This window comes from Adiantum capillus-veneris, chromosome 3 (assembly GCF_014529385.1).
Source record: "Adiantum capillus-veneris isolate H3 chromosome 3, ASM1452938v2, whole genome shotgun sequence".
In the NCBI taxonomy this organism is placed as follows: domain Eukaryota; kingdom Viridiplantae; phylum Streptophyta; class Polypodiopsida; order Polypodiales; family Pteridaceae; genus Adiantum; species Adiantum capillus-veneris.
Window position 1 is genome coordinate 51,308,399 of NC_140933.1, and position 72,089 is coordinate 51,380,487.

At 43.0% G+C, this 72,089-nt stretch overlaps 1 protein-coding gene and 1 pseudogene across 1 annotated transcript; both read left to right on the plus strand.

Moving 5' to 3' along the window:
- Positions 1-23,600: 23,600 nt before the first annotated feature.
- On the plus strand, positions 23,601-48,370 carry LOC147460911 (uncharacterized). Its single transcript, XM_086508601.1, has 7 exons — positions 23,601-23,866; positions 45,227-45,300; positions 46,942-47,041; positions 47,188-47,313; positions 47,387-47,435; positions 47,521-47,964; positions 48,075-48,370. The coding sequence occupies exons 1-7, from the start codon at positions 23,666-23,668 to the stop codon at positions 48,173-48,175; spliced, it is 1,095 nt and encodes a 364-aa protein (XP_086364727.1). The 5' UTR covers positions 23,601-23,665; the 3' UTR covers positions 48,176-48,370.
- Positions 48,371-59,825: 11,455 nt separating this feature from the next.
- Positions 59,826-62,324, plus strand: LOC147460912 (uncharacterized; annotated as a pseudogene).
- The last annotated feature ends 9,765 nt before the right edge of the window (positions 62,325-72,089 follow it).

Consider the following 72,089-nt stretch of genomic DNA (forward strand, 5'->3'; position numbering starts at 1 on the left):
GTGTGTGTGTGTGTGTGTGAGCACACTCTTAAATAGGCCCTCCCATGCTAAAAATAGACCTTCCTTACTATTTGCATCTGAGAGCTACTCAACTCATGCATGGCAAGTCCAGTTACATGCCTACCAAGTGTCCAGTTAGCTAGTGTAACTGACTCTCTCACTCTCTCTCAAGCATGGTAACTCTCCCACAAGTCCCTAGTGATGAGAAGGCGCCCCCTAGCTGCTAAAGCAAGCTCTGAGTGGCCTGGGACTTGTTCCCGCACAGCCTCGAGCCCCATTGCCTCCCCGCACAACTTTAAGAAATTTTGGTTTTAGGCTAAAACGGCCCATACGAGTCGAAATTTAATGCCATAAATTGCTATACTAAGCTCTACCTAAGGTGTATCTGTCCAAGTACCTGCCATATTTAGCAACCCCTGGGATCCGAAAATGCATTTTTTTTCAAATTCGAGGTACGGGTACAGTTTTTCAAGATGGTCAAAACTAAACGGGTCGGATGACCAAAAACTTACTATTTTTGGAAAATTTTCACAAAAATTATTTTAATTCACTTTTGGAAGCTTTATAACATTCTAAACATCATGGCACTGACAGAATTTGAAAAACAGCTAAAAATAGTAACTTTTTCCATTATGTTCATTCCATGGTACAAGGGTGCTCTTTTTTGTCGGGGTCAGAGACCTTACAATTGCAATTATTATTATTAACATTATTACTCATAGTAAATATCTTACTTTTGAGGTGTCTATTTTATAAATAAGTTAAATATCTTTATGCATGCATGTTAAGTGTAAAAGCTATGCCTTATATGGTTGACACATAATCATGAGCTTTCAAATAAGACTAAAGTTCGTTTGTCCTTATAAGCTTTTTTGTGTTTTGTTTTTTTTTCTTGTTTGTTGTCATCTCTGCACTAGCTTCAAATTGTGTCACTTTTTCTCCCTCCCTTGCTCGTCATCACGCCCAACATACACACAATCATATGCACACAACTAAGCATTCGAGCCTTCTAAGAACGTGGCTTCTACACCATCCGCCACACACTGGCTTACTCTACCTGTTAGCCAGGTTGCTTGCAAGTTGCTACTTTCTCAACAAGCCTCACACCATACCTCTTTCTCAGCCAAGCAAAGGCTTCAATGTTGCCACTAAAACCCGCCTTCAAGTGCTAATTGTAAGAGCACATCTCCATAATCGTGTTGTTTGCAAACAATAGCCTATAGTGCCAATGCTTCTACCTACACCACTTTGCCATTGATTGGCTCTCCACCACTTTGCCAGCAGCTTTAAACTTGGTCATTTTACATCTTCGGCGTGCCTATCATCACGACATTGCCCTTGCCTACAAGGTTGCCCATCGTGCAAACCTACCACATCAATAGCTGACTGCATCGTTGCTAAATCCACTTAGTGTCCCTATAAGACCCTCATTGTCATTGTGTGCTGGACTCCGTGACATCTCACATACGTGCATATCCTGCTATTCGTTATTTTTGTCGGCATCATCACTCAGCTGGCCCGCGCACCTGATTGTCAACAGCCTATAATTTCTCAGAGCCTAATCATGACCTCCCCACGTGTTTGGCTCGACATCTCCTACCTCACTCTTAGCAGAGTTGTAAAGTTTTTTTGGAATTAATATTATTTAAAGCCCTTGTTCCCACAGAGGGCATTTCTACGAGCCACCTAGAGCTTACCATGGTCCATAAACAAGTGTTCCCACAATCCTTTCAAAACTCAAGACGGCACAATTCCCACAAAGATTAATATTGCCCTCCACAAGAGGCTTTTTCTATGGATTAGCCTTACATGTGATGGAGCACATATGAGGAAGCTTCACAACAATGACACAAAGCACGATGCATCTCTCATTGTAATGTATGTAGGTAAGCATGTTTTGGCATCTATGCACGCTTTTGTAAACGGGCTTAGATACTGCCTATACGTCGATATACAGTAAGACCGCAAGTCAACATGAGCACGCACTATAAGAAAGGGGGTTGAATGCATAGCCGAGCATCAACAAGCGTTTGTGGAGAGAGAAAGAATTGGGAACACAGGTATCACCGCAAGTGTTACCGTGGCTCTCAGCTTGCAGCAAACTCTGTGGGTATACGCACAGGCATGTAGTTTAATATTGCTGCAAAAATTACCACGCTCATAGCCTCGATGATAGCCGCGTGTATACCCTATATGCAATTTATTTATTTTTTAATCCAAGGGTCTCGGATCATTCAAGTCCCCATATGTGAAGACTTTGCATCATCCAAAGATCCTTGGATATTTTTTTTACATAGATATCACATTTATTTATTATTTAAGATTTAACAATATCATACAATTTTTAAAACACAAAAAAACTTAAAAGCAATTTTTTGACAAAATTCTTTTTTTTGATATTGGGAGTTCGCAAAATGTATACCCTTTTAGCCGAAAATGAAAGTGAAATATTTACAAGGGCTCTTGGTCGGGCGTTCAAAATGTGAGGGGATTATGTTGTACAAGGGCTCTTGGTCAGGCGTTCAAAAATGTGAGGGGATTATGTTGTACAAGGGCTCTTGGTCGGCATTCAAAATGTGAGAGGATTGTACTAGTAAGTTAGTAACCCTCATCGTCACCTTGGCCGCCCTCGTCGTCCTCGCCCTCGCCCTCGTTAGTGCCACCTCTTCGAGTCTACAAAAAAAACAAAGCAAACCACATAATTAGTAAAAATTAAAATAAGTAAACACCAAAATAATTAATTAGTTAGGTTAACTTCGTACTTGTGTAGTGGTCAAGGTGTCGAGGATGAGAGCGTTGCAATGTGTTTAATTGATGTGGCCTTGTTGGAGCATCCACAGGTATGTACTGTATTCGTCATTGCGTTTTTGATACTTCACCGCCTCCCTTGACGCTCGATGTCCTATGATGTTTGCCTACATATTAAGCATTATTTATATTAGTTTACATCAAGATTATGGTTCAAATAAAAACTAAAAATGTTACTTTTCTCAAATTTTCAAGTTATTTTGTCTACTTCTCATGGACTTACTCGAAGTTTGTTAGTTCTGACCTTTTTTTGGTGTTTTTGATGTATCCACAATCAACCGCTTTATATGTACTTCTATGACTTGGGATTTTATTAGGGTGGCTACTTTTTGATAATTTTAGATGTATAACCTATTTGTGTTGAGAATCTGGTCAAATTTAAAATGACATGAGTATTTGCTTCAGTATACCTTGCGCTCACATCAATTTATCAAGGGTGTTGCTCATATTTGCTCGAAAATTGGCTTTGCTCGATTTTCTTTGCTCATTGATTGGAAAGCCTCCATGCAAATAAGCATGCCAAAACCCCTCCAATAGAGAGGCATAATTCATGCCATAAACTAAGGGTTTTGGGCTACGGTTTGACCCCTCTATTAGAGGGATCTTGACATGCCTATTTGCATGCAATGGGCAGCCCATTGCATGGAATGTTCATGTCAAAACCCCTCTAATATAGGAGCCAAACCCTAGCCCAAAAACCCTAGTTTATGACATGAATTTGTCCCCTCTATTGGAGGGGTTTTGGCATGCCTATTTGCATGCAATGGACTACCCAAATGGGCTACCCATTGCATGCAAATAGGCATGCCACAACCCCTCCAATAGAGGGGCCAAAGCCATGCCCAAAACTAAGCGTTTTGGCATGCATTTTGTCATGCAGTGGAACGCTCATTTGGAACAGTCCATTGCATGCAAAACCGCTCTAATTGCGGAGGCAAAGTAGAATCCAAAAATCATGAGCATGCGAGACGACGCATGGGCTCGTGTGAGCCTTTACCTTGACAACAAGAGAAAATAACACTAATTTTAAAACAAAATACAAAATTGAAAAGATTATAAGTGCACTTACATCAAAAATGTGTTGCACGTGTTCAATTTGTGTGTCTCCTTGCCGCCAATGCTCCTTTGCCACTCTCTTGCCACCAACATATGCTTGCTACCAACGTTTGACGATCAAAATAGCCTCCTCCATGTGTGTGTGTGTGTGTGTGTGTGTGTGTGTGTGTGTGTGTGTGAGTGAGAGAGAGAGAGAGAGAGAGAGTACTAATGTTTTATGTTGATGGAGAAGAACAGAAAAGCATAGACGAAGCGAAGAAGATGGGTTAGGATTAAAAAAGCCCCACCCAGATCGATGCTATATTTATATAATTTTTAAATATAAATCGTCGCGTTGACTATCGCCTAGATACCTAGGGCGCGTCTTTTTTTAAATATTGGATCACTTCCCCCTTCTTTTTCCGACTTTCTCCCTCCACTTCTTTTAAGAATAATCTCATAGTTGATTTTAATCATTCTCATTTTTTACTTTAAGCTCTTGTTCCCCTTCCCTCCCTTCTCTCGTGCATTTTGAAGACGCAAGCGCCAATGTGGGATGAAGATGGACGAGACAATGCAGTGGAACGTGATCGATGGTTGAACAACAGGTTGTTGTGTCCATGCGAGCATTGCAAAAGGGCCATTCCTAGGCTCCAATGAGTCTGCTTGAAGCTTGTCAAGGACTATGGAATGTGGGACGATCCACGAACGCTAATAATCGATCTTTGTGAACTTTCGCGCATGAATACCGCTCCTCACTGGAGTGTTGTGGGAGGAGACTCTCAAGCGAGGAAATTAGAGAGACAATTGCAAGAAACCGGTTTGCCCCACCGCCCACAATAAACGAGATTTTGAGATCCATTGCAGGTGATTATGGGGAGGAGGAGATGACAGATCCATCGCACCAGATGGAGGAGGATATAGCTATGGAGAACTTGGTTGTTGAGCTTCTCGCTCATGAGGAGGGTCCGTGGCACGACGATGATTGTGGATGCGACGAGATTGCGCAAAAGGAGGAGGATACTCTTTGACTGCAAGCAAGACACCTATATATCCCGGAGCTTCGTTCTCTATTCTTCGTGCTTTGTTAGAGATTTTGAATCACAGGTCGTGTATGCAATGAGCAATACAAGCATTGATCATCTTTAAAATTAAGTAAACTTCGATTAAAGACAAAGAAAGGTGATGAACCCCTATTACACGTGTTGAAATTCCACGATTGGCACAAGATGCTCCATGTGATTATCCAGTCTTTACTTTTTATGTTACTTGTCGCTACTCTAATGATATTACTTTTGAAAACACTATGCAGTTCATCTTACCATTGAGCATCAGTGTGGATGCAGAAGCAAGAAAGTACGTGATGTTATATATAAGATGAGAGAGGTTGTCAGGTGGGTGAGCTCTAAGGATATTGAAGTCGCATCCATAATAACTGCAAGATTGTTAGCCAAAGAAGCAGTTGTTCTCATTGAAGAGAGCTTTCTCAGGTCCATACTAGTGAGCAAACTCCATCTTATATTGCATCTTGTGGATGAGGTAGAGATTTGTGGAGTGGTGCATTCCCGCTGGATGTTCTTTTTTGAGCATTTTCTTAAGACACTCAAGGACTTTGTGAGGCTACGCTCACAGCTAGAGGCTAGCATGGCCGAAGGATGGATTGTTCAAGAGTCGTTTGTGTACATCTCTGAGTATCTGGCTTAAGTGGATGAAAAGATACCACGTTTATGGACCGATAAAGAAGATCCAAGGATGCACTCTCATATGCCGAATAGGAAGGGAAAGATAAAGCTCATGGAAAGGCACATACATGATGCAATAAACAACTACCTTGTTCTTAATGCACCAGTGATGCAAAAGTGGATAGACCTATATACAGAACTAAAAAGAAAGCGTGAAGAAGATCGGAAGCGTATAGGAAAATACACTCTCGCAGAAGAAATCACAATGTGGTTTACCCACCGTACCTTGACATGTTTCCAACACTTATAAGGCATGATTGGTTGCATGAACAAATGACTAAAGCTAAAGCTGATGGTGAGCATGTTAGCAATGAGGAGTGGGAGTATGCACGAGGTTGTCTACCAAAGGTAATTGCTAATCAAACTCATATAATGTATTAGTATTTAGCTACCTATACTCAAACTTCTTCTACTCTCAACAGGCAACGATGTTCAACTCGATGTGGCATGAAGGAAGGCACTTTCAAACTGATAATGTAGACAAAAAACGAATGACAAATGATAGTGGAGTGATGGAAAATTTTGATGCGCAAAACCCAAACGATATGGAAAATAGATATTGTGGAGTTACCCAAAGAATCTACCGAGTAGACTTTTGAACTTTTTGAAAGTATGTGTTCGATGTGAAGTGGTTTGCAGGCGTCTCATCTAGACATGCAAGCGGTATCTACATGGTGGACTCTACGAGATTCCATACGGGCACAAATGACATCTACATCTCTCCAAAAAGTTGTAAGAAAGTGATCTATCTTCCAAGTATTTACGAATGAAGGTATTGGTTTGTCATACAAGTCACGCCAAGAGCAAGGTGTATACTAGATGATGCAACAAACATAGGAACCACTGTGGACGAACACAACGATGATGATGAAACAGATATGGAAGGTGAAGAACTTCCTGCACGACCGCTTGACGAAGCGAATGAGAATGATGTCGATGAAGAAGAACAAACCTACATGGAAGATGAAGAAGAGGATGAAGAGCTAGAAGAAGAGAATGATGATGAGGATGATCATTTCAATACCTACACTGATTTTGATGAACTGGGACTCCACATAGACCGCGTCATGGCTATGGAACTAGCAGATGATGATGTAGTGGATGATTAATTAAGGACATGTTTTAATGCATCGTAATGAGGATGTCGTAGCTAATGTCGGTCACTTGCTTTTGTGAATGCTTTGTTAATGATCTTCTGCTAGCATACATTGTAACAAAATTTGTTTGATCTGTGTGTGTGTGTGTGTGTGTGTGTGTGTGTGTGTGTGTGTGTGTGTGTGTGTATGTATATATATATATGTCTTTCTGGCTGGTTCGTTTGTAAATGAGGAGTAACAGCAAGGCGAGCTGAGGTGAGGTGGTCTCTGCAAAGGGATGAATTTGCTAGGACGTAAGTGTGGACGAGATGAGGGAGGATGTGGATGAAAAAGGAATGCACACTAAGAGGGGTGTTAGTGCCTGATCTGTCAAGGCATTTAGGGTACTCAGGATATTATATTTTGAACTGTAACTAAGACCTTTAACTTTTGAACCTTAGGGATATGTGGACATTAGTACTTATATTTTTGGGTAGTTGTGGATGTGCCTTATGGTATCTGATGGCGTGAGGCAGTTTTAGGATAACTATCGATGCAGTTCTCCTTCTCTTGATCTCGTACTGATGTTTATGCTCTGTAATTGGGTGATGATGATGAAGATAATCTGATGGCAGACTCTTTTCCTCTTCCTTATGGTGTTCTTTGCTTATCTACTTTGCAGTATTGTGTATGAATACTCAATTTACTGTTCTTGATTCCTGTAAACTGTATGTTTCCTGCATTGAATACCTGTTAGGGCTGTGTGCCCCTAACATTTGGCGATCCTGCTGTGCATGTCCTAATCGACATGGGAGCGAATTACAGTAATCTCAAAGAAAAACGATGAGTCGGTTATGATGCCAAGTTTCTTTCTCGTGCTCTAACCGCCACTTTCTCTCTGAAGCGGTTCTTGCAAATGGTTTGAATTCAGCCTGAAGCATATGGCACTCAAGAATTCAAGAGGTTCTTGACATGTTAGTCGACCTCGACCACCTACAGGAATTCTTGAATTGTGTAACCCCGCAGGAAGTGTCTGAGGAACATACATCAAAGTTATTGGAGGATTTCTTCCCGAATCTGCCAGGGGAAATCAAAATTACAATTGTTGGTTGCAAGTGTTTATAGGGGTTCTTGACAGTTTCTGTGCAGGCAGTTTTTGTGCAGTATGCAGTTTGCATTTTGCAGTTTGCAGTTCAACTGTTTACATATTGCAGATTATAGCATTCCAGTTTGCAGAATGCAGTTTCAATTTTTCAGTTTGTAGAATGCAGTTTCAGTCTTTCAGTTTACAGACTACAGTTTCAGGTATTTTAGTTTGCAATGCAGTTTAAGCAGTTTCAGGGTTTAAAGAGGTACAAATGCTCTCTATTCTTTTGATGGGTGATTAATGGCAAAGAAGAAGAAGAAAAAGTGTGCTATTTGTCAAAAAGATGGGCACTGTGCAAAGCAATGTCCTTACATGTGCAAGCCATGTCAAAAGGAAGATGTATGTGTCAAATACTGTATGCATAAACTGTGCAAGAAGTTGTATCGAATTGTCAGATCTTTTCGAGATGCATCAGATCATGAGGAACTATGTGATGCACAAGAGGATTTGGATGATTTTTCTAATCTGCTTAACAAGGCGGAAGATTGGCATGAAGGTCGTGAAGGAAAAAGAAGAAAGTCATGCTCTAGTATGCGCAGGATACAGGTGTTACAAGAAGCAGTTGAAGGCTTGATAGAGAAGTATGAAGATCAGTTTCAGGAGGAAGATGAAAGTGATGATGAGTGGGGAGTTACAACACCAATGTTCCCCTTGGTTGGGAACAATCAAGTACAATCATGTTTAACTTCTCCAAATGCACTTGTTGCAAGTCCCAAATCAATGAAAGAAGCTCAAGCACAAAGCCAACCTGAAGAAGTCAAGAAGGTGATGTTGGAAAGGGCAGAAGAAAAGGAGCATCCTGAGAGCCAAAGAAGCCAAAAGGAGCACTTAGTATCCCAAAACGACAGTCCAAATAAACTCAAGGGTTTGCACAATGTTGAAGTACCAACAGTTTTTCAGGCACCTGTCGTTTCAAAACCCGAAGTTTCAAAGCCTGAATCTGATTTTTTAGCACCTGAAGTTTTTCAACCTGATTTTGATGTTCTTGAATATGGGATCAAAGTTGTAGATACTCCGATTATTGAAGAGAAGAAGTTGATTCAAGAAGGAGAGTTTGTTCAATGCAAGGGAGATGAAGTCCAAAAGATGATGAAGGAAGAAAGAGGAAGCCAGGAGCAACTCATGAGCCAAAGGAGCCAAGAGGATTGCCAGCTACCCCAAACCTCACATCGAAGAGACTCACCTCTTTGCAGGAAGAGAAGGCGAGTTTCCCAAAAGAAGAATTACTGATTGAGAAGAAGGGAATACAATTGGGAGTGAGCGAGAGAAGCCACCAATATCCCATACAAACCCATATACCAACATTTGACATCAATCTTGAAGAGGTTGAAATTCAGGGAGACATCAGATTTCAGTGTAATGCAGTGGAAGATCCGAAGATACATAAAGACATAATGTGTGCTACTGATGAGGATGATGTGATGAATCAATTTTTCATGAATCTTGATGAGGAGTACTCGACAGGTGACGGTCCGGAAGGTGTTTGTGTTGATGGAGAAGATTTTTTTAGTGTTTTGAAGATTGAAAGCCAATTTCCAAGAGAGGATATGAATTATTCAGGTTGTGAAGACAAGGATCTTTGATTTCAGGTCCCTGAATTACAAGTTTTGATACCGAAGGTTCTCGATTTGCAAAGTTTCAGAATTCAGGTCCCTGATCCGCAGATTACTGATTTGCAAAGAAGTTATGTACCTGAACTTGTTGAATTTCAAAGTCTTGTTCTTTCTCAAGCGAAGATGATAAATAATCTCTCATTAGAGCTAGAGGATGAGAGGCATTCAAGTATGGTTGCAGCAAATGAAGCGCTTTTCAAAATCAGTCAACTTCAAGAAGAGAAGGCATCATTGATGGTGGAGATTTCTCAGGTTCAAACTGAAGCCGACTTGCATATTTTTTATTGTTATGAAGTTCATGATGCTCTTAAGCAAGTTGTTCTGGATAAGGATAATCAAATTGAGAATTTGAATCTTTAACTTACTCAAATCAAGAAGATGGAGTCTTCTTCAAATCTTGATGTTACAGAAGGTTTCTTGAATGATGATGTTGTTATCAATGATCTTTATGATGTTGGTGCTTTTACAAATTCAGTCATGGAGATTGGAAGTCCATCTTTTTTCAATGAAGTTCAGTTTATTGATGATATTCTTGATGATTTATACCAAGTTTGTGATGTCAATGGTTTTGTTGATGCTGAGGAGATGGTTTTGATTGATGATTATACAAGTATTTTGCAAGTTCTCGATGATGGTGAAATGGGTTTTCTTGGAGATTGTTCTACATTTCTATGTGATGTTGTTGATGGAGGAGATGATGTTGATATTCTTATATCTCATTGGTTTTATGTCTTCATGCTTTTATGACATAAGGGAAGTTTTTCAAGGAGAAGAAGTCAAAAGTTTTCAGTTTCAGGGAGATATTATTGATTGGACAGTTTTGCAGCTACAAAGTGGATTTCTTTCTATTTTCAAGGACAAATGTGAACAAGACATCTTGGTGGTGTTTTCTATGTGTAAAGAAGAGTTCACTTTGTTATTTTTAAGTCTTAAATCAAATCAGTTTGATGAAGAAGCATATCAATTTTGGTTTTCTTGAATCAAGATTTTCAAGGAAATCAATTGATTTGGCATGCGGAGTCTAAATCAAATCTTCGAGTGTTGCATCTACATCCAGAGATATTGGATGTGTTCAAGAGACAGTGTCTAATGGTTGCAAAGTTTGCATCCTACCTTGAATCTTTCTTCATTCTTCTTGAAGGGAAACGTGAACCTGACCCTGAACCTAAACCTGAACCTACTACTGAATTTGGATATTCACTTGAATATGAAAATGGGCCTAAAGACTTGAAATCACTTGAAGAAGAGAAGAGTTTTCTACATTGTAGAAAATATGGGGAGAAAATGAAGACTGAAATGATGGACTACATGAAGGAAGTTTGGGAGAAAATGAAAGTCATGATGTATGAGGTGGTGACTAAACCATATCAGATGTTTGCAGAGGAGGAGATGAAGGAGGAAAACTTGTTTATGGAGAAGCAATGCTGAACTGAAGCAACAGTATACTGACCTAAAAGGGCAGTTTGAGGACATGAAGATGCAGTTGCAGCAACAAGGAGGTCAACAATTTGAGCAGGTGTTTGTTAATAAAAATTCTGAAGTGTTTGCAGGAACTGGTGTGCTAGCAGGAGTTCAGGAGCATATGACTGAATCAGCAGGGAGAGGTGCAGCTTACAGAACAGCCTAAAGATGTTAGAGAGGAGGACACAGAAGCAGTAGGAGGAATTCACAACTTAAATGATCCAGTGCAAATGATTGTGGATGAGAAACTCTGTCAGGAGATTGAAAGTACTAAGGAGGTAGTTACAGTTCAGGTGGATGCAGAGGTTGAAGAATTTGACAAGGAAACTCCAACTGCAGCAGCAGTTTCACAACAAACTGAATTCAAGGATCAGCTGGTGGATGAATTTTTTGATCAAGGGATGGGTTCTCACAATGTTTGAGAAACATTGCCACCAGGTGTGCCAAGTGTTAGTGCCTGATCTGTCAGGGCATTCAGGGTATTCAGGATATTATATTTTGAACTGTAACTAAGACCTTTAACTTTTGAACCTTAGGGATATGTGGACATTAGTACTTATATTTTTGGGTAGTTGTGAATGTGCCTTATGGTATCTGATGGTGTGAGGCAGTTTTAGGATAACTATCGATGCAGTTCTCCTTCTCCTGATCTCGTACTAATGTTTATGCTCTGTAATTGGGTGATGATGATGAAGATAATCTGATGGCAGTCTCTTTTCCTCTTCCTTATGGTGTTCTTTGCTTATCTACTTTGCAGTATTGTGTATGAATACTCAGTTTACTGTTCTTGATTCTTGTAAACTGTATGTTTCCTGCATTGAATACCTGTTAGGGCTGTGTGCCCCTAACAAGGGGGGGGGGGGGGGGGGGGGGGGGAGAGAGAGAGCTCACAAAGGACTAAGCTACTGCAGAGGGTTGAAAGGGAATGTAGGGTAGACAACTGGTGAGGGCGGCAAGGCGAGCAGTCTCTACTGATGTGGAATGTTGAGTGGGAGGGGGGGATAGAATATTCCAAGGGAATCCTAAAATTTAATGGATTTCTTTTGAGGAGAGCTAGTAAGTAAGTATAGTGTATAGAGAGGATACAAAATGAAAGTACTTTTTATTATATAATTTGTATTATATAAAGAAGAGATGTGGACGGGTATCATAAGGGGTATATTATATTCATGTTAGGGTATCTAAGAGGCTATATTCGCGACAAATACTTAAGGTATCTGCACGGAAATCATCACAGCAATATAGCAGTTGTAGTCTCTCTCTTCTCCCACGCCTCTTCTCTCTACTCTTTCTCATCCTGGCGCGGCTATCAATAGCGGCAAAGACCTCAGTCTCTTATAGTGACACACCATATGTGCACCACATTTGCTATGTACATGTGTATTGTACCATTAGCCAAGAAAGATACATCCTCAACAAATCAAACCGACGATGCCAATGAGAATCAATTAATTCAGCATGAAATGAAGATGACAAGAATGACCATCAATAAAGAAAAAAAACGGCAACACATAAAAATGACAACCAACACGAGGACTACAACATGACAAACGAGGTTCACATTATGCTAAGGATGTACGATGAATTCCTTGCTACAATCGGAGGCGTGGAGTTCCCTGCAAAATAGCAAAATAACACATTGCAACCATAAAAGCGACAAATCCGCATACCTGACGAGTCTCGTAGCATAGAATCGAAGCCATAAGCAAAGAGAGAGAGAGAGAGAGAGAGAGAGAGAGAGAGAGAGAGAGAGAGAGAGAGAGAGAGAGAGAGAGATAGCACACGTGCAGGCGCACCTCCTAGAGCAGAGTGCTACATCGGCACAGCGAGAGAGAGAAGAGAGGAGAGGAGAAGAATAATGCAGACACTGGGTGCAATCGCCCCCCGTGCAAGAGTGACCATTTCCCTCTTGCATGTATTTCATTTATAGATTTCTTGAATGGTCAAATTGAGTACAAACTGGCTGGCCAGTCATAAATGGCCAAAGCTCATAAAGAGCACTTGAATAATCAATATACATAAAATACAATAGCCTAGCTCGGTCAAGCCTTTTCCACCCGTCAGCTGCAATAAATAGTAAAATATCAATTCCATAACATACTTCTCGGTTGGAAAGCAACTGTCCTCAGTTGCAAAGATAAGAAATCTGCAAATGATACTTGTCAAAAATAGTGATTAGAAATCTATGTCAAAAAATAACATATAGTAAAAATAATGAAACTAAACAACATTGCTTATGCCTGCCATCATCCACATACTTCTTATTCTAGTGTCCCATACCACGAGAATAAGTAGTATATGTGATACCCTGATGAATCAGGATATCATTGGTCACACTCATCATTCAATAGTCCATTTGGATCCATCTCAAGTCCAATTCCATAAATACTAACGCGACAGAAAAATGTCATATACCAAGTCCAAATATCTGTCATTTCAAATCCAAATCCAAATATCCTGCTTTTTGTATACCCAGGGATCAAAATCACACCAGTTACAGTGGTGACCGGCCACTACAACATGATTTTGTGATTTGTGTTGCCTAAATCGGTGAATCTACACTAATTCTGCCTAAATCGGCGAATTTGCACTAATGCTGCCTAAATCGACGAATTTACATTTGATGTTAACAAAATCGTGAAGCTGCAGTTTGTTGGTGTGCTGCCTGAATCAACGAATCTGCACTAGGATGAGCATTGACACACTGCCTAAACCAGCGAATCTGTGTGCAAGTGACCAATGGACTAGACTAGACATAAAAATTACAAAAACATTTATTATCTATTTGACACAAAATTGGAGTATGCTTAGGTGCCGAAGTACTTACGAACCGTTTCTCATGATCCAAAAGGTTGTAGCTCTTGTGTGTGGCTGTATAACAGCTTGATGACAAATCTTCTCAACAGTTTCAAATTACTTGACTTAAATATATGCATAGACTGTCAAAGACTAAACAAGTTGTTAAAAATGAAGCTGAACAGCAAAATCATCATTTGGTTAGTGTCATTCAAGATATAGATGTTAAACCACTTTTGAAGTAAGCAACAACGAGAAAAATATAAGAATGAGTTAAAGAAATTCATGAAAATATTCCACAGATGTGTAATTACCACAAATTTTAAGTCCTACAAATGTAATGATAGCATTGAAGAGCTCTACAAAAGCCAGATGTATTGTCAGTTAATCACCAGTTGAGTGTGATGATTTGTGTATAATAGAAAAAAATAAAATCTTTCAAAATTTCTAAGGAGGGTATTCTCGATAGACATCTAAAGCCTAAAAGATAAAATGTAGTTGTCAATTATTGTAGACAACAATCCATACAAATCTGTTCAGAAACCAAAAACCATAGAGATAGAGAGAGAGTACAAGAATGGACGTATATGTGTAGAAAAGCCTTGCAATCACCATAGCCCATGGTTGTTTGATTTAAATGTGTGTGTATGTGTGCGTATATTATCGAAATTGATAAATGAGGTGTGTGGGTGTGTTTAGTGTTCTCTAGATAATGCGGTCATAAACTAATGCCCTCTACAGTCTTTAGGTCTACATGCCAATGGAACATTATATTGTTGTGTCCCTACACTCTTCATGAAACCCATATTACTTGAATCGCATGTAGCCCCAATACCAAATACAACTACCATCAATTCTTCAAATGCGAATCGATTATAAACAGGAGTAATATCATGCAAGACGTTCCCCCCTTTCACTGTATGTAGGTAAAGCTTACCATCATTTTCTAGCTATAGAAAGCCACAAAATTAAAAATTTTAAAATAAAAAATAAAAAATATGAGAAGCATACTTAGTTAGAGTGTACTCATTTCCAATATATGTAACTCAATTTTAGAAGAGAGGTAATGAGACTCTAAGCTAACCAGAAGAGATGTCGCCCTAGAAATAACCTGTTGTTGCGAGTTGATAGATTGCATTGGTTGCAGATGTGTACGCACAAATTGCAGATGATGGTCGGGGGAGAGAGAGAGAGAGAGAGAGAGAGATAAAGAAATTAAATGAAATGTTATATTAATAGTCTTCAAAATGCCAAAATTTCCTATGAGACCAATTTGATACAATTTTTGTGGATCTAAACCAATGTTTGCGTAATAAAATTAAGTAAAGTGAAAGACTAAATGGAAAAAAAACCTTGAAAACATCACACTAAAATCGTCATCATCATCGTTGATGCTTGAGGATACATGGCATCGGGCGTTGTGCGAGAAAGTAGTGCACTGCTCGCTGAAGAATGTCATCAATGTGCGCCGTTGTAAGTAGCGGTACTGGGAGGGGAAAGAGGGAGAGTGAAATGAAATAAAAGACTATGTTACTCGTCTTCGAAAGGCCTATAAGACCTCGATGATACAATCTTTATGGATCTAATACAATGTCTGGGTACAAAATTGTAATGAAATAAAGCAAAAAAACTAAAAGTATAAGGGCATTAGACTAAAATAATCATCAACATCGTCGACAATTTCCATGGATGCTCTGGATATTGTCGCAAAAAATATTGCATCAGTCCGAAGGAGCTTTGTTAATGTCTGTTTCTCTAACTAGTCGGGGGAACGCCACTGTTGTGTGGGCGTCGGATGCAGCAAACGAGGAGGAGAGAGAGCGAGAGGGGGGGGGGGGGGGGGGGGGGGGGGGAGAGAGAACAAGAAATGAAATGAAATGTTATATGACTAGTCTTCAAAAGGCCATGGGATCAAGCTCTCGTGGATCTAGGAAAATATGTGGTTACAAAATAAAATGAAGTACAATAAAAGACTAAATATGAAGATAGATACATATACATAATCAAAATTCTAAACGATCTGGGTGACAGCTTCAAGCTTGCAGTAAACGTAGACCGTGTTCAGTGCGTGTCCTTCAGTGCATGTCCTTGCGCTTGGCTCAAGCCCTTGTTTCGGATGCGGGGGATCCTTCATCGGTAGCTATTGCACACGAGGCCGGTGTTCAAGCACTCTTGGGGAGAGTCTTGCAGAAGAACCTACCCCACTTGAGTTGCAACTCCCCACCATCGACGTTAAACAGTAAGAAGAGGTGAGCATCCTCGAATTAAGCTCCTCGACAGAACGTGTGGGCAAAAGTGTCGAAGAGAAGTGCCCTTCCCGCATTATGGCCACCTGGAATGCTTTGTGGATGTGCCAGTCTTAGGTCGTCTTCAACCATGATAGAGCTTACAACCCCATTTAGAGTGTGCACATGTGCAAGGAGCCAAGAACCTCTTCTAGCTACCATGAGCCCTGGTTTGGTGATCCGCACTGAGCCGACTGCCTTAAGGGGTTGCCTGAAGTAAGAAGTTGCGAGGCTGCAAATTGCAAGGCCATGAAGGTAGAAGCTATATTTTTTTTTTTTTGAAAACTTGAATCTTGCTGCTGCCATTGCCGCTGCCAGAGGCAATGAATGTAACTGGTGTGGATTATCCGTAGGGAGTCATAAAATGAGGTGGAAAGGAGTCGAATGAGATATCATGCAATCAGCTGAAGTTGAGAGCAGCGCCATATTGCCATGTGGTAGGCAACTGGAGCCGAACGGGAGGCGGTGGAAAGCTAGAAGGGAGAGAAAGAGAGAGGGAAGCTGCAAAGCCACGGGTAGTTTCTAATGCCTAAAAGAGCAAATGGCGGCTGGGTTTTGTGCAGACTGCATAGTGCACTCACCATTGCTTTTCGAAAGGTGGCCATGAACTGAGGTTGGTGCATGCAAAAGTTGGCGAAAAGAGGTGAAGATTACAAGTCATGCAAAGAAACCCAGTGGCGAGCAACTGGTTGATGATACGATTCCTGGTGAAAAGTAGTTGGCGCGTTTGTTGAGATGGATAGAGAGCATGTGAAAAGAAGTAGGGCTTTGTGAGTGCTATTAATGGCTGACAAGTGAAACCTCGGTGGTTGCATTGCTGGGACCAATTGCTCACAGCATATGACCCAAGAAGGAGTGGGCGTAGATGGGTCAGAGGGAGGTTGCGTGGAGAGGAGATGCGAGGAGAGGGGGAGAAGTGGGTGGGGTGGAGGAGAGTGAAAGAAGAAGGGTCTCCAACTGGCCCCGAAAGGTGATTGTTCCCGCTATACTTTGGGTTGTTTGGTTTCTTGGCAATGCATGCCATGGTGGCTATTGTAGTGTTGAAACCTGGAGCTTTTGGGGGTTGGCTAAGTGTTAGCATGAGGGGCAGTAGCAAACACTTAAGTTGCATGCGTATTGATCTTCCTAGAGCATAAAAAACACTTCCATGCATGGTAGGGGCACCATTCATGAAGCAGGCTAGCCAGGGATGGGGGTGAAAATCACACCCGTAGGGCTTAGTGCATAAGAAATTGGTGGCTGCGCTGGTTAGCTACAGGGTATGCAAGGGTAGCCATACCCACACCCTCGATACTATGGATCCCCTGCATGCTTTCTTGGTTTGAACTGCGAGCTCTAATTCGGTTCTCCACATGCAGTGCAGTGTCCCCTTCTTCTTGCGATGGTGCTACATGTCCTGTAGCACGCCATGAGCTTGAAGCTATTTTTTCACCTTAAGTCGTCCTTATGTCCTAAGTAGGTATCCTCTGAGATGGTATGCTCACAATTGGATGGGTCAATCCCTCCTCTACGCACCTCCAAAAGCGCACTAAGACGGCCACCTAAAGTTTTCCTCAAGCGTGGGTTTGTCTCTATGATTATTGGTACTATGGTCATAGGGCTTGTTCTCTTGCCTACATTATCATCGCGTGCGTGCTCCTGTTTCACTTGAATATATGCAGAGAGTGTCAACCTCGCTCCCTATCTCACGTGGCTTCCTATTAAGACTTCCATGGCACAACTGGTAGTGCACCTGTTTCATACAGAGAGACATGGGTTCGAATCCCGTTGGAGGTAAAAATTTAGCAGTCTTCTTTAAAAGCATGGGATAATGTAAGGCAGTTAAAATTATTATTACTTTTAACCTAGTTAATGATAATTAGACAAAAAATAAATCATGAAAGTTGTTAATTAAGATTCCAAATTGTCACTTAGCTTCGCATGCGCAGTATCTCACATGTTGTAGCGTGTCTTCTCCCGTATGCATCTGCTTTTCTCCTTTGCATGCAATGTGCATGTTGCATCTGGTGTTGCATGCATAAGGCGTGCGGTCTCCGATTGTGATTGATTGGTGCATGCGTGTGTTCTTCATGATACACACCTCCTTCCCTTCATGCACAACAGGGCCTCTCGTCTCCATGCCGATCACAACATTCATGATTTTTGTTGTCATAATCGTAATTAAGGGTCGTTTAACACCATTTCTTGTTAATTAATCACAATCAATTATGCTAATTGTAAATGATCGCGATGCATGGAACACTTATCTTCGTGTAAGTAGTCTTCTCCGTGTCGGATTGATTGGTGCGTCTCCATAGCTCTGATACCACTGCTACAATCGGAGGCGTGGAGTTCTCTACAAAATAGCAAAATAACACGTTGCAACCATAAAACCGACAAATCTCCATACCTGATGAGTCTCGTAGTATAGAATCGAAGCCATAAGCAGAGAGAGAGAGAGAGAGAGAGAGAGAGAGAGAGAGAGAGAGAGAGAGAGAGAGAGAGAGAGAGAGAGAGAGAGAGAGAGAGAGAGAGAGAGAGAGAGAGAGAGAGAGAGAGAGAGAGACAACACACGTGCAGGCGCACCTCCTAGAGCAGAGTGCTACGCCGGCACAGCGAGAGAGAGAAGAGAGGAGAGGAGAAGAATAACGCAGACACTGGGTGCAATCTTCCCCCGTGCAAGAGCGATCATTTCCCTCTTGCACGTATTTCATTTATACATTTCTTGAATGGTCAAATTGAGTGCAAACTGGATGGCCGGTCATAAATGGCCAAAGCTCATAAAGAGCACTTGAATAATCAAATATACATAAAATATAATATCCTTTTGCAATAGCCTAGCTCAGTCAAGCCTTTTCCACCCATCAACTGCAATAAATAGTAAAATATCAATTTCATAACATTCCTACACACTAAAACTACCCCATGCCGCTTGCATGATGTATCTGAATGTGATCAAAACATGATGTATCCAATTTGAGAACCATGTTTATGCATTGGAATGTGAACCCATGCATCTACCTAAGGAAACATTGTATGAACCATGACCTATTGAATCCATTGAGAATCAGGCATGATGTTTCTTAGGCAACCCTAAGATGAAATCAGGTTTAAGGGGGCGATTGTTAGGGTTCTAAACCTACTTCCATCCTATGCCCATGTGAACAATCCCTAATGGTGCTACTCTCACACACTCTAGTGGAAAGCAGCCCTACACTTTGCATGATCACCTATGTACCACCTGCATGCCACTACCTCTCACCTAAGAGTGCCACCTCCTATGCCATGTACGAGTGGCTCAACATGTGGCTTGAGGCTACACTCTTCTGGTGATATATAAGCACACAACACATTGTACAAATTAGTATCAACCAATCTACCTATATTGTATTATCTTACACTTGATTGCTTACGTCATTTTTAATTAGCACGTCAATCTAATTATGAATGCGACTAATTATTATCCGCCCTAATCGAGCCTTACAAGCTTTGTCACATTCGTTTTGGCTTCAGGCTATCACATGTGCCACTTATGTACTTAACATGTGCCCTACAAAAGCTTTGCAGTCTATGACTCCTTATGAAGAATAGCATGATAGAAAGCCATCTATCGATCACACGCACGTTTTTGGCTATTTGGCTTTTGCTTTGGTACCACAAACGCAACGCAAAAAAAATGGATGATTGGTTATAGTGCTGAAAGCAAACGTTATAGTTTGTACCATCCACAAACAAAGCGTATCTTGGTTTCAAGGGATGTTGTGTTTGTGGAAGATTCTATTCAGCCCTTGCTATCATGTACTAGAGACAGTAATGTAAGCTCACATGACATCTATGACAATTTTTTGCCTCTATTCAGTGGTGGAAATTTGAATGTAAATTCAAATAAGGCAAATGTACAACCTAAGGGGGTTTTTAAAAATGTTATAGGTCAGCATATTACGGATGTAGATGTACATGATGTACTCGATGTGGAAAGGGATGAGAATGAGCAAGCTAGAGGTATGCCAAAATGGCTCGTGCATACTTTGCGTGATAGTAAATTAGATGCACCTCTGTCATTAGATTGTTATGCTTTGGTTGTTTCTAGCTTGGATGGTGAGATTGATCGCTATAAGGCTTGACTTGGTGCGTTTTCTATGTGCATTGGCAGCTCATTTTGGTTGAGATGCACATCAATCAAACATTGTTACCGCTTTCTTGAATGGTGACATATTTGAGGAAGTTTATGTAATGCAGCCTCTCGATTTTGTCAAGAAAGGACAAGAGGATAAAGTGTGCAAATGTAAGAAAGCTTTGTATGGGTTAAAGCAGTCTCCTCATGATTGGTATGAGAAAGCTGACATCCATTTGGTCAAAGAAGGCTTTCGTAACAGTCCAATAGAAAGCACTTTGTATGTAAAGCGTGAGGGTGATGTGCTTCTCATCATTGTTCTATATGTGGATGATTTGCTGACCACTGGTCTGAATGAGGTACATATTGTTTAATTTAAGACTGATGTGAATGCTACTTTCAAGATAAGATTTGGGGATGTTGCATCATTACTTGGGCATACAGTTTAAGCAGTGTGATGGTGGTATTGCCTTGTGTTAGACAAGTTACATAGAGACATTGCTATGTAAGTTTGGACTTGAGGATTGCAAACCTATTTGCCACTCCCATGGAAACAGGTTTGAAATTGAGTCTTCATGAGGCTGGTGATCCTGCAATGTCACTCTTTACCAAAATGTTGCTGGATGCCTTATTTATGTATGCAACACAAGGCCGGATATTTAGTTTGCAGTCTCACAGGTAAGAAGTAGCCTAGGGTCTAAGCATTGGCAGTTTGTCAAGCGGATCTTTCGCTACTTGAGTGGCACTTTACGTCTTGGGTTGTTTTATCCCAAGGGGGGATCATCGTCGCCAGATTTACATGCTTTTTCGGACTCAGATTGGGCTAGTTGTTTTGACACATGAGTGTCCACAAGTGGTTTCTATTTCATGCTCGATAGTTCATGCATATTATGGTTGAGCAAGAAGCAACCTACTGTGGCCACTTCCAATTGCGAGGTTGAGTATAGGGAAATCTTCACAGCTGCAGTTGAGTGTGTATGGCTCAAATGCCTTATGGTTGATCTAGGTGTTGGACAGGACATTGCCAACATCATCTACACTGACGATCTCATTGGTAGTTGCAAGGAACCCAGTTTTTCATGCTCGTAGAAAGCACATTGAGGTGCATTACCACCATGTAAGGGAGAGACTCTCAACAGAGGAGAGATCAACTTGGCTTATGTGCCACACAAGACAACCTCGCAGATCTATTCACAAAGGCATTGTCTCGTGTGAGAAGTTCAAAGCTTTCCATAAAGCTTTGGGCTTACTCCCCTTTGTGGGATGATCATGTCCTCAGGGCATGGTGCTAGCTCTCGTTCACCGCATCACCCCCAGGGGTGATTTGTTACCATATACATGTGGTAGTGATGTGTGTGAACACACTTAGGACTGTCGAGGCATTTTTCCCTCATTAGGAGGTTTTTACCCCCGTGCATTGTATATACGCCCGTCACTCTAGGACTATCTTATCTTTCCATTGCACACCAAGTAATACTACTCTCTGTTGTGTGCCTTGAGCTTCCTTTGTCTTCTCCAAGTTGTGTGTGTTTCCCTGTAACCCTATTTCCAACAGCAAGCATTTGGCAGGTTTCTATAAATAAATTTTTGAATATGAAGATTTTGGCCCATTTGGTTTCTCAATGCAATGGATTCTTTGAGAGGAGCATCTGTGTCCATCTCAATAAGAAGCTGCGGGTCACATTTGGGCTTTATATCGTTAGAGGGCTTTTGCCCCAACACGTTACCTACCTAAGAACCCACCAAGAAAGAACTTAATGGGAAAATCAGGAAAATCTATCCAGACAGGCACCTTAGAGGGCCTTTTGCCTTTGGGATCAAAGCCTTCGTTCCATTTGAACACAAATAGAAGAGCATTGCTAATTAACCACTGTCCCCTGCTTACAACTTGTAAAGCACTGTCAGCTTCATCAGAAAAGAATAAGTAATAATTGTTGGGAAGGTACTAAATGTGAGAGGGAAATAAATTTCTAGACTCCCACTCTTGAGATATCCATTGTTTAATAACCTCTAGACGAAGCCTAATCCCATGACAAAGACTAATGAAAACTCTATCGTAGAGATGTCTAAATCAAATTTTTAGCTTGACTGACCCCACAATGACTTCCCCATGTCCACCAACTCCCTGGTTGTGATCATTGTCCAACGTGATCCTTTCAGGGGTATTCTCTCTGTTTTTCTCACTTACAGAGGTATCCGTGTGAACAGCGTGCTGGGGGTCTAGTTCTCCTTGGGGTTTTTCCTCAAAGGTTCTGAGGATTACCTTGCACATTAGGAGGCATTTCCTCTTGATGCATATTAATATTCTTCTAAACATTGGAAATAATGGAGAAGTGACCATTAGGAATAGGCGATGAAGAGCTTATGTGCATGGGCCTCTGGTCAAGGAAAGAGTGAACTGAGGAGTCGATAATAGAGATGCCTGGACTAGTAGTAGCACTTTTTTGAGGAGACAACAGAGGCAACTGTTGCATGTTTCTAATAGGGTTAAAGACTAGCCGGGTCTGAAGGGCATGGGCATAAGGGATAGGACTGTGGGAGGAGGGCCTCTGAGTCTGCAACTGTAATAATGAAAAAACTTGTTGAATGGGGCTATGATTAGAGATACTACCTGAAATAGCCCGTTTGATGCCTAGGAATGTCCAAGTTGGACACGGTCTGGTCGGAGCCTCCCCATTCAACAACATGTCCTGTAGCGCCATCGCACCTCTCCCAGAGATGAAGAGCACGTGAGGAGCTCAAGATGAAGAGACGACAAGGCGATAGCTAGAGCAGGAAGGGGAAAGCGTTGAGGAGCAGTAAAGATGCATGGCCTAGGGTATCGAGCATAGTACGGAGCTCATCATTCCCCTCCCCCGGCCATCCCCTCACCTTGTTATTACAAGCATCGCTGAAAAGCAGCACCTTAGGCTGGGTTCACATAAGGCGACGGAAGGAATTGGAAAAGCTTGTAAACCAACAAGAAAGTACCATGTGGACCTTGCTGTTCACATACGACGGCGAAAAAGTGAGATGGAGAGTGCCACATCATGGAAGAGAAAAAGGGGATTTGTTCCGACCCCCCCCCCGCGGAAGTTCTTTCTTCCACCTTCTACCTTGGCAGAAAGTACCATGTTGGCACCAATCACATTAAACTAAACCTCTCACCCTTTTGTCCACACTTGCCTCCTCCTCTTTCTTCCGCCGTAGCCTGGCGTTCACATAAGATGGTGGTAGAAAATTGCCTCACATTTTCCTCCGCTAGCAATGTGAACACATGGCCGGTGGAAGAGAACGTTTGCAAGCTTTTCCATCCGGAAGAGCTCATAAAGTGTCACTAGTACAGTCGGCCGCCTCTCTCTCTCTCTCCCCCTCTCTCCCTCTTTATCGCGTGAAAGGGGGTTTGTTTTCATACTTTAACCTTTAGGTCGCAGATTGCGACACGTGTAAATGGCTCCCCCTTTCGCCATATTATGTTAGTAGATGTTTACCACCTCCTCGATGTGAACCCAGCCTTAAAATAGCTTAAAAATGTGTAGAGCATCTGATAGGCTCCACGCCAATATCACTACCTGGAGAGTGCAAGCAGGCCGTGCGAATAAATGCTCTCGACCCCGTGAAGGCCACACAATGTATACCTGTGGGCCTCGGCTGTACAGCTTGCTCGCCATCACTGCTTCGCCACCGAGAACGGCAGTACCCTGCGCATTTGCAGCGTTCGGTTTGTCATCCTTCCCAGCAGCACCTGTCACAGACCAACCTCCTCTCCCATTCTCTCAGCTCAATTTTGAGAAATTTCTACTCTCGACGCAGGAGTCTATATGCGAGCAGGTACTCTTCCCTTTCTCTCAGCTCAATTTTGGGAAATTACGCAGGAGTCTATATGCGAGCAGGTACTGCTATACGTACTTGACGCATCTACTTCCTGTCATGTGCTGAAGCGTGTGTGAGACAAAGTCTCTACTCTCGAGAGAACAACTGACAATGCTGAAGCGATCACACTGCATGTTCTGCGTTTCATGACTGAAACGAAATTTCACAGGCTTATAGCATGTGATCCATCTACACCTGGGGCTCTATCACTGTTATGCAAAAGCTGTCAAGCATGCTCAATTAGTAACACTCCCCCATCCGAAGGATATCTTTGGTTGCAGTTGGGAGGCATCACTGGCGACGAGATGGCTGCCCGTAGCGCTTGGCCTCCTTCGTCATCTCCGAATGTTTGGATTATATCATCTCAATCTAAATTTTGGCTACCAATGAGCGAGGGCGTTTGCTATCTTGAACCTTCATGGCTCCCTCAATGGTGAATCCATTAGTATCGGTCCCTAGCCTTCAGGATATACTGAAATGGAGTGCTCGCTGCAGCCTGTCGAGCCAGAGACTCCTGGAGAAAAAAGAAGCTAAGCTAGGCCTAAGGCCACTCTGTCTGCAGGTAGAGCCTGGCTGTCCATGCCCTCTGTCCAAAGAGCCTCTACCCTCTCTCTGAGTGCCGAGTCCAACAAGACCCGCTCTGGGATGCGAAGCATCGTGCTCCCACTCCTCTGCCTGTCTGCCACTGTGAGGATCACTGGTGCATGGTCCGAGAAGGATATCCCTGCCAGGATGCCCACTGATCCCCCCAAGTCACTGAAGTGGTCACTAGTGTAGAAGCGATCTATCCGCGATAGATTCACACCTCCCCACTCTGCGGTCCGACCTAGAGAAGGCAAGACTCTTTGGAGGCCTCACAAAGCCAGAGTGCTGCCATGTATCCGAGACCCTCAAAGTCATACACAACCTCTCCCAGGCTGCTAACTCGACTCCATGCACAGTAGCATGGCTGCCTCCAATCCTGTCAGAAGGGTCCTCCAACATGTTGAAGTCCCCTTCTACACACCAATGGTCAGCCTGTGGCAAAGACTCAACAATCTGTGACCAAAACTCTGCACGAGCACTCGCCACATTGGGCGCATAGATGTTCAGGAAGCCCACAAGGCCACCCTGAACCTGCATAGTAATCCATTGAGCCCTGCCTGGCACAATAATCCCTCTGCCCACAATGGCCTGCTGCAATGAGTCCGCAATAGTCGCAGCAATGAGTCCGCAATAGTCATACATACCCCACCCTGGATGCCTCCAGGTCCAAAAGCAGCTGACAAAAGGTATCATATGTCCACGCAAAATCTGAACACATCGCCGAATGCGGCTCTCAGACAGATGGTGCTCCTGTAGCATAAGGAGATCAGTCTCTCCTCCCACAAGGCAACGCTGAAGCTCCTGACGCAATCGGCCCCGTTGTCGCTGAAACTGGGGCCCACCTAGTCCCTGCACGTTCTACGAGACGATCCTCATGGGGAGCGAGAGAGAATAGATGCTGCCGCAACAGCAAGATGGGCCATCTTCGAGGTTGGCTTGGATGGGGAGTAATCCGCATCCGAGCGTCCTCTAGATAGGCGAGACTGTAGTGAGTGCCTAGCCCAAGCCCAAGCAGAGCGAGCGTGCGTAAAGCAACCTCCTCTGTCCAGGAGTCCTCATGAATGTATACATAGCAAGGCAGACACTGCGTATCAGCAAAAAAGTACACCACAATGTGCCTACATCCTGCTGAGTCTGGGGGTGTCACCGCAAACTTGGCCAATGGCCACAAAGTCTGCAGCAAATCTGTAACTCCAAGTTCTCCCATGTGGTGAGAGAACTCGAGAACCTGTGTATGCAACCATCCCACCACTGAGTTGAGGGACCACTCTGTCTCGGTCCTACCACAGAGGGGGAAGGAGAAACCAACTGCTGAGTCCAAGGCCTCTGTCCCCCTAGCGGCGAGGAACAAAGCATGGACCCTGAAGAAGGCTGCCTCGTGGTCTGCTGCGGAATCGCCGAGAAAGCGAGTGAACCCATAGTCGAAGAAATCCCAGCGGCGTCGGAGGTCAATGCTCGTCAGACCACGAGGGATAGCTGCAAGGGAAGATGTTTGAATCTGCAGAGGGGGCCGCAAGAAGGGCTGACCCTCTCTCGCTAGGCGACTCGTGGCAAAGGCGCTGCCAAGAGATCTCCTAGCTGCCGGCGAGGGACTAGTCTCCTGAGTCGACTGTGGAACTGGAACAGGAGGGGGGGGAGAAGGAGCTGGGGGGGGGCGGAGGGGAGGAAAAGCGGGGTGGGGCGAAAGAGGTAGAGGGGCGAGGTGGGGAGTGGACGGGAGCAGAGGGCGGGGGGGAGGATGAGGAGGAGGAGGGGAACTCTGAAGGGGGGCCGGCTGGCGAGGGTGAAGCGGGGGTGGAGGCTGGCGTAGGGGGCTCCTCCTCCTCAAGAGGACCAAAGCGGTTCCCCGTGGGAACCCACTGCTGCTGAGTAGGCACCTGAGGGCCACTCTGAGTGCTAGGCTGTCGCTGTGGCCCCTGGCGTCGACGGCCACGGGCCTGCTGCCACCCCTCCTCCGCTGGAGCCCCAGGCTTGGAGGGCGACTCTGAATCTGTGCTCTGTGCCGCTGGCTGTGGCCGCGGCTGCGGCCCAGCCTTGGCAGGCTGGGGCTGAGGCTGAGGCGCAGGTCGTGGCCTCCTCCGTGGACAGGCCTTCGCTAGGAGGCCCATCTGTCTGCAAATGAAGCACTGGTTCGGGAGACCCGAGTACTCCACACTGTCTAAACCAACCCCCACTCACCCGAGGCAGAAGGATGACCTTCGGGAGCGTGTGGGTATCTTTGACCAAAACTCGAACTGAGGGGATGCCAGCTGCCTTGGCAGCTACTGATGCTGCCGTACGAGGTGTCTCCAGGACAGTCCCGATGGCGGAGCCAATTCTGGAGAGAAGTGGTAGGTACTCCCTCCGTAAACCCGGAAAGCAGACTGAGATGGGGATGCCTGCCTCCTCTACTAGCACATCCAAAGTCGGGTCAAAACCATGTCACCACTGTCGAAAGTGGGCGCGTGATGCTCGGATGGCCAGTGGACTCATAGCTATGACCTTGGAAGCCATCTCGGAGGTCTCGAACTCGATCTGGTAGTACCCCCCTCCGAGAATCTGGACATCCAAGATCTTGCCCACCTTTGCGAGAAGGCGGGCCTGGAGAAGGTCACGCAGCTCTCCTCTGCTGGGTCGGGTGCCGAGAATCTTGCAAATGACCGAGGTCGCCTGCAAACGCTCTACCTCTGCGGCTAGGCTCGCTTGCTTTGTCGGTGAAAGAGCAAGTCGAATGGTGGGCTCAACGGAGTTGGGCGAGGGGGCTTCGGAGGAGTCCATCGGAGGTGGAGCATGAGCCTCCATTAGTGTCTGCTGCTCTGAAGGAGAAGGGCGGACTAGAAGGCTAACGCTTGAGAGCTCGGCAAGAAGAATCCAACTGAGAATCCACTGCCAGGCAATTCAAGCGAGGCCTTCGGGGGGGGGGGGGAGGGGGGGGGGGGGGGGCGTGAGGATAAGGGGCTGGAGAGGCGAGGGCAGCGGGCAGCGAGCAAGAGGGGGGCAGCGGGCGGGGCTGCGCTCTGGTTGGGCTGTGCGCAGGCTTGGTGCAAGCTCAACAGCGCTCGCGGACAGACAGCGCGCAGGCATGGGGCAGTGCGCAAGGGGGCAGCGCGAGGGCGAAGGCGAAGGGGGGCTATGGCGAGGGGGAGTAGGAGCAGGCGGGGGGGGGGGAGGGGAGCGCGCAGGAGCAGCAACGAGCCTGTAAGGGGGGATGGATCTGGCTACCGCCTTGTTGAGATCGATTGGGTCTCTCTCTCTCTCTCTCTCTCTCTCTCATGCCGCTGATTTTTTTAAAGCTAGACACTCTTGCAAATGATTACTAGCTAAAATGTATTGCACTAGAATCACAAGCTCGCAATGCTTAAAATTGACTCTTTAGGTCATGAGGCTAGAGCTTACATACCCTCATTAGCTATAGTATTGTGTCAGGTCACTTTTAGTGAGTTTACATATTTATTTGCATTTTTAGTCATTTAACAAGATCATGGGGTTTTTTGGTAGGTACGGCAATTTTGGGGATTGCCTATATATGCACCCCCCCCCCCCCCACTCTTTGCATGTTGTTCAGTGCAGAGATCGAATGTTGGGCGCACACTCTCTCCCTAGCTTTTTCATCTCTCTAGCATTTTGGTGTGCCCGACCTCTCCCTCTCTCTAGCGTTTTCCATCACCATCGATCTCGATGTCTGGCGTTTTTGCACAGCAATCTCTCATCCTCACTATAGCGCTTCCTCTCCTCAGGGTGTAGACACCCTACATGTAGTGTTTTGTTCTTGCAGGTCATTGTGATGCCCATACGGTGGGTGGTTCACGCTAGGAGCGTGTGTATGAGGAGATTCATCGCAATAGATTCGAGATCTATTGGCTACCCGGTCCTGAGAGGAGGTTTGCTCATGGTTGCAGTTGAGATCATCACCCGATTCACCCTTTTCCGCTGCACCTTTGACAATCCTGCAGAGTGTTTCAACCAGAGACTTCAAAATCGACAGAGGAGCGATAGAGGAGCAAGCTGAGGACAAACCAGAGACTTCAAAATCGACAGAGGAGCGTGCAAAGAAAGGAAAGACAAAGGCAGGACTTGAAACTAGCCTCTAGACTTGCTACAGGGAGGTAGACTTTAGCTTTCACACGATCTTTACACTGATAAACTTTACGACACAAAGTAACTTCACGAATAAGCCCGTGACTAGTAAATTACACTTCAAACAAACCACGGCTTGGCAGCTAGAGTGCTTCCAAGCAGACAGTGACACCGCGTTGGCCCCAAAGGTTGGCGCCCCTTCTGTATATCTTTATTCAATTAAAACTTTGGAGAAAACCTGTAAATTCCTATGTGCTGTCCCACCTTTATTGGGCTGAAAATGGCTTATTCTAGCCCAATTTAGGCAGCATAACCGCAGAAGGAGGCTTCACAAGCAAATTCCCCATGACATAGGTGATTTCCCCGGCGCATTAGAGCACTTTTTCAAACCTGGGGAGAAATTACAGCACGCTGAATTCTCTGTTTTCGGCACCAGAAACGCACGAGAACACTTGTAAGTGATCCCTAGCTTCCCTGAAGCTACTGGGACTATTAGGGACCAGAAAGAGTCAAAACCCTAAACCTGCAAAAATACATAGTAGGCTGTAATTTCCTGTTTCAGGCTCCGTTTCGCGTGCCGGTCGCATCCGTAGCAAGCCCTTGAGCTCCCGCACGTGTAGGGCTACTTGCCCTTCGATTCCTTGCGTGAAATCTCTTCGAATCTCCTTGTACTTACTTGGGATTAACAATTAGCTAATCTAGTACTTGGACAAGAGGCTCTTGCCTCGGCAATCGCGCATGAACCCACACAACTGTACATACATATGAGTACAAGATTTCTTGCGTGAAATCTCTTCGAAATCTACTTGTACTTACGTGGGATTAACAATCAGCTAATCTAGTACCTGGACAAGAGGCTCTTGCCTCGGCAATTGCGCATGAACCCACACAACTGTACATACTTGAACCCACACAACTGTACATACAAATGAACACCAATGTGTGTGAGTAGCCCTTGAGCTAGGCAAGATTTCCATTAAAGCTGTGATCACCTGCACCCACTACTCACACACATTGGAGTTCACAATGAGCTCAAATTAGCTCCTCTCTCTTTACTCGATTTTGGGCGCCCCCTCTTGCTGACTTGTCTGGCGAATTCACCTGGAGCCGCCATGTGTTCTGTTTGCTCTTTTGAGTTAATTTCCTAGTACCCACCAACTTATAAAGTGTCGCGTGGGGCCTAAATGACTTTGAACTAAGCCTAGCCAACCTTTTACTGCTCGAATTTCAGTGCCAATTGGCTCGACCAACTCGTGGCGACTTGGCCTTCAGTGCTGCGCGTAAAACTCTTGGCCGTTGGCCATTTCACACTGGCCATACAATGTCCGATCATTTGTGTCTTCAAAAAGGGACTCCCAAAAATTAAATAAAAATCAAGGGAAAGAAACCAACAACTAAGGTTAGTGACCTCATGACAGGACTGGTTCTAGATTTTGTGGGAGCAAGCCTAGAGCAAAAGGACGAGAGTGCAGAGCTCCGCCGAGCGCAGGGCAAAGTAGGAGATCAGGAAGTCTTGATCTTCTCTGATAGAGGAGACAAGACCAACTTCATCTCACCTAAATTGGTGACTCGACTTGGAATAATACGTGAAGAAGTGGGGCCCCTGATAGAGGCGGTTTTAGCGGCATCGAGACGTGATGTCACCATTACACCTGTCATAGGCAAACTTGGATTGCACTGCTAGGGGTATCTAGGGCATGAGGACTTTTATAATATGCTTATGCAGTGGTGTGATCTACTTTTGGGGATCTCTTTGTACCTCAAGAACCGCGTCATAGTCGATTATTGGGCAAGAAAGGCCACATTGAAGAATGAGAAAGGCAAAGAAATCACACTTGATGTAGAATTAAAGGGCGAATCCGTCCCACTTGTATCAGCTTCGATCGTTTCCAAATTAATGAAATCCAGTCGTTTTGGCCTGCCCCAAAGGGGTGAGGCGTTAGTGACGCCTCCCCTTTTTGCTAATGAAAAAGGAGAGACTATTTTTTAATGAACGCACAATTTGTGATTGGTTGAAAGCGATAGAAGATACTCATTATAAATTTAAAAAAACATATTCATATTGGTGGTGAATCAATTATCATGGAAAGGAGATTGCATTCGTTTATATAGTACGAGAAGATGGTCGAAAGCACGCCATAGAAGTTGCACTGCGCGAGATTTGGGAGATGATCCAAGAGCAGGAGTATGTTTGTGTGTCCATTCTTTGTGACATCTGCAACCACTTGATGCGGGCAGTGTGCAGAGTGTAGAGCAACACGTAGCAGAAAGAGAGGAGCAGCAGCGAGCGAGAGAGAGAGAGAGAGAGTCAATTTTTTTGTGGGTACGAAGTGCACCCACAAAAAAAAGTGTACCTCTTGTAGGTATTTTTTGATTGATATATGAAATAACATGTAATCATACATTGTCCGGAAACACATGTATAAAAGGCGCGTAGCCCTTTATTTCCAACAACCTCCCACCTAAAGGCAACGTGCCTCTTAAGGCCGAGATAAAGAATCAGTTGGAAGTACAACACCCCCTCATATTGAAACATTGCAACACTTTGGATACATACTCCTGTTGCGACAGATAAAGAAGCCTTTTCGATCTGTTCCGCAGTAAAAGCATACCAAGAATGCAATTAGCATCACCAAGATCCTTCTTGTCAAAACGTTCATGTAAGCTTTGTTGTAATGCATTCAATTCCTTGACATTTTTACCCGCAATAAGCATGTCATACATACAAAATCAGCAATAGGAGAGTTCCATCACTTGCCTTTTTGGTGTATAAACAGTGATTTGCATTACATCTTTTGTAACCCTGAGACCTCGTGAATGTATCAAACTTGTGATACCATGCACGTGGTGGCTGTTTAAATCCATACAAGCTTTTAATGAGCTTATATACCTTCTTCTCTTTCCCTTTGACTATAAAATCTTTGGGTTGCATCATATATATGGTTTCTAGAATTGTTCTTTTACATCCATTTGTCTCAATTCGGTATCTTCAGTAGCAACCAGGCTTGAAACAAGACGTAAAGTACCAAAAGCTTTATGACGGGTGAGAAGATTTCATCAAAGTCAACACCATGCTTTTGCTTGTACCCCTTTGCAATCAAACGTGCTTTGTATTCTGACATGACTTTCTTTTTTTAAACCCATTTACATGGCAAAGCTTTTTGCCCCTTTGGCTAATCTACCAAATCCCTTGTATCTTTCTTCTCCAAGGATTGCATCTCAGAGAGCATTGCTTTGTACCATTTCTTATTTTCATCTCTAGTCATGGCTTCTTTGAAGCATGACGGCTCACCACAGTCAGTAAGCATAACATAATCAGCCACATTTGCACCTGGAACAAATCTAACAGGCTGTTTAGTAGGCCTGGTCGATCGTCTAACCCAATGGTCATTATTGGTTGGCTGTTGGGCTGGCAAATCACCATTTTCAGCTTGCTGTCCTAGCATTTCGGCTTGCAAATCAGCATCAACAGCTTGTTGGTCTGGCTGTTCCTGCATCTCTAGTTGGCTCATCATCATGGGCAATAGTTGGCTGACCATTTCCAGCATCATTCCTTGCTCTTGCAGAGCCATTTACAGCAGGTATTCACCGTTGCAATTCAGGCACTCTTTGTTGTCCAAAAGGTATATCTTCCCGGAAAACAACTCTCGTGAACTCCTCAATCCGTTACAGCAAGCTATGGGCAACCCTGCTTTGCAAGCCGAAGTTACTCAACAACTTCGTGCTTATGGAATTTCCCTTCCTCTCCAAGAGGAGAGAGAGCTTAGGAGGCCTCTTGAAGAGACCCCCAAAAGAAGACTCTCTCCCATTCGAGAGGAGGAATCCAAAGAGCAAGAAAGCAATGAAAGTTTAAGTTCCTCTGAAGATGTGGCTCCACGAAGACGGCGGTCTAGACGATCGCCCACTCCTCCCAAGAGGAAAAGATCAACACATAGTCCTTCTCCTCATCACTCTGAAAGGCAAGAGAGGAAACAAAGGAAGAAAAGGGCTAGGAAGAGGTCACCCTCTTCTCCTTCTTCTTCACCTTCCTCCTCTTCTGACGAAAGTTATGGTTAGTTTGTGCATGCGATCCTTACGGAAGATTACATCATTGCTGTGTACAATCTTCCTCTTTTTGGGATACCAGAATATATCCCATTTCTCCTTCGTATCCTAGGAATATGCATTTACAAGACTTTGGTTCCAACTTGTTGGGCTCTTCCTTGCGTATGTGCACAAACGCTTCGCACTCTCAAATGAGCGTATGAAGGTGGTTTTCCCGACCACACTTCTTGGGGAACTCTCACCCCCAAAGACTTGTTAGGTGACCGATTGATCACATGTACGATTGTCATAACAGCCTGTGCCCAAAATCCTGTCAAAGTTGATGATGCGGAACGTAGAGCAATGGGGAGAATGCATGAGAGAGAGAGATATTTCTGAACCAACCAACCTTGGCAATGAATTGATGATAATACAATGGGGGCAAGGGGTCACATGTATACCCACCTCAGTAAATTGCCCTACGAAGAGTCGCCTCCACGTGGCGGGACTGGATTCTAACTGAGAACTCTCCATTGCCTCTTTGGGATCTTCGGTGATACTCAACCCTTGAAGATTTAACCTCCAAGCGGATGAGGTAACTTGTCCCTTGTGGGTTTTTGAACGCACTACACCCAAGGGTTTTCCTAAGGGTATTGAACGCGTTACGCCTTGTACCTGGGCTAAAGGTAGGGATCTTCCACCGGATGGGGTGATTCCCAACCCGCGAAGATCTAGCTTCCAAGCGGATGAGGTAACTCACCCCTTGTGGCTTTTGAACGCACTACACACGAAGTTTGCCCTATGGGTATTGAACGCATTACGCCTTGTGGCTGGGCTAAAGGTAAGTCTCTTGAGGACTTCAGGAGGGTGGGGTAATTCACCTTCCTGAAGTTGGCGAAGAGCCCCGTAGGGAGGGGTTTTGGACATCTCGGGGCCACCCCACGGGGTGCTTGGGAGAGAGGTGTAAAAGCCTTTCTCCCCCCAGACCTGGGTCAGAGGCGCTCCCCCTTAGGGCCACGGGGGGGGGGGTAAGAAAGGAGTGGTGGCTCCCCTCGAGATGCGAAGGGATGAGTCTCAAGCAGTACCCCCCAATCGAGTGCGAAAGGGGGGTGTGTCGTGAACCATAAAAATTTTAAAATTAAAAGGACTCACTTCATGGTGAGATCCAAACTCCACTTTTCGAAGTGCGGAAGTGGGGTATGTTGTGTAAACCTCCCCTTTGCCGGCCATACAAGGGGACGAGGGGAAATAATTGGCGCTCACCCCTGCACCACGAGGGGATGGGAAGCAAGTGGTCTCTCTCCCAGTCCCCGCGGGAGAGAGTATTCAGGGGCCCTTAATGAAAAGTACAACCATACATATAAACGCTCTTGCTTTCTAGCGCTCAAATTTTCAAATTCTCCAAATTTCTAAACTATCCATGTGTACTCTCAAAGCTTACTATGCTCTCAAAGCGATGACGAACTTGTGTTCAGTGAGTGCTATGAGCACACTGCACACCTCTACTGGAAGGAACGAACTCTAGCGGCAAACACGGACAATGCCTATTGGGAGGAATGAACCTCAGAGGCAATCAGGTAGGATACCCGAGAGGCACGAACGCCGGGAAGAATCAGGTGAGCGAGCTATTACCTTACGAAGCACCTCGAGCAGAGGGATTGGACCCTCTGCGCCGCCGGGGGTGGACAGAGCACCCCGCGGGGTGGGGGATTTTACCTTGCAAAGCACCTCAAGCAGGGGGATCGAATCACTGCATGAGGTGGGGGAATTTACCTTAGCCTCCGTTGAGGCTGCCTCGAGTGGGGGGATTGGACCCCCCACGCCTGGGGTGGATAGACCACCTCGCGAGGCCCGAGCCAGTGACATCAGGCGAATGGAAAGAGTGTGCATGACACGTCTGACACTGGCATCGTTGAAACGTGGAGTAGCCTTTGGTGAATTCGGTTTAGCATGTGTATGGGGAGCAGACAATCATAGCATCCACAGCTTTTGGAGGCAGTTGGAGATTGCGAGAGTGGGAGCTAGTGTGATCAAAGTTAGAAAAGCTACCAGCTTGCAATATAAGAGTGTACGCTTTGATCTCTATACCCACTCTCTTAGCGCAGCTGAAGCGCTCGTAGGTAAGCTAGATGCAGAACAACGCTTCAGCAGATGGAGATGCAGACTGTCAAGACCGTGCCGAGACTGGGCCCGTCGACCAAGTTCCACCTTTGCCGCCGCCGGGGAGCAGTCCGTCAACCACGTTAAGGTAACCACCTTCAACGTTAACGAACTCAGAAACAAAAGGAGCCAACTTGGATCGTTGATGGGAATTGGGAAATGGAACATTGTCGGGGTGCAAGAAACCCGAATGTCCCAAGGATGTTGGCCTCTTAGACTCCCCGGGCACGTGGTCTTCAATGCCCTAGGCACCGCAAAACCAAGAGAACGTGGAATGGCGTCTCTAGTCGCAATTGAGCTCATGCCCTTTGAGCTCAACTTCTCTTCCCCGAATCATATTTTCATACAATTTTTTCCCAAAGGTTTAGGGGCTTGGATCCATGGCAATGTGTACATTCAGCAGCGCCAGTTGGGCGAAGCCAGGACAGTCTCTTTGAAGACCCTCGTCGGAACGTTGGGGGCCATCTCGAACAAAAACTTACCGGTAATTGTTGGAGGTGACTTCAACATGAAGACGGGGGCACTGAAGAAGTGGCTATTGAGATGCGGAAGAGGATTCGAGAGCTTAAAGGTTCGAGGCTCGGACCTCACGCACCATTCCAGGTGGGGGAAGGGAAAGTCGGACATCGATCACTTTATCGTGAACGAATCCGCCGCGAGACAACTTCTCAACAATACAGTACAGAGGGGAATAGACTTTTCAGACCATTGGCCACTAGTGTGTCACCTACACTCTGTGGATTCGGAAGTAGCAGCCAAAGCTACTTTGCCGTCCGTACCCAAATTGGACGCATGTAAGATGGATGTGAATTGCAGGTTGTTCCTCGATGACAGTCGATGAAATACTCTGCTGCACCTGGAGCATGAGGACGGATGTGCGACCCAACAGTGCTATGACAAGTTTGTTTCCGTTGCTACATCAATTGCCAAAGAGGCAGGAGCTCTTTCCACGAAGCCCCCGCCGAGGCCAAGGTCAGGTTGTCGACTCGAACCTCGGGCTCGGAGACTCATTAATGCGTGCCGGAAAGCTTGGAATAAGGTGAGGAACAAGGCTACGAACACTAGGGCTGGCCGGCAAGCGGTTAGGGAGTACAAGGCAGTAGCACTTCGTGCGAAGGCTGCTGTCCGTGACAGTAACGAAAGATCCTTCGAGCGCTTCGTGGAAAAAGGGAATGAGCTCCTGAGGGAGGGTCAAATGAAGAAATTCTTTACCCACCTCAAGAAAATAGTTGGGAAGGGGCAAGCAACTATTGCCAATCAACCTTTGAACGCAAATGGGGAGCTAGTAATGGAACCAGAGAGGCAATTACAAGTATGGAGGGTCACTACTCCAAGGTATTAGCCAATACGGACGGTACCAACAAGGATCCTCTTGCATGGTATGACAAACACGTGCGCATCTGGCCTGGTATGCCTGAGGTATGTGACCCGTTGAATTGGCATGAAGTACGGGAGGCCTGTCGGCGGTTGAAGAGGCACAAGGTAGCGGGTGGCGATGGTTTACCACCCGAATTCTTTAAGCTGCTTGTGAAAGATAAGGGGCTTAGGTCGGATCCGGGTAAGCCACGATCAGAGATGGGCAAGGCATACTTGCACATGATTGAGGGCATTTACGATACCGGAGACATCCCGGCCGACGCTAGCGACGCAGTGATTGACCAACACTAGTAACTATCGCGGGATCGCGTTAATCTCCGTTGCCATAAAAGTCCTCACTACGGTCGTGATTAGGCAGATCACTAAGATACTTGAAAAGAGGAACTTCTTCAATCTCGACAGGAATGCATAGGGCAGGTCGCATGTCTGAAGGAGATCGTGAAACTCCGTCATAAGGATGGGAAACCAACTTATGCAGGCTACATTGATTTCAAGAAGGCGTACGACACAATACCGCACGAGGCGTTGTTCCTAAAGCTCGCTGCGACTGGCCTGCAAGGTCGAGCACTTAGATTTTTCCAAGCGCTCTACAAGTCCACCTCTTTTACAGTCCGACACATGGAACAACTGTTGGATTCGATTCGGTGCAGCGGGAAGTCCGCCAAAAATGCCCGGATCGCCTTGTCTGTTCAATATATACATCAGCGATATTTAGATGGGGAAACATGGGGCCTGGAAGTACCTAACCTCCTCAAGAGAATTAAAGGACTCCTTTTGGCTGACGACTTGGTTCTACTTGCTGACTCTCCTGAAAGCCTACAAACGAGCCTTGACAAGGTAAGTGAATGGGCAAAGACGTGGGGCATGATCTTTGGAATTGACAAATGCATGGTCACGGTGTTCCACGGAGACCTGCAAGATCTCTCTATGAGGATCTTTATTCTGGGTGGTGAGATGGTTGCAGTGGGGTGAAACGTACAAGTACCTTGGCATCGACATAGACTCGACCTTTTCCATTGAACGCATCGTCAAGGAGCGAGTGGACAAGGGGAGGATAAGTTTATTCGCTGTGACATGTGGTAGATGTACGGAAATTTCGCAATTCATGCTGAAAGTGCTGACGTGGCCTGCATACGAAAATCCCGCTTTTTGTGCTGACTTGTTGACGTGGCAAAGCGTACGGACTTCCAGAAATTACGCTGGCTGAATTTGGCTGCTTTTTGAGCCAGTTGCTTTGTTTTGAAAGATTTTAAAAGATGAATGCTTTTGGGGCTCTGCTTTTGGGCATCCCTTGTAACCAATAAATAAGTGGTTAGGCCCTCACTTCTCAGAGCATCTGGTCATAGAGTCTGAGAGTGAGCACCCTCCCACTCTCTTGTACTTTGAACACAGATTAATAAAAAAAGAAATATCGAAAGAGGCGCCAATCTTTGGGGCCAATATCTCTAGGCACGGAACTACGCCGGACCGTGTCGAATCAAGTGCGAATTGTGAACTGTTTTGAAGTGAATCTCTGTTGTGTCGTGGTAGAATCTTGACTTGGAGTGTCCAAGTTTGTTATAGTGGTATCAGAGCACAGAAAGATTCTTCTTCTACGGAGGATCCGATCCTTTTTGCAGCGCGCACAGCTTTTGGGAAACAATCTTCGTGGGCCGACAATTAGCCACTCCCACCCTTCATACATTGCGCATCGGGCACGCTCCGGTCTTCATCGCTCTGTCTTACAGGGCATAAAGCCATAGAGAATCCCAGATTACACATGGGTTCTTGTGGAGAATGTGACAGAGGTAACACCTCTCAGTGGGAAGGCAAAGAAAAGTTGAAGATTCAGCGTGGGAACTGAAGAAAAGAATGAAGATTTGGGTAAATTTTTTTCCGGACAAGTTTGCCAAAACGGAGTACAATGTCAACTACAGATTGGCATATGAACAAATGATTAAGTACTCTAGGGACCCGAGATTGGCGAAACATTTGAAGAATTGCCCGATTGATAAGATTTACTCGAGATGGCGTTTGGCCATTGCTTCTCCTCTTAGGTAGGGAGGAAAGCCAAAAAGACAGACGAGTGCAAAAAAGTAGAACCTGTACTCGTAGAAAGACATGGACAAGCACTCTTGAAAAGAAGCACTTCTACAGAGCCGACCAGTATGACTTCCTCGAAAATTTTGGCCTTCGAAGTTCATACAACAGTTTGACATAGCTTTCTCTGGAGGGTATTACTCAGAGCACTCCAAGATTCAAAGAGCTACCTCTTTCTTCAAGGGAAATGCTCGAACATGGTGGTCCACCCTTCTATTGAACAAGGAAGCGCCAGTTAAATGGCTGAAATTCGAAAGGCTTTTTATTTCTTCTTGGCTGAATCGGGAGTACGAGCGATATATACGAACTGCTTGGAATCATCTTCGGATGACCAAGAGAGATTCTTTGGACGCATATTGTGAGAGATTTGGAGCTCTTTTCTACCAGCCTTTTCATTTAAGAAGATCTCGTTTAAAGAACAGATTGAGCGGTTTTGCTGCGGACTTCTTACACAGATCCGAGACTACTGCTTGGAACAAAAGTCGAATTCTATTCAAGAATTGATGGGTCATACGAAACGGGGTTTTGCCATACACTTGTGCAATCTGACTTACCCCACTGATGAGATCTTGACTCAGAGAACCCAACAGACCTCTCACAATGAAAGTAGAAAGAGAAAGAGTTGCTAGGACAAAGAAAAGAAAGATACACGTCCCCGACAGACTGTTAGAGAAAGGGCTATCTATCTCAAAGAGGGGAAGTGTTTTTGGTTGCGGGGAATTTGGACACATCTCCGCAAATGCCCCAAAAAGGCACAGCAAGAACAGACTGAAGATAGGCCAGAGAGTTCTAGAGCAGTAGAGGAATGTGGCAGAAAAGGCTGATAAAAGTAGATATGGTACCACATTGCGTGGGGCCCGAACCGAATCAGATGAACGAAAGTACAAAACTTTGCCGCACTTAGGGCAAAGTGAAAGATAAGGAAGCCCTCATTTTCTTTGATGAAGGAGCCAAGGCCAACTTCTTTTCACTTGAATTGGCGGCTCAATTTGGAATTACGCCTGACAGGTTGATGCCACAGGCGGAGGCAGTTCTAGCGGCACCCGGACGGGATGTTGCCATTACACTGATCATTGGCAAACTTCGTTTGCAATGTCACGGGTGTTTAGGGCATGAGGACTTCTACGTAATGCCCTTAGGAGGTTGTGACGTCCTCCTCAAAATCCCTTGGTACCACAAGAACAATGCCGTGGTTGACTATCAGGCTGAGAAAGCGACTTTGACAAATAAGGGCACAAAGATTGTACTTAATGAAATTCAATTTCTTTACTCGATTTTCTGGAAAGAACTGAATGATGATTGAAGGTCGAATATGTTTTGACCTCGAAAAAGAACGCCAAGATTTTCTCCACACTCATGCCGATTGCTTTTTTGAGGACCTCCCACGCGAGTTGCCATCAGCTCGTCGTGAGGATCATACCATTGATCTGATACCTGGAAGCACACCACTGAACCGGCCACCTTACCGTGTCACGTGACACATCCAACCCTATGTGTCCGTGGACAAGCTACAACATGATCAGGGTTCAGTCAGTCCAGTCAGTCTAGATTAGAAGTGATCTGACTCTTTTGTGAGTCTAGATTAGAAGTGATTTGACACTTTTGTGAGTCTATTCGTAGACCGTGCATGTCCAGTCACTTAGTATAGATGCATATCCTCTGGTTGTACACAGCATGATCATAAGCATTCCCATCAGAATCAGTCAGGGAAATTTTCCAGTGCATTTAGCCTATTTTCGCTATTTTTGACATTTTTCACTTATGAGTTTTAAGTGACTTTTGTTGGAAAGTAGGTAGGGCAATTTTGCTAAGTTTGTATATAAGCAAACTAGAGCTAGCACTATTTGGCAGAAGAGGCAACAGGAGCCAAGCTCAGCAGGCAACTTCTCAACAAGACCTTGGCAGTTTCCCCTCCAAGCAAGAACCTCCCTTGGCGTTTTGCATCAGCCTCGCCACATAAGCAAGCAGCATCCTCTAGCGTTTTCACTCAGCACCATCGCCAGAAGACCCCAGTGCATAGTGTTTTTGCATCAGCATTCATAGCCAGAAGAAGCAGACACAGCTAGCGTTTTTGCAGAGATACGCAGCCCTAGCGTTTTTGAAGATCTCCGCGTTTGCAGACTTCAGCCTTCACCGATTTTCAGCAGTAAAAGAGTAGCAGATTCAGCAGGAAAGACCATCAGTTTTCAGCCTAAAGAAACCTCAGTTTTCAGCCCTAAACCTGCAGATTTTCAGCGACAAAGACCCACCAAAAACAGCCCCAAAATCAGCGTTTTTGGCTCAGTCGCAGATTTCAGCCCATAGCGTTTTTGGACAGCTGTAGAAAGATTGCAAATTCTAGCCCTTAGGTCGACTTCGTCATCCCCGTCGTCGTCGTCGTCAACATAGCCTAGACTTGCATCAGACACTTGCATTCATTTGTACCAGATTGTGCAAACATAAGTAGACCACTTTCGCCGACGAGAGTGGGGCCTTCGGAGGAGGGTTGTACGTCTGTGGTGTCGTATCTCTCTTCTCTCTCTATCTCACAATCTCATACACTTGCACGCACAGTGTCCATTCACTTTGTTTGTAATCATAGCGTTCTCTCATTAAGAACGGAAGGCTCTACCTTCCATAAGAACAAAAGGAACCTTGAGCACAGTTCGGAGCACTCATCTTGAGCAAAGCGCAAACATTCATTCCGTTGCACCTAACATTGGTATCAGAGCTTTGGCAGTGTTCTGTATCACTCAAGGAAAGAACCACAAGAATTTTTTTTGCTTATTGCGGTCGCACGAACCCAAGTTCGCTTGGGCGTGTCGATTCCTAATCGTGTTTTTGAAGAGTGACAGGAATCCCAGGAAAGAAAGGCTTGTCCAGCCTCCCCTTGTGTCTCTTTCCACTCATTGAGAGCGGACTGTGCACTTAGCAGCTGACCAATTGACGTGAGGTGGGAAAAAGAAACCTTGCTGTGAGCGCAAGGCCGCCAAGGGGTGCGCCCACGAAAAGGAGTAGAACTCGGGTGAAGAGAAGAGTCTTCTCAAACGCGGTTTGCAAGCGAAAGAAAACCTCAAGAACCTCAAGAACCCAAGACCCGCAAGAACCCAAGTTCCTCGTGAACGTAAGAACCCAAGACCACAAGAACCGACGACTTCAAAATGGTCATCACTTGAAGCGGAATGGATACTTCGCTTAGAGGTGATGAGCATGAGAGAGGCGAAGAAGAATTTTTCTCACCAGGAGGTTTTTCCGACCCTCTTCCTTTCCCATCTACGCCAAGGATTGCACTAACTCCTATGGAGGCTTTAGACCAGATGTTTCTGGAAAGGAGGTTAGAACGCAAAGCAAGAAATGCAGGAAGAATGGCAGAAATGGAACGTAGACACGCAGAAAGAAGAGCAGAAAGAAAAGCAGAAATGGAGCGCAGACACCAAGAAAGAATGGCAGCCGCCGTCAAAGGAATGAGCGACCAACACATGAAAGAGTTCTTGCGACTCGTTTCTCAAGCTCAGGCTCAGATGCAAGAGATTCGGGAAAAGGAGACTCTCTCAGTCTCTTCTTCTCCCAAGCATGACACACGGGATTTGCATGATTCTGAGAAGCATGATGATTTGAATGATGATGATAAGCATGATGATTTGAATGATATTGATAAGCATGATGATTTGGATGACAATGACAAGCATGACGATTTGCATGATCAAGATGTGACTTCTCACAAGCATGATGATTTGCGTGATCAAGATGTGATTTCTCACAAGCATGATGATTTGCATGAAGAAGATGTGATTGTTCACAAGAAGGATGAGTTAGTGAATGTTTTTTCTAGCGAAGCTAATCTCGTTGCAGATTCGATCAATCACGAAGGATCGATCTTGGCTCTCGAGCCTAGGTCCCAAGAACCCCTTCAAGAAGAACCCATCTTGGCTCTCGAGCCTCGGTCCAAAGAACCCTCACAGGAAGTATTATGTGTCGGTCCAAAGAACCCTCACAGGAAGTATTATGTGTTCGCATGATTGATACGCACGCATTGTACGAGTGTTTCATTCGTGATTGTTTCTTGTATTTTAGTCAGCGTTTTTATGTGATCCCTTTCCTAGGCATGACATATAGTATGTTGAGCACGTACCACTCATGAATGAGCACGGATGTATGCGGATTGTTCATGAAAAGCTGAAAAGTATGCATTCAAGGAAGTCACATTCCCTGTCTCTTCCTTGGCACGACACAGTTCTAGAAAGAACACATGAAAGTATGAGCACCAAGCATCGGCATTTCCGTTGTGAATTGCCACAGTTGATTGATTTAGATCAGAAAGAAAAGAATCGATCTCATTGTTTGCATATGTTTGATGAACGGTTTGTCACTCCGTCTCTATGTTCATCTACATTGCATACACAGTCTTTAGAGAAGACACGATTTTTTCCAATCACTTCACATGGAATAGGTATGTTCATGGTTTTGTGTTGGAAATGGTTTCAGGAATTTTCAGCCATGGAGATTCTTGAAGAAGAAAGAAGCAGGACTCTAGACGAAGTTGAAGCATTGAAGATGACTTTGTGTCGCTTTCGGCGCGGCCCAAAGAAGCAAGCGTTACAGACCTTTATGAAGTTCAAGTACCGCACGACCCACACATTAGAGTGGGCGAATCAGTCAGGGGAATTTTCTAGTGCATTTAGCCTATTTTTCCTATTTTTGACATTTTTTACTTATTATTTTTAAGTGACTTTTGTTGGAAAGTAGGTAGGGCAATTTTGCTAAGTTTGTATATAAGCAAACTAGAGCTAGCACTATTTGGCAGAAGAGGCAATAGGAGCCAAGCTCAGCAGGCAACTTCTCAACAAGACCTTGGCGGTTTCCCCCTCCAAGCAAGAACCTCCCTTGGTGTTTTGCATCAGCCTCGCCACAGAAGCAAGCAACATCCTCTAGCGTTTTCACTCAGCACCATCGCTAGAAGACCCCGGTGCATAGCGTTTTTGCATCAGCATTCATTGCTAGAAGAAGCAGACACAGCTAGCGTTTTTGCAGAGATATGCAGCCCTAGCGTTTTTGAAGATCTCCGCATTTACAGACTTCAGCCTTCGCCGATTTTCAGCAGTAAAAGAGTAGCAAATTCAGCAGGAAAGACCATCAGTTTCCGGCTCTAAACCTGCAGATTTTCAGCGACAAAGATCCACCAAAAACAGCCCCAAAATCAGCGTTTTTGGCTCAGTCGCAGATTTCAGCCCATAGCGTTTTTGGACAGCAGTAGAAAGATTGCCGATTCCAGCCCTTAGGTCAACTTCGTCATCCCCGTCATCGTCGTCAACATAGCCTAGACTTGCATCAGTCACTTGCATTCATTTGTACCAGATTGTGCAATCATAAGTAGACCACTCTCGCCGACGAGAGTGGGGCCTTCGGAGGAGGGTTTTACAACGTCTCTGGTGTCGTATCTCTCTTCTCTCTCTATCTCTCAGTCTCATACACTTGCACGCACAGTGTCCATTCACTTTGTTTGTGATCATAGCATTCTCTCATTAAGAACGGAAGGCTCTACCTTCCATAAGAACAAAAGGAACCTTGAGCACAGTTCGGAGCACTCATCTTGAGCAAAGCGCAAACATTCATTCCGCTACACCTAACATACCGTGCGAGCTGCGCCCAGAATGAAGAGATCATGAACCAAGTGAAAGACCTCTTGGAAAAGGGTCTTATCCAGCCGAGTACTTCACCTTATTGCTCTCCGGTGTCGTTGGTTTTGAAGAAAGACGGTTCTTGGAGAATGTGCATTGATTATAGAGCTCTCAATAAAATCACCATCAAGAACAGATTTCTGATTCCGAGGATCGATGATGAACTTTGAAGCACATCCTGTCCATAATCTGACCAACAACAATGGATTGGTGTGCACTCATCCATAGTGTTTTAGATATGTTTGATTGGTTCCTTGCCAGATGCATGTGCCTTGAACTCCAACCCACGTGTTCGAACACCGATAACGTAAACTCCAACATAAGGGTCCAAATTAATTATACGGAGCACTACTTGCCCCTCTCTGCCACTCACAAGCCTCTCTCTGGCTGAAGCTAGTGGCGACAATTGCCCTTTGACTAGAAATCTGGTGCCATGGCCGCTGTGGTCGCCACCATGTGTGCCATGCTGATCTCCTCTGTCAAATCTTTATTACCATAATCTCTGTCTAGCTTGCCTTTGTCTTTGTCCTTTTTTGAGTTCCTGCTTTTGCCTTTGGCTTCAAACTCCCGAGCCAAACAAAGCATGGTGTCACATTTATAACATTGGTTGTCGGACATCGTGGGTACTAAGAGAGCTAACTGAATACTGGTAATGCCGTCCTTGTCAAGCTTGTCTTTCTCTTTGTCCTCTAGCAAACTCGTACATTTGCTTTTGGCTTCACAGTCTCGAGCCAAACAAATTGATGGCTTCCTTGAGAACTTCGCCCGTGCATAGGCACTAAGGGGGGGTCAAAGGATCCCGCCTGGCGGGGCTTTGTGTTCTCTGCGGAAGGGAGGAAGAGGGGTCACCAACCACACAAACCTTTTAAGTTGACCTTGTTCCCTTTTAGTTCAAGCTACAGTATCATAAAACCATACAAGTGAGCAGTATTCTTCACCTACATAGCTCTCAAACAAACTTTAACAGCTGAGAAAATGTGTTCCAAAAAGTGTATATCTGGTAGGAAAAACTTGCTCTTTTTCCCGTTGACCACTGATCAGTTTTGTCGTAGTGCGTCAAAAACCTATAAGAGATGATTCTTCATTCTTGGAGAGCACGACGATGTCGTCAAAGAAAGTGTCCACAAATGGCCCGTACTCTCTAAAAATCCGGTCCATCATCTTGTTGATCAAATATATAATCGTTCTTGGGTATTTGAAACATGTTCTTGATGGTGATTTTAGTGAGAGATCTATAGTCAATGCACATTCTTCAAGTTCCATCCTTCTTTAAGACTAGAAGCACTGGTGAACAAAACGGTGATGTACTAGGTTGAATTAGACCTTTTTCGAGAAGTTCCTTTACTTGGTTCATGATTTCCTTGTTCTGCTTCACACGCAGCTTGCCGCAGAGGATGGGAGTGGGAAGCAGTTCTGTTGTGACAAATGGCAACGAGGAGAGGACTCTTCTTTGGGGTATGTTTCTTACCTAGGTCTTGCTCTGCCATTTAGAGCGACCTATGAATTACCTTTTATGGATTCTGATATGAAATATATTTGCTGTGTATTTCCTTCTCAATCAGTTTGTTGACTATCTCTTTGGCAAATGATTTAGCTGTATGATGTTCTTGTTGAAGTCCAGCTTTTAGATAACATTTTACGACTATCAAGGCTATTTGCTTCATTTTCTATTTGAAAAGTTGAGCAAAGGTACTGAAATGAATCTAAAGAGGAAGCAGAAGAGTATTTCTTTTGGAGTATTGTTACACCTTGCAGCAGAGTGGATGTTAGGGCGAAGTGCCCAAACATAGACTTTTTTAATAAGGCTTCTATATTTTCCTATCTGGTCTTGAGGATAAGGGGAAAGCTCTGCAACAAGCTAGGTTTCTTTTGGGCTGCACGGAGATTTTGTTGGTGTCTATGACACGTCTAACTTGCATTTGTTTGAGTTTTTCCCCAATTTGTCTGTCATACTTTGATTCTGTAATACCATGATGTTTTCTTTGTGGCACATCGTAGGCTTTGGTTGCATGATTAGACTCAAATAGAGCAATTTTTGCCAGCTTCTTTTAGAAAATAGCTTCTAAGCCTTTTGAGATTCATACAGAGGAATGTACCTCAATAAGGTCAGAAAGCCTAAATGTATGAACTGTAGGAAGCCTAACACACATGCACAGAAGGTACACTCAAGAGTCAAAAGACATGTGCATATCTAGAGAAAGAAATCTTGAAATTGAATTTCGAAGTTAAAATCCATCTTTTTTATTCAAAGACTACGACTACTACTACCACCTCAACATAAACTTAACAAATGAGAGGGGAAAATTTAATTAGGAAAGCTTACCTGATTGGCATTCAACTGTTCTTTTAAGAAACTCGCCTTCAGGGTTACCCATACAAGGACCTGAGTCAATGCGCAAGGATTTGATTACCAACTGAAATTTTTTATCACAACACGTATAAACAAAGTGCAATTTCTTCTAAAATAAGCTATAAATCCAAATGAGATTGTAGTAATCCCTTACTGTAATGATTTTGTTAAAGGTTAAGCTTTATTGTGCATGATAGAAACTTAGTATGCATGTGTGTGCGTGAGTTGGGAGCACACAGTAGGAATTAATTTTAGTACTATGGTCACCATGAAACATGGTTTGGTGGGTGAAACGTTTGCCTTGAACATGTCGCTGGTAAGTGAAACACATGCCGTTTCGCTTACAACAAGCTATCTTAGTTTTAGGTTTCAGGGCCTTTCAAAATCCGTCTATGAATGTTTCGATCCCGTGTTTCACCTGTGCTCTAAAATTAGATTGAAACGCTTCACAATGAAACTATGCGTTTCAAGGGTGAAACAGTAACATTTCGCGGGGATGCTGAATCTATCACTACGCATGATGGAGCTAACGGAGATATCATTATGTTTATTAACAATATGCTTGATGCAGGTAATGGTTATATTGTCTTGTGGATGATAACCATAGGTTTATAACCTTTGAAGGTGAATGTGGCCTATACCTGGATTCGTTTAGCTATATGTACAACCTTCAAAACTTGACTTCCAAACATGAATGAGAGATCGTGACAGAAATCACAATCGGGCGTGCTTGTGCGTGTTTGCAGATATGGTATTACAAGAGTACTAGAATGTGGGAGCTTGATGGAAAAGGCTGCAGCAAATGTGTCCATCATCCATGGGCACCTAAGTGAAGGAAGGGCCAAGGTAGGTGTGCATGCATAAAGGTTGCAATCTTTAGCCCAATGGGGTTTATCACACACATAAGGGGCAGCCTTTTGTGGTCATGATTGGAATGGTGAAATTCTAGGCCACCACATGCCCTTTCTATGCCCAGTTTAACTGAGGTGCAGGCCATGAGTGCAAGGGGGCGTAATGTTGAAGTGGGCTCAGAATACTTTGCGGGCGCTCTTTCCATCGTTTTCCATCCTTGCAATCCCCATGTTCCAACATTCAGATCAGATGTTCGATATTTTGAGGTATGCTGACATTGTTTGTTGTCAGAGACAGTTGTTAAACTTGTTGTAAATGGGCTTTTGGGATTTTATGTAGGTGGGAAATTTTGGATGGTTTGGAGGCGGAGCAGATTTAACTCCAAATTGTAAGAATTTAAGAGTTTTATTTGAAATAAAAGCATAAAAAGTTCCAATACACAGTAAGCTCTACTTGTCAAGCGGCTTCTGCAGACCTGGACGTGGATGAAACCCACCATTTTCATGGCTTCTTGAAAGAACTTTGTGATCAGTTTGACCCTTCTCTCTATCACCAGGCAAAGGTTGCATGCGACTCCTACTTTTATATTCCAGCTCGAAAAGAGCATCGTGGCATTGGAGGAATTTTCTTCGATGATTTAGAGTTTTTCAATAAGGGAATTGTGGATCGTCCATCAGAAAAAAATGCAGCAGAATCAGATAGAGGTCAAGTATTTGAGTTTATAAGAAAATTAGCTGAAGGTTTCTTGCCCAGTTATTTGCCGACTGTTAAGAGGAAGAGAGACGTGCCGTACGGAGACAAAGAGCGTCAATGGCAGCTGCTTCGCCGTGGACGGTACCTGGAGTTCAATCTACTTTACGACCGGGGGGTGAAGTTTGGCCTTGATGGGGGCAGAATTGAATCCATCATGGTGTCTGGTAGGAACATTTGCTTCGAGAGTTTTTGCTCATGTTTGTCGGATTGCTTGAACTAATGTTTAGTTCAGAGAAGATGATAGGGCTGAAAACTGGTATTGTGTCCAATGCAGCTCCACCGCTGATCGCATGGAAATATAACGTGACACCAGAAGCTGGCACTGCGGAGGCTGAGATGATGGAAGTATTGAAGAGTCCGAGGATGTGGGCATGACTGCTTCAAAGAGTCCAAGAAGCAAGATTTGTCCTACTGCCTGCTTTTTATTATGTTGTATTTCTTCCACCATCCAAGTACATGAGTCTACAATTTTAATTTTTTTGGTTGGCAAAGACTGCATCCTAGGTCAAGCAAGTGTATAGACATGATTATGTTCTCTATTGCAATCATGTTTCACTCTTTGATGTTGAACTGCATCATAGGCAGAGATAGTAGTGAAATTCTTTCATTCAGAAAATTACTCTTGATGCTGAGGATATCTCCTCTCTGGGGATTGCAAGGTTCCGGCAAGGGAACCTTGCAAGGATTAAGGACATAGGTAAGGCCCTGCTATACTTCAAACATGAAGAACATGAGTGCTTATACTTCAAACATGAAGAACATGAGTGCTTATCTCTTCATTGAAGATCTTGCATGGATTCTAACGACTTTTGTTTCAAGAATCCATGATGATTTGTATGAAATACCTGTGATGGGTAGAGCTTATCAATACCATCCAATGGATCCTCATCGAGAGACTACTTGCAAGTCGCATCAAATCTTAAGAAATTTTCTTGTCAAGGTTCTTATGACTCGCATGAGGGAGGAGTTCGCTAGTGCTTGGGGGGGGCGGTGCGTGCGTGCGTGCGTGTGTGTGTGTGTGTGTGTGTGTGTGTGTGTGTGTGTGTGGGTCGGATTGGTTCCAATCTGTGCGCATCGTTTTTTGTTCTCTTATGGTGACCTGGGTTGGCGATATATATTCTTGCATTTGGACACTTACCTTCAGAATGCAAGCGTAGCTGACATCTTTCTTTTTGTCTTACAAAATACCTACCTCATTGTGAATGTGATTTACATCTTTGACCACTATTTTATGTTTCTTTGTTTTTTATATTATTGAGGTAGAAGCATGGCAATCCTATGTACCTGTATGCTTTTGACAAGCAATGGCCAGTTTCTAGATTGTTGACCAAGCAACACCTCCTTCGAGTAGAAGGGAATATTTTTGTGACCCATTGAAAATGTTGGGAATACCCTTGCGGTGACGCTTTAAGTTAAAGATCTTGTAGCTTCCCCTTTCTTTTAAGCCTTCTTCCAGTTATTAGTGTTTGAAGAAGCAGCACCGATGAAGGCAAGACAACTACTTGTAGATGCATTGGGGCTTGCAACATTGGTATTTCTTTTTTGTCGTGCAATCACAAATGCCTGCTGAACAACCCGTGGGTTAGCCTTTTGCTTTCTTTAGGGATACACCTTTTTGGTAGGTTGATGTATCACGTGCCCTTGACAAGAGGGTATATTGTAGTTCATATTAGTTGCAGATATAAAGTGATTAACCTCCTCTCAAGTACACAAGTCATGGGGATCGTGCAGATAAAGAGCGAAGGAGAACAACAAAGAGAAGTTGGGCCTATGAGTCCTACTCTTTTTGGAGCCATCACCACCTGGAGTGCTAAGTCCTCTGGATCCACCACTAAAGATAGACATTGGTCCACCGCCTTGTTATGTCAAATTTTGTACATTCCATCAAATGGATGTCAGACGACAAGTAGTAACATCGAGAGACGCTATTGAAGACTTGGCTTATGTAGCACCATAGGGATTTCGAAGTGGCAATTGGAGATAGAGAGTTAAAGGCCTTCAAGAAAGTGTCAAAGCATATGATGGTCAGCTCACTGCAGAAACTTAAGAGTAGGAGTTAGAAAGATTGAAAGCAGAAGTCAAAGCCTTAAGTGAAGGGATTCAAGCTCAAGATGTAAGCATGGCTATACTAGAGTTGGAAAATTATGATTCACTCGTCCTTGTGTAGACACTCTTATGATTGGAATGAACCTGTTCGATGGCTAGTTGCAAGAGGTCCAAGAGTAACTACCTTAGGTAACACTTCAAGGTGAGGAATTGCAAGTAGAAAAGGGGTTTTGACAACAAGATGATTTGCTGAAGAGCACGAGAGGATTAAAAAACAAAATGATCTATGGAGTTTATCTAACTGTGCGTACCATTTACCTAATTTCAACTAACTAGTAGCTGAGACATTAATATTTACTTCTCTCTTTTCCATCAATAATACACTTAGTATGCATATGTGGTTTGAATTCTAGCTAGCTATGCGTGCATATAGCTAAAGGCCTATGTTTCCAACAATCTAGAACATCACTACCATGAAGCTATGACCTAATCAAAAGCATGCTTTCACTACAAAACATTGGGGCCAAGGACACATCCAAAATTTGAGGGAAATTCCACTAAAGACAATAAAGGTGTTGAATTGAGCAATAGGCTGAAATTCCTCTCCCCATTGGTAGTCCATATTTGATCAAACTTGAAGCCTGTCCAATACAAAAGAAACTTCACCAAAATAAATTGCACCAAATGAGTCATCATGAAGGCCACCACCATCCTATAAGGGTGGAAGCATGTTAACAAGCTTTACCAAATAGCATGTCCATTGATAGTTCTTGCTAGCATATGCTATTTTCCTTTCTATCCGATTAGAATGTTTATTTTCATTAAAAGCTGGGTTTTGAAAAAAGAGCCATAAAAGCTTTCAAAAAAAAAAAAACAGGTCAATAGTTTACCCCTATGTCATCCCTCCCATGTCTATCCGTCCAAACATGGGGTCAAGAATTGGCATGCTCCAAGTTTGATTGTAGCGGACAATAGAGGTATCATTCTTCCTCACAAGCCCCCTCCCGCCCCCTTCCTAATGGAAGAAGGTAAGGTTTGGTATAATTCCTAGTTATCAAGTCACTATCGAATGGATGAGAGACCTAAGGGTTTAACCCATCACGTCCCTTGAGAAAAACAACTAAACTCACGTGCTATTGTGCATAAGATAGACACTAGATTCATGGATGTTGATGAAGGGTCAAATCAAACAATTATATGTGGCATAGTAGAAATTTCCTGTGACAGGACCCAACACATGGCCAAGAGCCAAGTGTGACATACTTGATCGAATTCTATGACACCCTATAATGCTCGGAATACATGGTTGATCATTTAGAGAAGAGCTGCAATTGCAAGCAATTCTCCTATCTAATGTGCATAACACATGTGTAATTGTGATGCTCTCGGTTAAGGGTTATCGTATGGTGGCACATGAGTGTACAACAGAGGGATTTTGTAACGAAACATGGATAGATTTCACAAAGGAACCGTGTATAGTAATGAATAAGATAATTTTGGCACAAGCATGTGATGTCTTGAGGCTACGTTTTTAATTGAAGATGTTAGTGTGTTGTTTTCTTCTTATGACAGTCACAAAACAACTCTTACCAAGTTATTGCATTTACTTTATGAAGTAAGAAACACATTCAACATGACTTGATCGTATCCTATTTAGGTTACGAGGTGACAAAAGTTGCAAATCATTCTTTATGTAAAATTATATGATATATTTATAGAATGGTGAGAAGCTTCAAGTGTAATATTTGATAAAAACCTGAAGCGTTTTTTTTTTTCAAAATCTCAAATTGCTTTTAACTTCTTGAAGAAATTGAATTTTCTACGTTTGTAATCTAATAGACTAGTATGTTGTTTTCCGTCGGCCATTAAAAACCCAAAATCATGTGTCAAGTACCTTTTTTGCATGCCAAATTTCAGTTATAAACAGCTACTCATAATTCTGAAAGTGCTGACAAAGATGTAGATTTTGGGCTTATAAAGCTCTTCTCAAGGAAATGATTCGGTGTTACCATCTTCATGTAAAAACCAACAAAGTGCATATATTTTAGGGTTTCAATCTCCCAAAAACCTTAAGAAGATATGGCCATCTAGAAATTGTTGCTATGCAAAATTTCTTGAAAATAAAAAATTCTTCTCATCTACCATGAAATTAAGGCTATCTATGTCCCAATCATGCCTATACCACGTGATTAAATATAATTCGTTATTATTTGCAACATTTTGTGAACTTAATACCAATTGTAAAGCTAAGGTTTCATAGATTATAACATGGCCTTTTTTTGGAGGCAACAAAATCTACTATTTTTAGCTCACATAGACCTTAATAAGTATTACCTTTTGCACTAGCTATATATATATATATATATATATATATGTGACAATACAACTTGTAATTACGAGTGAAAGCATGTATTGGGGGTATCATTTTTAGTACTTTTTGGTGGTACCCTTTACAAAAAGTGGGACTATAAATTTTCAACAAACAATTCAAAATTTGCTAGACCTTATGAAGTTAGATTCTAATTTAAAAAGCTATCCATTGATATACAACATGACAATTTATTTTACATCTAAAATATGAGTACGTTGTTACAATTTTGGAATGATCTGTTTAATGCGAATATGGAGAGATGTCCTCCTCTGGAAATAAAAAGCGAACGTAAAAGGAAAAGAAAAATTAAAAGCTGAAAGGGGGGATGGGTCACGGCACATCAGGAGGCCATCAAACAACTGGTGAACGTTGCACGAGACAAGGGTACGTGTTGGCTGAATGTGAAGGTGGAGCAATTATTATAGTTTTTTTACATGTGCTTTCAACCCTACTAGATGGAGGTCTGCGGGGTGGGCTGGCCTAGGCTGAAGGTTTCTCTAGTACGAACAAGTCGTGAGCTCAATTCACAATTGACTTGTGAAGATTGGAGACAACCATTTGCATTTTTCTGGCTTCCAATGGCAATCAACGTTGAGGAATCTGGAGAGATTTTCTCTAATCAAAACGAGTACATCGAGTACGTAAAGAGATGGTTTGCAAAGTGCTACCACCGGACTAACCAAGACACCACTCTTTGGTACCACCGATGCATGCTTTGGTCCTTTCATGAAAGGAAAGGTTTACCTAACCTACATATGAAGACAAGAAAGTGTCTTGTTCGACCTGCACAACTTAGCATTGTTTAATTTACTCTCAAAGAATTTTATAGCGCGTAAAATTGTATAAAATTGTTTACAAAAATGAATGGAATCATTTTTTCAATAGAACTATTGGAATTTAAGCACGTGAAATGTTTTGAGTCATAACCAATAGAAGAGTTTCTAGCAGATCTCTAGTACAAACACTTAAAATGAGTTCAAGTCTGAGACTAGAGGAATAGGAACCTCACTTTTCCACCCAACCATCCTCTCCCATTAAAGAGCCCGCGTGCCGGTTCCCACTAAGCCGTGCATGCAGCCTTGCCACCCTTGTTCTCACATTATAGCACCCTTAGAGAAACTCTTTTGTCTTAAAAAAAAAGTGGGTTATTTCTTCTTAAGAATACTAATGTTTTCCCAAGTTGGCACCTTCTTCAGGGCTATCTTTTCACTTAACCAATGCTCATTGACATACATGACGACGAGTACATAAAATCATAATAGTTGAGAATGCACTCAAGTTCATGCAGTTGGGTGGGAGGTTCAATGAAATCAACCAACACATGTTGATAAACTACATTGTCGTCCATATGCAAGCGTTTATGTAGATGACTTACATGAAAAACTGGATAAACATGAGAGCGCACATGTGAAGAAATCTTGTAGGTCGTATCTCCAACCTGTTTGGGTACAAAATATCTAGGAGATAACTTAGGTATAGGACGAGTTTTTTGACTTTCTGAATGGTTTGAAACATGTAAGAGTATCTCTTCACCTTCCATAAAAGTGACTTGCCGACGTTTCTCATCAACATCCTTTTGTCTCTGTCCTGTGCTTGTTGAAAATTTTGCCAAGCAATCTTGAGCATGTCCATATGATATTGGATAAATTGCTTGACTTGCTGATAGCCAATCCCACCGTAACTGGTGACCTAGGTTAAAACCCGTACATAAGCATAAAGACACTAAATTGAGTAGTAACATGATTTGCACTATTATAAAAAAATTCCATAATAGAGAGAGAACCTTTTCAATCGAATTTCATTTTGTGAGCGTATACGCCTAGTATATCCTCCTACACTTAGTTAACACACTCGATTTGACCATTTGTCTATGGGTATGTAGTATTGATATTAAGTTGTGTTCTCAACCGTTTAAAGACAACCTACCAGAAGTGAATTTCCAAAGGATGCAAGAGGCTGGGTCTACCTTCAGGCGCTTTGCTTTGTTAACATGACATTTTTGGCTTTGCAAAACATAGTGTTGAACATGCCCATGCAAACTTGGCTAGTAAAACTATCACCATATGAGTGCATAAGTCTTCTTGATGCCTAGGTGCCTTGCACTTGGATTGTCATAACATTCAAAAAGAATTTGGCTCTGTATATCTATATCTGTCAGTACACAAACTCTCCCCTTGTGAAATAGGTACCCATCTTCAATGTAAAAGTTCTTCCATATAGTAAGTTCATCACTTGAAAGAGGAGAACCGGGTGTGGAGGAAATAAACACACTACTAGCTTTGAAGTGAGAAGGATCCCTCTTTTTGACATGAATCCACACTTTGGAGTATGCGTCATCATGCTCACATTTTCCCTTAAGGGATTTAGAAACTCACTTGTAAGCTCTATGAACAAAAAAGAGTTAATCTCATGCATATGATTGAGAGCATCAATGATAACATTGCACCATCCTTTACAATACTGAAGGTTTACTCATACTCCTGAAGAATCTCAACACACTTGGCCTTTTTTGACCCTTCAAGTTAGATCGATGTGTAAACCATTTAATACTTTCATGATTAAACACAATCTAAAATTGAGCACCATACAAATAGTGCGTCCACTTCTCCAAAGCGTACACTATTGCATATAGTTCTCTCATAAGCAAAAAATTTATGTTGGGTACAATGGAGTGTTTTGCTCTCAAAAGCAATTGGCCTTTCCTCTTGAAGAACAACTTCTCTAATGGTTCAATTGCTGGCATTTGTTTCAAGCACAAAAGGTTTCATAGGATCCACAATAGCTAATATGGGTGCAATAGCTAGAGAGATCTTTTCAAAACTTTGCTATTGATAATCTCCCCAATCAAATGTTTTGCCCTTAGCTTTCAATTGGTCCATCATAGGAACAATAATTTTTGACAAACGTGTGATGAAATCCTGCATATCCTAAGAAAATCAAGAGCTCTTCCAAACTTTTAGGAGGAGGCCACATACAGATGGATTCCACTTTGGAATGTTCCATACGAAGGTCTGTAGCAAAAACTATATGCCCGAAAAAGTGATCACACTTTGGATTCTTTGGCATATAACTTGTGTTGCCTAAGGAGTTCAAACACCTATCTTAGATGTTGTAAGTGATTATCCTTAGACGCATTATAGACTAAAGTTTATCAAGAAAAACAATGATAAACTTAGCCACATCCGATTTCAAAACACTATGCAATAGTGTCATGAAAGTAGCTAACCAAATACTCATAATGTCTAAATTGTGTTCGGAAAGAAATATTAGGTATATCAACAAGTCAAATTCTTAATGATACCCCAATAATCAATCTTTTTTTGTAAAAATGTATGCATGCGTGAGTTTATCGCACACCTCATCTACCCTTGGCAATGATACTTATTCTTAATAGTAATCGTGTTAAGAGCATGATATTGCCTATGCACATGCGCATACTATCATCTTTTTTCTCCACCAACAAAATGGGGGAAGCACATGGTGAAGATCTAGTCAAATAAACCCACGACCAAGGTATTTGGCTAGTTTCCCTTTCACCTCAATAGCCTCAAAATGAGTCCATCTCTAATGTTTTGCTAATGAGCTTACTACTTGCAACCACATATATTTTGTGTTGCACAAAATGTGTTGGTGGTAAACCAAGTGGTAGTATTTGTGAAAAAACATCACTGTATTTTGATCTGTTTATGGTGAGGACTAAGAAATAGAGAGAGAAGTAGAGTGTGAAAAAGAAGCATGCGGTGTTGAGGTATCCTTAAACATAGTGGAGTCATTATCAACATTGGATAACAAATGACACAAAGAATAACACAACAATATATTTCTATTTCATTATTGGAGGAGATCTTTAGAAGCTCAATTATACAAATGAGTGGTGAGGGAGATACATCTTTTTTTCTCCAAAAACAATGCATGTATACTATTGGATTCAAACATAATGCTTTTATGCTCATAACTATGACATAATGATTAACCTAACCCATGCTACCACTCCCAACTCAATACCACATCTGATCTATCCATGTTCATTACCTGAAAAAATATAAGGTTTTTAAATATCCTTGTATCTCAAGAGGTACACTCTTGACTTGAATGTCTCACACTTCACTATTTTGGCCAATGATCGTAATTACCTTGTAGACAGCGGGAACTAGGTGTCTGAGGCAGATTGAGACGTTTTTCTACCTTATAGTTAATAAACATGTGAGAAGCACCTTCATCTACAAGGATTATCACCTAGTGACCTTGAATGTAGCATTGCATTCTCACAAAAGCTCATGTGGGCCAAGTGTCGCATGCCACATAGAGACAATGGTAAAACACTAAAATGAACCATATTTGTATGTGTGACCTCCACATCACTCCCATACAATCAAAACATAATTTCTCTTTTTTCCTCCCCCCCCCCCCCCCTTCCACATTTAAACTCCTCAGTTGAGAGATGGATTCTAGCTTCTCGAACGCATTAGAGGAGGCAAGAAAATTTTTCTTTTATTGTGTGCTGAAATGTTGCTATGAGATGCACGTTCATGTGAACCCTTAGGTCTCTGCATGCTATGCAAGGATCTATCATCAAGTCATCATGAATATAAGCTTACACTATGGCTTCCTCAAGTGTTTTGGGATCCTGGGTTTTAACATGCTTCTGAATTAACCCACAGATAAATCCTTGTACTTGCTGGAAGTCATCCAAACCCTTCAGGTTGAGGATAACATCCCTATATATTCAAGAAGTGTCTTATGATGCCTCATAGGATCCTTATCTCATGTTGTCCAGTTCCCATATTTTTCATTAGTAAAAAGGAATTAGTTTTGGAACATGTTCTCAAAAGAAACCCATGCTCATGGTACGATTCTTTTCTCCATCCACCATTTATAGGCTTTGCCTTCCAACGACAAGGTAGTCTCTGCAGTGCTTTGACTGCATCCGGAGTATGACAAAGATGGTGAGTACTAAGAAAAGTGTTTTTGGCCTTCTTTCTCTTCACCCCAAAAGGGTAATGGTTTCATGTTTTTCAATGGTTTATCCACCTCTTTTGGAGTAAGAGACTCCAACGAGTCTAGATTGGAGCCTCGTTCCGGATTGCCACAATTATAATTCTCGAGCGCGTTGCAAGAGGAATTCTTGGGTGGCTCATTTGCAGTGCCCTTGACTTGCTAATTCATGAACTACACAGCTACATCAGACAATTTGGTGACAATTTCATTTAGGTGCACAAAATTTGCTTCAAGGATAGTAATGCATGATTGCATGCTCCAAATTCTTGAATGTCAAGCAATCGAGTCTGGTTATTTGTATTGGTTGTCGTGCAGGTATTCTCCATGATATCCTCTTGCGAAGCAATTGTGGACCAAACGAGAAACACGTGTGCAAAATAAAATGTATGATGTATATTAACATCCAAATCCATGGTGCAAGTGCAATTGTTAATGGAAAAAAATTACATTGTAGTCGTATTTTGACAATCCACCATTCAAAATAGCTTTTGGTAGCATAACCTCATAGATTGACTGCTTGGGAGATAATAAGCATGTTGTCAACGGCTTGGATTCAGCCCTTTAGATGCCCAATTCATGAGGGCACCAGTTTGAAGCGCTAAAAGCCAAAAATATTCAACCTTGCAATTTTGTGAGCGTAGCACTTTGAGCTGTCACAAGTGTACCACTTTGAAGAGTCAAAAAGCCCTCCTAGAGCCTTGAACACTTAATGCCACCCAATTTTTGGCATCGAGCTCCCAAAGCATGGCAATGGAATTCAATGGTTCATGAGAAAGCGAAGAGAGATGGAGGGGGAGATGGTGTGCTCGACAGTGCGTGAGACAAAAACTTGTGCTTGGCTCACGCATGCGGACCCTTTGACCCCACCCTCGCGCTGTTTCGTGCAGGTCTCTTGCATGTCAAAGGGCCAATAGTGAGGGATAACATATTAATTAAACCAAAAAATTTACATCAGAAAACCCTCCTCAAGAAGTCGAGGTAGGGTATTAAGACAACCACCAAAGTACATTGCGTCGGGAATAATCATTTTTCCAAACATGCAAAATTCCTTTCCTTGAATTTGCCAAAAGGAAAATTTTAAAAATTAGGCTACTTTTTCAAGTTTTTACACTATTTTTCTCTATTATGAGGCGGAATTTCTCCTTTTCCGTTTGCTGTGAACCGGCATTTTGGAAATTGAAAACGGCACAATATTAAGCTGAGACACATTTTTCCCGAACACTGCTGCTCAAACAGGGGAGGCAAGCCCTGACCAAATCAAAGAGTAGAACATAACATAAACGAGTACCCAATACCCAAAAAGTACACCTAATTCCGGAGAGAGGGTGGGGCCCAAGTCCCGATCACCTACTGAGATTGCTCGGGATGCCACAATGGAGCCGTCTCTACCAATGTCTAGAACAACCATCTCAAAAAGCCAAAACAAAATGTGTGAAGCCGAACCGCAGCAAGAAGCACAACTGAAGAACATCACCAAGAGCTGATCAAAGAGGAGCACCACAAGCTTTTAGAGGGGAGCCATGCACCTTCCAAAGACTAATCCCAACAGAGAAGATGTTGAGCAAAATCCATATTCTCTTAATCATCAAACTTATAGACTCTTTCTTTAACTCCTTGTCAAGGTTCATTGTGATAAATTTATCTTCAAGTAGCCTCTCCAAAATAGTCCACATCAATGCAAACAGTTTAAAAGAGAGCCCTTGGGAGCCCCTATTTTCAATACTTGTAGGCTCACCGAGGTGATTCAGTCTTTTTTTTTTGTTGCAAAACTCACAATTGTGAGTGATTGTATTAGAATGTTTTAGAGAAAATTATGGACCAACCTCAAGCTCATGTCAAGCCTTGAGGTACTGAAATCACTTTAGATTCAAGCTAACAAACTCTTATCAAGAACATTGTTAAGGGCTCGTCAGAATGGCATGGGTTGCAACCCTCTAAGTTGTGACTTTTACCTATTACATATATAAGCTCCTCACTTTCTTGTACAATCGTTGAGAAGCTAGCCACAGAAAGGTTGTTATCAAAGACACGACAATTCTTGACCTTCCATATAATATGACCTTCCATATATTATAAAAGAAGCAAAATTTAACAATTTGGGTACAAACCAGAAGGGCAAGACTTTGAAACTGTTTTCCTGGACAAAGCTCCTTCTTAAAGAAACCTATCTTCCACGTTCTTTGAATTCTAGGTGATTGAGTCTTATAAAGGCTCTCTAAAATAGCCTATGTTAATGTTGGAGGTTTTAGAGATCCGTTTAGGATGTTGCTTTTCACCTTTTCACTAGGTCTTATGGTTGTACCACAGTGAAGGCCTAGTTTGAAATATTTTTATTTCTTAAAAGTCCTATTTTAACCGTTTTAAGGAGGTACACCATGCAAAATAACGCTATCTACAGTATGGGGTACCCAGCTGTAAAAAATGCTAAAATATCCCCAGAAGATGGAATCTTTTATTTCGACGGTGTGTTTGAAGGGTAGGGAGAGATTAGATGTGTGGTGTCTGCCAATTTTGGAAGTTGCTTTAGCATGCTGTGTTCGTGGCGATATCGTAAGGGCAGTTGCGTGGTCGTGGCAGTACTGTGAGGCCAGTTGCGTGGTTTAATTGGTGATAGCGCGCCACTGCAAGGTAGTTGCCATCGCACCTGCAGCGAGTATGGGGTAGTAGGGGACGGCACATCAGCCTGTCCTGAGCTGTTTGCAGAGAGCAGAGGACGGCCCAACAGCTGTCCTGAGGCGTGACTTTCGTTTGCACCCGCCATCCCAACTGCAGAAGCGAGCAGAGGGCGGGGCAACAGCCTGTCCTGAAGTGTGACCTTTTCGGTTGCACCCGCCATCCCAACTGCAGCGAGCAGAGGACGAGGCAGTAGCCTGTGGTGAGCCGTCACCTTTTCGGTTGCACCCGACATCCCAACTGCAGGGAGCAGACGACGGCAGCAGCCTCTGGTGAGCTGTGATGTTTTTCGCTGCAGCCGTGGACGACGACAACAGCAAATTCCGGTCTGCTGCAGTGTTTGAGGACAATAGTAGATATCCGTAGACGACGACAGCACGCTGCTGAATGTGGATTGCTGCTGTGCTTGAGGATGACAGAAACCTGTTTGCTGCAACAGTGCACCACGACACCGAGGAATGTACATAGTGTATAGTGTTGTATGTCTATTGTAATGGTAAATAGAAGTGGTCTTTTTTTGCTTTCGTTGTCGTCGTGTGTATGTACGTATACATGTCGTAGTTCAGTGGGTTGTATCTTTAGGATTGTTATGAAATGGCAAGGATGAAGCAAATTGCGAGGTCAGGAGACGTACAACCCTCTAGTTCAAAGAGACCTCGAGGGAGGCCTAGCGGCTCGGAAGAAGAGAGAATGGCGCGTACCGAAGGCAACAAACCCTAAAAGATGCTCGAGCTGAGCATAACGGTGTCTACAGGCGTTAGTGATGTGAATGTTGCTCTTTTTCCAAGGTTGAAAGCCTTTGTGGAGGAGGAGGTGGTTGCCGGCATGTGCTCGATCGAGCGTGGCGGCACCGTCTTCCACCTCCACTTTCAGATGGTTGTTCGGATCATGGCGACTTTGATTATTGCAGTGAGCAAGAAAATAAAGCAGTACCTAGGATGGGATATTGATAGTCCCGTCGGAGTGAATATTCTCTGTCCTCAAGCAAAAGAACATGCACACCTTTCATGGTATGCAGGGGTATTGTATGAAAGACATGGATCAACCACATTATCAGAACTTCTCGCATAATGTAACAGTTGATGATATCAACAAGGGAATTGAACTATACACACAGTATGGGGCAGATGAGCTAAAAAATAGAGTTTGTCTGATGCATGCGAATATTTTTGATCGTGCACTTATGTATTGGAAATTCGACTTGAAGCACCCAATTGCTAATGTTTCAACTTTTTATCAACATTGCACATATGCTAAAGTCTGGCAAGTACTATTCGTCTTCCTCGTGGATAACGCCTTTTCAGGGCCGTGGAATGCCATTGAAAAATATCAAAGCATTATGGCAGACCATGATTTTCCCTTCTTCTACAACATATCAGGATGTGATTGATATTTTTGTTCTTGACGAGGCTTACACGAACGCGTAGCCTCGCATCGACTGGTTTCTGAGAAGGTGGCAAGAAACCCACAGGTAGATTGATTTCTTCTCGTTAACATTAGTTGTGCTGTAATGGTAAATTTCACCACTAACATTGTTAATGTTTTGCAACCTGCTGTCAGCGATGAAGGGAAAACTGCAGTTGCCTATACGATAGATGGTCATGAAGGACTAGTCGGAAATCCTTCAACTTTTAAAGGGAAAGAGAAAGTTGTTGTGCTGGACAGTGAAGAGGAAGAGGATGCATCTGTTCGCGCAGATGCTTGCGAGGGATTCATTGGCAACTCTTTAACTGTAAAAGGCAAAGAAAAAATTGTTGTGCTGGACAGTGAGGATGAAGAGGATGCACCTCTCGGCGCAAACTTCATCCCACTCCTCACTAGACGAGGAGTCAGTACTATTGCTAGCTAAAATGATGTATATAATATGTTACAATCACTTCCACGACGGCTAGTGTTTTTGCGTTTTTCTCTGAAAGATTTCTTGATGTTTTGCAGGGTCGATGGAGCAATCTAACCCTCAGGATAGTGCAGACACACAGCCACCGGAACCGCCTGCATTGGACGATGATGCAACGCTCGACAGACTCCATGACGTGCTCCTACAAATGTGGCTCCAGCTGCGTGGAGACACTCCTGAAGACTCGACTACTCTCCGCACTTTCATTCATAATTATGTAGATAACTTAAAAAATATGATTAGCGAGTACGAAGTGAATGCAACAAACGTGCAAATCTCCCAACTGCAAGAGCAGATACAATGCTTGTGCACCGAGGTCACATCATTGAAGGTGCTTAACAGACTTAATGCAATTGTAACCAGATTAAATAATATTACCAATAAATTTTACCGCTGATACTCTTTGCAACTATGTTTCTCACAACTTGTACTCTCCTCTTGTTTCGTTAACATTCTGTATGTGTTTTTTAAGAACAAAAACATTTCGATGTCTTCCGCAGATGTTCTATGGTATGGGTTATTTTTTACCAGTAAATTAATGGATATGTTTTCCGTTCTGAATCTCTTTTTCTGCTTGTACTTTTTCCTTGCGGGTGTCCGATATGCATGGAACCCGCCTCTTACTTCGCCTTTACCCTCAAATACGTTTCACCTTATGTAGATGCCAAAGAATCTTGGATGTAATGAATTTCTTTTCTACTCTCCCAGTATGCAGTAGCCCATGTCAACACGAGAAACTTGGAAATCTTGCTAGGGGCAACATTGTGTGAGTTATTCATTTCGCCACCTTAAAGGTTTCAAAACATGACTTCCACGTAGTCCATGTTAGCATGGGCTACTTTAACGAGCTTTGTATATAGAATAACTCACTTGGTATTACCCCCTAAAAAGTTTCCAACTAGCACTTGTTGACATGGGCTACTTTAGAGAGCTTTTTGATTGAATAGTTAGGACTTTCAAGTAGCCATGTAGCCCATGTTAACATGGGCTACTTTAGGGAGATTTTTTAAAATAATGAATTTATTATAGGGTTCCTTAACTCTACTAGTTGTATTGTAGTTTTAGCAAGAACTTCAAACAGAATTGTCAATCCTTGGGATGTAGTGGACATGATTAGGGCATAAAGGCCATAGGGAGTCAAACACTTGGGAAACATAGTCAAGCACACTAAGATAAATACCAGATATCAAGTGATTTCCAAATCACCAAACAATAGTATATGGTTGCTAGCTAGTTAGACTCATATAATGTTTGATTGCAACCAAAATTTCCATGATGATAGAAAAGACCATCCTAGGGTCTTAAGACCATTACAATAGTTCAGATATTTAAGATAACTCTAAATTTAGCAAAAACAATACTTCAGAAACTCTAATCATTACAAAAACAATACTTAAGATAGAATCTAATTTTAGTAATTCTATATTCACAACCAAAGCATCATGTTGCAATGTTGAGCTCTACCCACATCAACCTACAGAATTCAAATTGATGCTTAAATCACAACATAGAAAGTGGAGCTCGCCATATCCCAAAAGTGGGAAATGTGGCAATAAAATTTCATGAACTTGTCTAGCAATGCAAAGCCAAACTCAAAATTGAAATAGGATTTTACACGACAAAGGACCAAGTAGACTCAATTTTCACTAACAAATTGGTACTAAGCAATCATATGCTTAAATCATTATCTCATGAAAACTATGTTCCCATTACAAAAGTTGACATAAATACTTCACCAAGGGTCAAAAATTTGGTCCTCAAGTCAACATGGCGGCTCAATAAACATAAGTGTCAATTGACAAAGTAGATACAATTTGGAAGCACTTAGCTCCAAACTAATCAATAATGGGCCAAATATACACTTGTAAAAGTACCATTTGCATTAGCCAACATTGCAAAAAGAACAGGACCAAATTCCATCTATGATGAAAAAAGTACAAAAATGTGCCACATGATCAACCTTTGGCCGTATTTGTTAGCCATGAATCTAACATCCCCCTCTCTGCGACCACAGTGTCCCCAACTTGCTGAATTGTATGGAGTCTTCTAACTCAGTCATCCTCATGTTGTAGATCTTTTGCATTGTCACACAACTGATATCTAGCACTCCCTTTTTGGACACTTTCCATTGTTTCCTTCTTGTATTTAGAAGACCGTGTCATGTGAGGATTATTTAACAAAGAATGCCAGTTCCTTTGCATGACCTTGACGTTATCCCATGGCCTTCTTTTAGGTGTATGGCAGAATGTTGGATCACCCCTGAGCTCTTTAGGTGGTTTGGGAAAGGGTAGCTCCCACCTTGAATAGGTTTTTGAATCCACTTTTTTTCCAACTTGGTTCCTATTGTGAGAGATCTCTTATACTTTACTTGAAGTACCTTTGTTTGATTAGTGGGTAGGGAATTTTCCTTAATGAAAATCCTCTCTGATATCATATAGGCTTTAACATTGCTATATATGTCTTGTGGATAATTCTCCTCTTCCAATCCATGGCATCTCCCTAGGTCTCATCTTCGTAGGCTGGATTTCCTTCTTTATGTATTCTTCTTTAGCCTTATGAATGTTGGTCATTCCGTTTCTATTGTGGCTATTTCTTTCCCTTTGAATTTGGCTAGATCCACTACTGTTTCTAGCATATTAAAATCTAGTTATTTTGATATTCCGCTTTCAAAAAGTTAGGGTTGTCTAGAATAGATGCCTCTAGTGTAGACGTAATCACTAGTTCCTTTGCCAAGAACTCTTCTTTGGCTGCTAGCTCACCTTTAGTCTCTCTACTTTCATCTTTAGAGAAGCTACCGATGTATGCATATGATCTTGTTGTCTGAGGGCATGGTTAACTCTTCTTTTGGAAGCTCTTTTGCTCTAAGTTCAAATTGTAGCCATCTATATTTTTCTTTCAAGTCTATATATGTAGCATCACTAGAGGCGACGACTAATAAAACTCTAAAATCACGTGCAAATTAACAAAGATGCATTTCTTGCCTTTTGCTACTTTTCATTCCTTTTAACTACATCAGTTGAGGACATAACCGAAATAGGAGAACATTCCAAGCTATGCAACCAAGTGGATTCAATTAGAGCTCGCTTAGATTTGGCCTATATATACTTCATCCTTGGAAAAAGTGGCCATACGCTACCTTTTATATGTGCCCTATGGCAGTTATAATGTGGAACATAAAAATTTGTGATTAAACTATATGGATTTGATGAAATTCATTGTGCTCTATAGATTTGTCCTTACAGCTCATCAAATGGAGCTATGTTTGTCAAGATATGGAAGATTGAAGTTAAGATACATTGCAATTTTTTGTTGGACATTACCAATCTGAAAGAAGCCTAAGTGATTGTCAAAGATATAGAAATGAAGTGTTGAATTTGTTCTCTGTGTCGGGCTTTATTGCTCTCAAATCATGGTTTGACAGGTAAGTTGTAACACTCATTATATGTAATCATGTTTGTTTACAAAAATAGTAACCCACCCTATAGAGTACAAGTAATGTTTGTCTATGAGAAGCTATAGAATCCTCATGTGAGGACCTTTTGCTGATAATTTTGTCTTCTCCCATAATAGAGGTTGCATGTGAAGGGAAAATACTTTTCATATTCTTAAGGTATGACCCATTGTGTTTGTGTGTGTGTGTATGTGTGGTCTACCAAATCAATTTTTTGTCACTACAATCGACATTTGTAAGGATAGGTTGCCCGAGAAGGACATGTAACTAGGTAAGACATGAATACATGTCTGTATGCAAAGTGTGGTGCAACTATCAAGTCAGAGGAACCACTTGATGAACTTCTTGTCCATTATGTCAAGAATCCCTTTAAGAGCTTCTTGACCATTATGTCCTATCAAGTCACAAGAATCCCTTGACAAGTTTCCTGTTTATAATGTCCCTTAGAATTCACTTATGGGGGCAAGGTAAGTTCAACTTGGTTATAGCAAAAAAAGGGTCTTAGTTTTTCTCATGGAATGGACATGCAAGGCTTTTTGACAATGCCTTCAGCATAATTGAGATGAAATATCCTTTATCAACTTATCCATGAGAGTAAATAACCAAGAATAAGATGATGCTTCAACAAAGTTTGCATCAAAGTTGCATCATGGCATTGATCTTTCTAATGAATTCACATGCTCTACAAGTCCTACTCCACTTCAACAGACTCTATAGTAGTCCCGGGGCGGTCACTTTTTAAAATGTGTATGATATCACGTGAGTTAACCGGAGAGGATTATTAAAAGACCAAAATGTATAAAAATTTATACATATAGAAGGGGTGGGGGTTCTTTAAATAGGCTCACAGTGTAAGTATAGTATGTATATTGGTGTATTATTAATTACCTCTTGAACACACGTGATATAGGGGTCTTTTGATAAGTGACTGCCCCGGGATAGTAGTTTGGCTCTTTTTCTTCTACTATTAATGCATTTTGCGTGAAAAATTCCTATTCTTTATCCCCTATCCCTTAGCACTTCCTATGCACATCCTCTTGGGATTTCTCATTTGCAATAAAATTTTCTTCTTCTCCCTGCCCTTATAAGGTTATACCAAACCATTCCATGCACACTAGTTATGACAATGCAACTCTACTCTATACTCTTAAAAGTGCTCAAGTTTAATTACCATCTTTGAGGGACCCCACTCCTCCCTACCTCTACTTTCTCTCTCTCTCTCTCTCTCTCTCTCTCTCTCTCTCTCACTTGTGAGGCAAGCTGGCTAGCAACATGTGTCATTATTGTCACAATGGGGTCAAATGACATGCCATAAAATGATGTCAAATGGCTAGTTGGATGCTCCAAGATTGGGCCAAATGCTCAAAAGAAACGTATGTTCAGTTCAATGCCAGAACAAGCTTTGCATTAGGTGAAAGGACAGGGGAACTGACATGCTAATCTCCACCCAGCCATGCCCTATATAGGCCCTTGGCCTTCTAAATATAGGGACCCCCTTGACTCCACGTCCGTCCTGGCCCTTGGCTCGGACTGGTCCTACCCTTGTCCTGACATTACTCCCCCCTTGGAGAAGCGTTTTCGTGCGCGAAAACACAAGTGATGGTATATTCATAAGAACACTAATGTTTTCTACCGTAACATCCCACATGGATCCAACGGTTCATTTGAGCGGAACCCGGTTCAGTAGGAGGTTCAATGAAACCAAGAGTAACATCTTGATTTTCTACATTGGTGTCCATTTGTAACCATCTGATGGTACCGGTCCTATCCAAACGTAGTGTGTAGAATCCATTTAGAACGCTCATGAGCATGGTAAACGAGTTTATCACAACACAGGTGTACCAAAAAAAAGTACCTCTTGTCACTTTCCATGAAAGTAACTTGCTGACATAACTCATTAGCCAATTTTAAGTCCTTGACTTGATCCCAATTTTCATCATCAGTAAACAACCCACCCTAACGAGTGTTCAAGGTTGAGAACCTGAGTTATACATGAAGAGACTACCTAGTCGCAACATGCGTTATAACTGATAGTAAGTAAACTCCAAAAAGAGCAATAAATGCTTATGAATTTGATTGCTTGGTGCTAATGTACGCACTTTGCATATCCTTTAGCCCAAGATTACACTTTGTAATCTGTCAATCCCCTTGGATACTGACAGTACTGAGGTTACCCCCCGGTTTACAGAAAGTCTTCCCAGACGACTGGTAAACGGGGAATCACAATAGCGTACATTGTTGAGGAATCAACAATGTTCGGAATAACCATCGTGGTTAATGTGAAAAATCTACAAACACCCAAACCGAGCCATGACCTCTATTGGTGATTAATAAACTCAAAGGTAAGCTCATAGATATAGTGCACATAAGCAACAACCTGAGGAATATGCATGCCGTTCCAAATCAGCCTTTGCTAAACACTAGGGCCCATAATACCTAGTGTGCCCATAATACCTTTGCTAAACACTAGGGCCCATAATACCTAGTGTGCATGCATTCAACAAAAAACAGATCCGAACCTGTATTTCGATGGTGATCCTTGCCAATATTTATGGCAAATGTGATGCGCGTAGTACACATTAAAAAGGAATGTAAATAGTTCTAAAAAGAAAACTAAATACTTTCAGTTGCAGTCTTTTGCAAGCCTTGCTGAAATGTCTGAATCACAAGAGAAGGTGAAACATTGATCACTTCTAGATACAGACAATGAAACTTTAACAACATATAGCCTTGTTATATGTATAAACAACTATCTGTAATGTTGTTTAGCAGTACTTGTACCTTAAGAAGTCATTCTAAGTATCCAACACTTTCTGGCCACGAAATTGCTCCGGATACGTCGTGTTAAAAATGGTCTAAGAAACAGATGTGACCAGCACCTAGGGACTTTGTTGTGACACATAATTGAAATAATGGCGCCAATGTCAGTTCAGAGACTCATATTCTCTACATGTGGAATATATCTCATGTAAAGAAGTGTGAAAAAGAACATCCTTCAAGTACAAGATGTACTTGTGTGTGGAGGAACTGTAAAACACTCCGCGACAAGAGTGAGAGGGACCCTCATTATCTTGCTCCACACTGGCTAAACCGAACTCCTTAAGTTCCGAGACCATGTTGTATCCCATGTGACAACATGTGCCAAATTGGACCCTGCAAGTAGGTTCATAACAACATAAGGCAAAAAGATAGATTGGACACTTGGCCCAAAATACTTTGTGCCGACATGTCCTTGGCATGGCTCTGGAACATTCAAGCGCACTTATACGGCTTGAAAAACCAAGCAAAGCATACTAAAAATGAAATAAGACCAAATCAATAGATGCGTACCTGGAGATTTGAACGTAATGGACACTTACCTGTATTCCAATGGGGAGGAGCACGTCTCCTACCTGAAAAAATAAACAACATTGCACCAAAAACCCTGGGTGTTGCCTGTGCAATTGAAGCCCTTGGATTAGAATCTACGTAGTCAATCCCTTTGGTAAGACTCTTTGTAGAAACTGCTCAACTAGCAGATAACAGTAACCAACATAGTTAACCGTGTACATAATGATGGAAATCAACTTGAAAAGTTGAATTTGTCCACTACCGCGTGGTAGATTGAAGAATTCTTTCCTTGAAAGTCTAACTGGGAGAGATCAAACTGTGATCCTCTATGTAGATCAATTATGATCCACAATGCCTATGGGGTGATATAGCAGTCACCCGCCAGGTTGTACCCCAAAACAATATGTCCATAGATACTCTGTAGTGCCATGGAGAGAGCAGGAGACCCACACAAGTGAAGTGCCGAGCTGTTAAGGACAGCAATGCTATCACAACTGATTGATGCATCTATACTTTCTTGTAGAGAGCAGCTGTTGTGAGGTGAAGATCATCAAAAACTCAACTTGAGTGTCGCACTGGAAACATGTAGTGCAAAAATGACACCCGAAACATCCGTAATGACAAGAATCTTGCTTGTCCATTAACGTCGATGTGTACTCCCTTGGGTAGATCTGTTCGAGCTGGAGAACAATCTCCCAAGGAATACCAACAATTGGGTCTTACCTGAGATCTGCCAATGACTCTTAGCTTGTTTGGCTCATAGCCCTTATGCAAAATAGTGTTCAATCGACGAACCGATGAAGACTAATTTGAGTAGCATCGTAGCCACCTTCTAGCTGTGAGTTAGAGCACCTTGACGCAAGCTGACTCACGAGCAAAACCTTAAGCGTTGAGAGTGTGTGCCCAAGCTATGTGCTCGTACGCATCTTATGCCAGACTTGCAGCTTATCGTATAAGCATTCCCCATTTTTCCACATTTGAATCTATATGTGACAGAGTTGCAAGTGTAATAGCAGACGCGTAATTCATGAGGCGGTAGAATTGAATCCACCTAAGTAGCATGTCTTGCATCCAGCCCTTGCCGAGAGTGATGGCCTCAACCGAGAGAACCGAAACCATGAGTGCCTTGCACAGTTGAGACTGGTAGGGATTCTGTGAGCTGATATTCCCTATTGTGCCAGTGCCTCGAATCCTTTCTGCCTATGAAATTGCCAAAGCACTTTGCTTTGCAAAATGCGAGTACTTGCCAAGAAAAGTTTAAACAGGAAAAAACAAGAAAAACTTAAACTTGGCTAGCTTGGTTGTTGTTGCTGCAACCAGTTGTCATGAAACTTGGAAGGAAAAACTCGTTCCAAAATGGTGTATAGCCATATCTGCACAGACGCCACCGTATATCCTATACACCTATCTGGTACAGAATGAAATAACCTGCAATATGAAAGAACCTGAAAAAACATTGCCTATTTCTTCCCAATTGTGTATGGTCATACCATATGCCAAACGTGGGGAGTCGCAATGCATACAATTTCGTGTGGCCTCATTGCCAACAGACGCTATTGGCGACATATGTCAAAGCAAAACAAAGTCGACCGTGTCGACCATGCACAAAAAATAGACCTTGTCCATTTGTAGATCTGTTGGAAAAAACGGAATTATGTGTGCAAAGTATATGCATCTCGTACAAGATGTACCTCGTACCTTCTTGGCTTGATTACGGAGACAAGCCCGAACAATTTGCTTGACAGCTTCTTGAAATGGTCGTGAATGGTTGGTCCTGTCGAGCAGTTGTTGCTTCCTTCATCAAGAGTAGCAACATGCCATGCCGATCTCCATGAGATTCTCAAGCACGGCCATGCGTTGACCTTTGCTATTCGTGAATGAGAACATTGCTCACTGAAGCCGTGCTTGAGTGTGAGTTTTTGTTGCTCATCGTGTTTGCAGAGAAACAAACAAAACATGCTTTTGGGAATGCCCATGAGCCTTGCCGATGCCGTCAGAGTTGAAATTGTACAAGCATGGAAAAGCAAATGTGAGGCAGCATACATACCTGCTAAAGTACTCACATCACTTGCCTAATAGTGTTTGCCTGACATGCCACATAAAGTCAGGCAGCATACATATGTTGAAACAAACTCCCTTCCCTTGAAGCTTTCTTGTACTAATCTTTTGGCCCGTTGATGTGAGGAATAATCACAAGCCTCGCATGTATGACGAGAGCATGTAATTTAAAAAGTTAGCAAACACAATCGAAAGTTATTTCGTACCTCATATTGTACATTTATGAACGTGCCATCTGGATTGTTTGGCTCGAATATTAATGAACCTCGAACCGAGTGTCAACATCATTGTTGCCTCGCCGCCTTGCTCGAAACCGTGTCGAACATAATTGGTAAAATTCGCCATCATAGAGCCCATATGGTAACAACAACTTCAGATCCACTAGCCAAACTAACAGTAGGCTTCGCCGTTGCAATAACTTCTGATGATCATGGCGCGTGTACACGTTTTCTCAAGCATATCTGCATATTACGTCTACTGTCTTGCATTAGAGAATTCCGTGCTCCATCGTATGCGTACTTGATGAAGGATCTTGCAAATGTCGATTGCCAACTTTTGTTCTACAATTTCTGGTCTTTCGGACCTGCGGAACTCTAAAAAATAGCAGAAGAACAATCCTTCAAATGCCCCATAGACGACTCTACAATTTCTGAAACTTTGCCAAAAATCGAGGTGTTTTTGGTAAATTCTCGGAGCCTTGTCCGTATGCCGAGCCTTGCTCGAGCTTCATAAGGGTTGGGGGGGGGGGGTACCCGTTGTGGGTACCGTCCCTTGAATAGGGAAAAGCCCTTGGCCTCTAACCCCAAAAGGGTTGGGCGCCCACGATGTGTGAAAAAACGAGTTAAACACAGGCGATGGCGTGTTGCAGAGCCGTCGAGGAGGAGAAGTTGATGCGCCACCTCCGGCTCTGCTCAAAACGGCCCGCCCCAGTGACGAGTATGGCGCAACTCGGTCTCGCGCTCAAGTCAAGCCCGCCATACGCCAGTTTTGGGCAGGTGAAGATGCCGCCTCCCTCCTCGCAAGCGGAGTTGCCCACACTGTGGTCGCAGCCGATCCCCCTGTGTAGAGCGGCTTCACGCCTTCATCCCTTGCCTCATGCACATGCCAAAGCTAAAAACGGCTGGCTCTCCACGCTTGTGTCCCAAAAAAGAGTGGCTCTGATACCAGTGAAAGGACAGGGGAACTGACATGCTAATCTCCACCCAGCCATGTCCTATATAGGCCCTTGGCCTTCTAAATATAGGGACCCCCTTGACTGCATGTCCGTCCTGGCCCTTGGCCCGGACTGGTCCTACCCTTGTCCTGACATCAGGATTCCATCATGACACTGCTCTCGATAATGAATTGGCACAAGTCTTGCTACTCTTCAGTAGACTCTTATAGTAGTTTGGCTCTTTTTCTCCTATAATGAATGCATTATGTGTGATAAATACCTATTCTTTTTCCCTATCCCTTAGCACTTCTT

Coding starts and splice junctions, on each gene's coding strand:
- LOC147460911 (XM_086508601.1), top strand. CDS start 23,666: ATGTATACCTGTGGGCCTCGGCTGTACAGCTTGCTCGCCATCACTGCT. Junction 45,301..46,941: donor GGAGAGGACTCTTCTTTGGG/GTATGTTTCTTA, acceptor GCGTGTTTGCAG/ATATGGTATTACAAGAGTAC. Junction 47,965..48,074: donor TGAATCCATCATGGTGTCTG/GTAGGAACATTT, acceptor TGTCCAATGCAG/CTCCACCGCTGATCGCATGG.